Genomic DNA, 58559 nt, shown 5'->3' on the forward strand with positions numbered 1-58559 from the left:
TACTATTGCATATTGTTTAAAATAACTATTGCATATTGTTTAAAATAACTAGTGCATATTGTTTAAAATACGTTGATGTACTATAATAAAACAGCTTATAGGTCCCTGCGTAAGCTTCTTTAATTATTTACATCTATTATGGATATTAGCGCTTAACGCTAATTCGCATAATCGAAGAATGGTAGCATTTAATGCTAACTGAAAATGAAATACGATAGAGACAACATTCACTAAGACCGTAATAAACAGAATGATTAATTATTGATTATTATTTATCGTACGTAAATGAAGATCCCGTTACCAGTTACATTAGATGGAAATAATGAAAACCTCAAGGACCATTAAAATATATAGAAAAAGTACGTACGATATGTTTTTATTATATACAATTGACAAATTAAATTAAACTAACCAGTTCCACAAAGCCGATGCTGCCACCGTTCACCAACGTCGCATGTAAACGCATGTTGTCTAGGTCGTACCTCCAAATTGCACGAAATTCACAACACATTATCCATTATTGAAATAATAGAACCAGACATTTGAGCTCCATTTTATATACTGGGATAATTCACAGTTAGGTTATTCCGAACATATCAAACAAAAAGGTGTTACCGAAATATAAAAGACGGCGCTCTTTAACTTGTACGCGTATTTGTAACAAAGGCCAGTAATATTCCCTAATTGCTTATTATATTAATTAATGATGAAATCTAAGGTACAAACTTGCTTACATGTGTGAAAAATCAAGACGGCGCTCTTTAACTCGTAAGCGTGTTTGTAACAAAGACCAGTAATTTTCACTAAGTGCTTACTATATTAATTAATGAAAACTTAAGGTTCAAACTTGCTTATATGTGTGAACAATCAACTGTTCATACCCCGATATGGAAACGATAATATAGGGCGAACGAACCCAGGGCGAACGGACCCAGGGCGAACGTGTAACAAGGGCGAATGGACCCGATACCATTGTATAGATCTACGCATGGAAGGCCAAGTGGTTTAAGCGGTAGACTTTTACTCCAGGGGTCAATGGTTCTAGCCAAAATGAGGGTTACTTTTTTATTTTATTAAATTTTATTCTTGTGTTTTATTGGAGCTTTTTAGATCAAATGTTTACATTTATCAATATTGCATTTAATGACACAAATAATTTGGGAGAGTTCTTTTTTTATTGTTAAGTTTGATTGTGTGATATTTCAAGGAATGCTTATACATGTATAAAGTATAAAATAAACCACTGACTATGGAAGCACTGATGGCCCATTGGTTTAAGCGCTTGACTTTTACTCCAAGGGTCAGTGGATTGAGCCCAGTTAAGGAAGACTTCCTTTCTTTTTTCAGCATAGCTGTTTAACGTCACTTTTGACCTTAGTTTACCTTTAATCATGACCAGTCAAATTCATATAAAAATTCCCGCCAGTAGGTCCCAAATGATTACATCCGAATTGTACATTAGCTAATAATACAAAAATCACTGTAAACAATGGATGCATATCATTTAAACAGAAATATGAATATATTTTAAAGAACATGTACATGTTAATTACAATAAATTAAAAACATGATTAAAAACATTCTCTAAACATTACACCGAAACGTTTTTCCTTAGTTTAAGAAGCATTATAGCATTAATCACATGTCTCTAAAATTAAAAGAAGCTATTGTTTACATGCCGTAACGCTCACTCTAAACACTACAAAAACACACACACAAAGTGTAGCAAAGGTACACAAAGTCAAACACATGCTGCAAGGTCCAATAAACCCACTGTAACTCTTGGATTGCCTTCGTTATACCTTGCCTGGAATTATATTCCCCTAATAGTCTTAAATTTATTAAATAAAGGATACACTGGTTAACTTATTTGTGTTTTGATCTGACTTTACTTGTCTTTGTAGCCTTTGCTAGACTGTGTGTGTCTTTGCAGTGTTTAGTAAGACCCACTCTTACTGGTATCTAAATTTGTAAACAGCATAGTTAAACATGTCAATGTATCAAGTCAAAAAATGTAATAATTTACACTAGTGTTAGTCTATTGCAAGATTTAGTTCACTGATATATTAATTTAATGTGTTATTACTATTAATCACTTCAAGTGGCATAATAATCAATCAGTTGTGTATTGCGCATCAGACCCAAGAAAGAATCGACGCTTGCTGAAGAACTTTTTATTTCAAGATGGTGAGCATAATTAATTGTAAATTTCACCAAGCGCTTATTATATCTAGTTCTGCGGGTTTTTAAATGTACATTACATCAATAGCTTTTGCTGCCATTTTGTTTATCGGATGCAATTTAGTTCAAACACCCATATGCCAAACGATTGACTGCCCACAATGTTTACCTTATTCTTGATTATGGACATTTTATGAGCAAATTATCGCGTTATATAATTGTGTTGATACCAGTGCAGCAAGGGCCCATTTTTTTCAACAACGATATGTTAAGTCATTGAAACTTTTAAAGTGTTTTCTGTTGAGTTCAGTAACAATGTTTATATGTGAATATCTGTAATATTATATATATATTCAGGGCTCGACATTAACTTTTGAAGCCACTTGTCCAGTCCTGACCAAAAATCAACTTGTCCTGACCGTTATATCTTATTCTGCTCAGTACTTTGCAAAAATAATGAAATAATACAAAATGCTCAAATCATAAAGACTCGAATCGTTCAAAATACATGTAAACATAATTGTAGGCAATTTAAATACAAAAAGAAATGACTAGAATAACAGGAAAACTCAAGATTATTGATTTTTAAACATTATACAAAGCCATAATACCTGACAAAACTTGTGTGTTGCCAACATCAAACAGAAAATGTTAAAAGTGATGTATATGTACAGTACTTAACTGATATTTAAAAAAAAATCATTCTATACATTGAGAGGATTTCACTACTTTAATTGTCTGTAAGATAGGTGTACCGGTGTCGTAAAATGCATATTCTTTACAAGGGAAAATATTCTTGTTATCTTGGCAAAGAAAAAAATGTTAAGGGTTGATTCCCTTGTAAACAGTACAGTGTAGTACATGTATCACTCACTTAGGAATGGAGAGTAACGTAATGAATAGACTGGGGGTGTCCAACGATGGGAACTATCGGAATATCTCGGGCTTCGACGATTAAACGTATACAAAATATACTCGGAAAAGTTGAGTGATATCTCCACAGAAATAATGGCTTTAAAGGCATTTTTTCTAAGTTATACAATTATAATGACCACTTGTCCCGTCGGACTAGCAAATTCTTTATTTACTTGTCCGGACTAACAAGTTGGTTGTCCCGGACAGTCGGACTACCTTTAATGTCGAGCCCTGATATTGTGAAGTGTTTTTTTTTATTAAGCTAAACTTTTCAGTACATTATACTTTCTTGAAGAAATGTTGATGAATGAATCCCAGAACTTTCCAAGCATATGTTCGGTGTACATCTTTTTTTCTTTATCTTTTTCTTTTACATTTAAAATACTAGTTGGAAACTGTGTAGAGCTATGATTGTCCCAATTTTGTACATGATCTGATGAACATGACCATTCCAAAACTCTATTTTACTGTCTGTTCATGTCAATCTACTATCCAGTCAATTAATATTTCTGTGTTTTTTGTTTAAACTATTTGGGATTATTTTGATGCATGTTACATCAATTAAAAAGTGTTATTTCTTACCGTACAAGTAATCAAACGTTTTATCTTGTAAAATGTTGCAACTCGGCCCTGTTTGTAAATAAAGTTCATTGAACATTATATGGATCTTAATAGTTAGTGCAGCCCAAAATGTCATATTTTGTTATTCTCATTATTTGCTACTTAATTGCTAGCATAAGAAACATACCATTGTAGTTATTTGAATATTTGTTTCGATTTAGTTGTTGCAGTTTCTTACCGCCTCACTGTCACATGTACCAACACATGTACTCACAGATGTAAATAAGCAAACACATTTTCAACAAGTTGTTGGGTTATGTGTCCAGATTTTTATGGGGATCAATAATCTATTGAAATAAAAAAGGCATTTAATTGTTTCTATAACAAAAAAAGTGGTTTTAAATAATCTTTTTCTAATTTCAGGTTCAGTGCTTGTGGAAAAACATGAGTTCCTGATCCAGAGTAGCTTTAAAGGCGTGCCCTTATGATACATGTCATTATCAATGTGACAGTTGCCTTAAAAAATTGATGGAGAATAATTTTTTTTTAAAAAGCTTAAAACGTTTATTTACACATTTTGTGTCAAGACTTAATTAAACAATTAATATAGTTGATAGAAATAAGTGTAACCAATATTATTGCTGTTAATTGGAACATCCTTATAGTGTAAGCAAACACACCTTTCTATATGGAGAGGAAATCCAGGTTCAAATCCTGGTGGGGATCCCATATTAGCAGCAACTTAGATTATGTTCATATTGATTATACAAACAATACTTTTTGTTGTCAAAGTGTGTTGTATTTAATATGCAAATAAAATTTTCATTGTTTTTTGATAATTTTCTCTATCTCACACACACTTACGCAGTAATTTTGTTTTGTTTTACTTCATGTTATGTATCATTCGTATTAGAGCACCATTCTTTGGTTCACAAAATATCAGATGTCAAAAACAAAGGCCCATAATTATGTCCTGGAAATTTATCATAATTATAAAACTTTTACTTTGAAAAGAAAAGGGTTCTTCTTTGTTTCTACTACAGAATCAAATAAAAACGTTATTTTTTGTACTATATTACAAATCAGGATATACGCCGAATATCTTTTTAGCTCCACTGGCCAAAGACCAGCAGGGCTTATGTCATGGTCCTGTGTTCGCTGTGTGTGCGTGCGTCCGTCTGCGTGTTAACTTTTCCTTTAAACGTCTTTTATCTTTAACATGAAGTACAAAAAACAAGTACCAAATTTTAATTGTTTTTGTCCATAGTCTTAAACTAAAAATCCAGATTGAGAAAGAAATAGCCCTCAGTAATGACACATTACAAATCTTTGAACAAAAATGGAATCTGATAAAATTCTCATAATGTTTGTCCACTTATATACATTTTACTCTAATGTTAGTTTATCTTTCTAAAATATTTGTGTATATTTTTTTTTCAATTTTATAAGATCATTGTGAACATACAACAAAACACACAAGTCCATTATGCTTTCTTCCCACTTTATACAACTCATCATTTTTCACAACTGTTCTTCTGTTGTTCTTTTCTTTTCTCTTTAAAAAAAAACAACACCTATCACAAACAACCAAAGAAAAAACATATTAACCCAGATTTTTGTTTTTGTTTTTTTCTAAATCTTTAGGAAACCAAAAAAAGTATACATATTAGCATATCTTGTATAACATGTCTGAACTTTATTGCTTTGTACAATCACTTTGTTGTATGATCATATACATGTATACATTGTATGTTCTATATTGAATAAAAAAAAATGTAAAAAAAAAAATAAAAAAAAAATTATTATAAAACTTTTACTTTGAAAAGAAAAGGAGTCTTCTTTGTTTCTACTACAGAATCAAATAAAATTGTTATTTTTCGTACTATATTACAAAATCAGGATAAACGCCGAATATCTTTTAGGCTCCACTGGTCAAAGACAAGCGGGGCTTATGTCATGGTCCTGTGTTCGTCACGCGTGCGTCTGTCCGCGCATTAACTTTTCCTTTAAACATCTTCTCCTAAACTACTGGTCCAATTCTGATGAAATTTTTCAGGAATGTTCCTGGGGTGAACCTCTTTCAAATTTGTTCAAATTATGCCCATGTGATCAAATTTGACCCTGCCCCTGGGGTCACAAAATTGAAAATTTGCTTATATAAGGCCTATTTTGTGAAAACTTTCAAAATCTTATTGTCCATAACAATTGAGCCTAGGGCTATCAAATTTTGTATGTAGGGACATCTAATAGTCCTCTACCAAATTTGTTCAAATTATGCCCCTGGGGTCAAATTTGACTCTGCCCCGGGGGGCACAAAATTGAACATATGCTTATATAAGGCCTATTTTGTGAAAACTTAAAAAAAATTCTTGTCCATAACCATTGGGCTTAGGGCTACCAAATTTGGTATGTAGTGACATCTAAAATAAACCTCTACCAAATTTGTTCAAATAATGCCTCTGGGGTCAACTTGGACCCTGCCCCGAGGGGTCACAAAATTGAATTAACGCTTATAAAGCACCTACTTTGTGATATCTTTAAAAATCTTCTTGTCGAAAACCATTCGGACTATGGCTACCAAATTTGGTATGCAGTGGCATCTTTTAGTCCTCTACCAAGTTTGTTCAAATAATGCCCTTTGGGTCAAATTTGACCGGGTCACAAAATTGAACATTATATACGCTTATATCTTGCTTATTTTGTGAAAACTTTAAAAATATTCTCGTCCTTAGCTCTAGGACCTAGGGCTACCACATTTTGTATGTAGTGAGATATAGTAGTCCTCTACAAAGTTTGCTCAAATTATGCCCCTGGGGTTAAATGTGACCCAGCCCAGGGGGTCACAAAAGTGTACTTGTGCTTAAATAATGCCTATATTTAAGTATTTGCACATGCCGAGAATATTTGTTTCAGTCTTTTTTTTTCAGCAGTGAAGCGATACAGGGCCATCATGGCCCTCTTGTTTAATAATTAAGACTATAAATTGTTTAAAGTTTGTGTTTGACGTCCTTGCTTCTGGAAAGCAGAACAGTTTAGGCATAAATGACTACCCTTTTTTTGTTAGAATCAACATTGATGCATTATTACTTAAGCAAAGTTGAACTCTTTAAAAACTTGATGACTGGGGGACTGAATTTTCATGTTTGTTGCTTACAATTTACTGAATATATCAATGTTTATGGCGAACAAATGCCATCTCTCTTACAGGGAGAAGGTGTTTTTTCATAAATATCCAGGTTATTTTGTATAAATAAGACCACATAACATATTTATATAGTATAAAATGAATTCTGAGCTATACATCTATGATGATGCCATTATGTGTTTCGCTGTAAAAAAAATACAGAGAAAATAGACTACAGCTGCATGTCACAAGAGTTGTTAAAGGGCATTTTTACAGTATTGCCCCTGACTTTTGCCCATTTTGAAGGATAATCTTATAAAAAAATGATTCTTGGTTTAGCGTGCATAGGGTATGGAGGAGCTTTTATTGGTGCCTTTTAAAAAAGTTGTTTCATATTGTGGAAAATTGAGTTTTAAAATGTATACAGGATGCCTTAAATTAGTCAAATTCCAACAATGTCTTTGGTTTTTCAATTAAAAACAAGAGATGTGTTTGTCAGAAACACAATACCCCCTATTGCGCCGCTTTAAAGCCATATATTTGACCTTTAAGGATGACCTTGACGTTTCACCACTCAAAATGTGCAGCTACTTGAGATGCACATGCATGCCAAATATCAAGTTGCTATTTTCAATATTGCAAAAGTTAGGGCAATGTTAAAGTTTTCAGACGGAAGGACAGACAGACAGGCTGACGGACAGTTCAAAAACTATATGCCACCCTACCGGGGGCATAAAAAACTGTATTCTTAATTTTTTTATAGGTGTTATTGGTGTCTCCACAGTATTGGAATAACCAATTTACACTTAAGGCTAAAACAGGGCTGATCCATTTTATTCACCACGAGGTTCATTAAAATGCTTACTGGGTCAAACATGCGGCATGGGGATACGCGTCGGCCTCTGCAGCGCCACTTCTAGTTACAATTGTTGCCTGCACAGTTGACCATATTTAGTGTTTTGGTTGCCCAGCTAAAGAGTATCGGCCTGGCCAGAATAACAGCATTTGGAATTAAGTTGCTTAGGCTAAAATATAAAAAATATCTGCCATACTGTATGGTTGCCATCATCAAATGCACAGAAAGAATTGTTTTTCAAATTCAATCAAGCTCTCCACTTATTCCATCCTGCGAAACCCTTTAGGTGTCTCAATACTGGTAATAGTAAACCCCACTGAGAGCCATATGGCTTTTGTCTGTATACAGTTTGTGACTGCCTTACTTGTCACTATAATGTTGTTGTTTTTTTTGGGGGGGGGTCTAAGTGGATTTTACTATTTCTTATATTACACCGAAGAGTTTTCCCTGTACCACTGTACAGTGTTGTACGATTGTTTATGGTATAGAACCTAAACATATGGATTAAATCTCAAAGTTTGTCGCCCTTCAGAACATCCGCAATGTTGTACCGATAATTAATGCAATTTAAGAAATACTGGTTCTTTAAGTTTGAATAATGGTGTTGTTTACACTTCAAGAAACAACTAATAAGCTTTCTAAACATTTAATTAACATTTGAATATTTTGTGTGTAATGACAACTAATGTTTAACAATAACAGAAACAAATATTCTATTATATTACTCCTCAGAGATATTGGTCCTTCTATATCTATATTATCAGTTAATTTAGTGCAAATTTAATGGTTTGTAACCCGAACTATATTTTCGGTGTAATATCTTCCGCCTAGAGGCGTTAGACATATCCTTCCACCAAATACACCCGAGAGACGATCGCCGATATGGCGGAATTGTCCGAGGTTTCCCGATTGTAGGAGTTGCGGGCCCACAGGCGGTTGCACACTCTGACGTATGTGTAATCCGGGACTGATCGCATTTACCTATGGTGCTAAAGAATTCAGGCATTTTAAAACTTTGCCATTGTATGTCCATTCAAATAAGCTTAGTGAAGTGTGAATACATGGCCTGTCTAAAAACTGTAGCTTTCCTTTCGTGAATGTCAATGATGTTTCTGTCAGCTATATCACGATGTGACGGCGAAACGACAATGTAATAAACAAAGTGGAACTTTATTGCTGTTTTGTAATTTTATTTTTATTAAAATAACATACCAATTAACATTTACGATGCGTTTGTTTTTAAGCCATTACATAGAAAACGGACTATAGTCTATTTTTACTAACACGGTGACACTTCTCAAAGGTATTTCCCGATATTGGTTCCCGGCCGGTACAATTTGATCGATGAAGGACTTAATACAGGTGAACCCGTCGTCCATTTTGAAAATAAACAACAATGACTGAATGAGAAATAGAAAATTCATGCCGTAAACAAGTTTCTTCTGGCTTCGGGAATACTATTTAAAACTGTAAACATTTAGTGTGTGTGTGTGATTTATAAAGGTAACATACTTTTATTTTACTTACCTGTAATTACAGGTGTGTTTACCTTAAAACTAACAAAATGTAAACCTAATTTTTAAATCGGCGTGAAAAGTATCCGGAAGTGAGAGTTTATAAGCAAAACCATGGATTCTGCAGCAAGACTTCTGTGTGCTACTCTGTGTGCAATAGTGACTTATAGCCCGGACCAAGTGTTCGGCCAGATTACCCCACCCCCAGAGGGCCTTGTACCAGTGGAGGCGAATGGACTCTTGTACAACCTTTATTACGTACCCACTCATTGTAAAGACCCGTTTGTGAATGTACCCAAGGATGTTGCGGGTGGTCTGCTGGTGCAAAATCGTGAGAGGAAGGTTCTGATGGCGAAGTACAATCCGTATATGATCCGAGGCAACATAGAGATAGAGCCCCAGGGTTGTCTCGTCATCATGCCTGGAGTGAAGATGTACTTTGATCCCGGTTTTGGGATTATTGTCAACGGAACACTCATTGCCAGGGTAAAGGTTTTTTCCAATTATGCAGGTCTTTTTCTTAGCATTTAGTGAATATGGCCTATACCTGTGAAATCGGTAATTGTAGTCCAAATTGGGAAAATAATTATTTGAACTATAAATTAGGAACAGTTACTATTTTTAAAGAACAAACATAAATAAGTGAATTCTGAACATATACATAACAGTCAATTTTATAATATAACTTCAATATTCTTATTAGTTGTTGGGATAATTATCCAATAAAGGCTCCAAAATCTGAGCCAAAAAACAACCTCAAACAATCATGAATTTTGTTGTTTGTATGAATCAGTAATTAAAACTAATTATATCGCAAAAGATCTCAAAATAGCTCTGACACCTGATTTAAAACAACAGAATGGTTATTTTGTGGGGGTAATTATCCAACAATGAAATTTTGCCAGGACTGGAGAATGTAAATAAGCTGTAAATGCATCTAATATAATTTATTCAGTGTGTTTGCATTTTTATTTCCAGGGTAGTTACATTCCTAATGGCCGTATCCTGATGACCAAGAATCCAAATGCCTCAGACCACTTGGGGCCCAACAGCCCTTGGCCCCAGGACGCTAGACTGGTTGATGGAAACACGACACGGGATGGTAGACTGGACCTCCAGTACAACAGCAAGTGGCGTGGCGTCTGCACAAACTATAACAAGTATGACTGAACACAAAATTGTCGTGTGTGTAGGGCATTTTTTCCCTTTTTTATGAAGCAGCCTATTGCCCCTCAATTTGTAAATAAAATAAGTCACAACATTAAAAAAAATGAGTTGCAAACTCCATAAAATTGGTAGAAAACAGCCATTCTCTAAGAAGGAAAAAAGCACTGGTGATTGTCAAACTGGCGCTGTACCTTTTTTACTTGATACCATAGTGTAACAGTATTATATGATATCCACAGGTACTTGAAAAAATTTTGGTCCTTATATATATATAATAAGCTCTTATTATATATATAAGGACCAACAATTTTTTTCAAGTACCTGTGATGATATCGATCTTTGCTTGTTTCTTTAAATCTGTGTTTCTTAAAATCAGTTCATTAAATGTGAAGTGCTTAAATCAGACTATAGTTACCTTGCTAAACGCATATATTTGTTCACCCTTATTATAATAAATTGAATTCCCTGAAAAGAAAATGCATGTCCTTATACTTCAAAAATTGAAATGTATATCTTAATAAGGTAAAAATTAATGTTAAACATTTGCTTGAAGCATCAGTTAGTAATCACTAGTTTCACAAATGTTGTACTTAATCTCCCTTTTTAGTTATAAATACACAACTGTGAACTCTAAAAATATTTAGCATTACAGTCATCATTTACTGTATAACAATATTTCTACTTAGAATCTATAATTTTAAGTGTCCCTTGTTTGCAACACAAAATGTCTCTTTAGGAAAAATTATATAAATTCATATCAGCTAGGGCATAATTTGGTTGAGGAAAAGGCATGGCTTCTCATTTAAGTTTAACATTTTTAGTTTAAGCCTATTTATTTTAGCTCAATTGCATCAAAATCCTCAAGCTTATAGAAAAGCTCTTTAGTCCGTTTCCTGGGCCTGTTCTATTACTTGGGGTCTTTGGGGAAGATCTAGAGAACGTTGCCTGAGTGGGGATCAAACCCGTGACCTCCTGATTGCTAGGAAGACACCTTATCCATTACGCCACGGCATTTTTGGGGAAATATTTTTTTTTTAAAGTGAGATGGAGAAAGACATGTCCCAAGGTTACCATGAAAGTTGGAGAAATTGTTTAGAGGAAATTGGCCGATAATATTGCTGAAGTAGGATAGAAAGCATTATAAATTATTTTCTGCTTTTTCCAGTTTTACAAACATAGACCTCAATGTGACGTGTCGACACCTTGGCTTCGTGTATGGAAACTTTACGTACCACTCGTTTTCACGTAATGAGACGGATTACATGTTGTTCGAGAAACCAGCATGTCGCGGCTCTGAAAATAGTCTGTTTGATTGTCCTGGGGCAAAGGACATCAAATACGGACCAACTATTTGTGGTAAGTTGCCAGTTTTTCATATGTGATTAAATATGGTATTGATTATATCTTATTACTTTGCAAGTTTAAATGATACATTTACGACTAACAGAAATAGGGCAATCATTTTATACATACACTTTGCAACTTTAAAAAAAAAATAACCAGGCCTTTTGGGGTTGGGCTCTCAGATGGGTTTTTAGTCTTTTCTTGTTCAAGTATCAGTAATATTTTTTTTAAGTAAAGTATAATTTTGCATGATATTAATGGCAGACAGTCTTTTTTGTTGTATGATACACATTGTTTCAAAAATAAACTACATGTACAATAAACGACTTAAATATCCTGAATTCCGTTATTATACAAGGCCCGTTATACGTTTTAATTTACTTGTACAGTCTTATTGGAATGTGGATTTTCCTACAATTTCCGTTGGCCTTACAAAAAATGTATATTGTTTGCAAACAATCTACTTTGCAGTTGTTAAAGTAAGTAACTAAAGGTCGTCGTGTTGTAATGGATAAGGTGTCCTCCTAGTGACCGGGAGGTCACAGGTTGGATCCCCACTGTGGGAGTATTCTTTAGATCTCACCCAAAGACACCATGAAGTACTGGTTCTAGGCCCAGGAAACGGAATCTGTTAGTGTGTATATAAGCCTTAGGCTTTCGATGCAATCAAGCTAAAATCATTAGGTTATAACTAAAGTAACTATAATTTGTGATTTCTTTAAAATGAAGAAAGGATGAGAATGCAAAATGCCCAAATTGTTTTCTTAATAAAGCTATTGCAAAATAAAAAAAATCTGATTCTGGCAATTGAAATTTAAACGGAGAACATTTTGAACAACTACTTTACAAAAGGAATTTCTGAACCATACTCAGTTGCTTAACTAATATTCAATTGGTGGAAAGAGAGAAATTTGACAAGTCTCAACAGACATGCAATTTTTTGTGATGGGTCTGTCTAGACCAAACATTTATGGCTGTCTTGGGCAGTTAACTATTTATCTAAAGAATAAAGCTGTTTTCATTTGTCTTCAAATTTGAAATTAAATGTTTGCTTTGGAAACCAATACTTTTGTATTTTGTTGCCATAAGATTTAACGCCAAGGGAAAATACATAAATCATAATAAACAAGCCTCACGTTTAGAAAACAGGGTTTAATAGATTGGTGTTAGTGTCTGCCCAGATTAGCGTGTGCAGTTTGCACTGGCTCATCAGGGACGACATTTTCCACTATTACAGATTTTTTTGTTTGAAGAAAATCTGTTCTAAACTTAGATCCTGTTTTATGCGGAAAGCGTGCTCCCTGATTAGAGTGTGACACTGGCGAATTTGGGACTTTAATTGATATTTTTCTTATTATTTCAAAAGTCAGCAGGTGATTGGGTTTGAATGCTACATTAAAAATAATGAATCAATATTTTCTTGATTATTTCAGATGGTCAGCAGGTGATAGGGTTTGAGTGCGCAGGCTTGCGGCCTGACCTTGCGAAGGATCACTGGAGGGGTATTGAGATCTACAACTCTACAGTGACAATGGTTTGTAGAGCTGTTTGGTGTGAAGACTCGATTTAGGTCTAAGGACAACAAAAGAAAAATATAATATGAGTCGCGTTCTGAGAAAACTGGGCGTAATGCATGTGTGTAAAGTGTCGTCCCAGATTAGTTTGCACAGGCTAATCAGGGACAACACTTTTCACTATTATGGTATTTTTAGTTTCAAGGAAGTCCCTCCTTACCGAAAATCAAGTTTAGACAGAAAGTGTCATCCCTGATTAGCCTGTGCGAACTGCACAGGCTAATCTGGGATGACACTTTACGCACATGCATTACGCCCAGTTTCCCAGAAAAAGTCTCGTATAATTTCACAAACAAGTCATTGGGTGGTTTAAATTCTCTTTTTTTTACTTAATATTATCAAAAACAAATACAATACAAATAATGCTACTTCTAAGTTTATATAGCAATAAGTCTTAAGTAATTTTGATCCAAATCTATCTGAACTGACAGTATACAAAATAAACCTGAGTATAAATATTGAAAAAAAAACTAAATAAATCAAGCCCGCTGTGCACACTTCAGTGAACTAAACATGTCAGGTGGCAAGATTCAGTGTCTGATATTAACAATTTATGTTCTTTGTGTTATTTACTTGGAAATGTGAACAAAATTACACACAATATGGCGAATACTAATTGGCTTGAGAACCTAGGGACAAGGAAATCTTATCTCTAAATTATTATTTACTGGCCATGTTTCATACATGCATGCACAGGGCTTATGTCTCATCTGTGAGAAACAGCCTTGTCCTCGTACTTTAGTGAAAAAAATGAGCCGCAAACGTTTAAAAATTGTAAATATTTGAGTCACAAATTTTGTTTAATTATGACATCTGAGTCTGGAACTTCTCAAATTTGTGGAAAACGGCCATTATCGAAGAAGGTATAAAACCTGATGCGGTTTGAATATTTTATCAAAATTTGGTTATAATGTTACAGGTGTACAGCACATCGGAGCGACTCCGCTACAACATCACGGAAACGTACCTGGAGTATCTGGACATTGAGTATGCCGGGCTGGACATTTACAAGGTGGACGGGCTGGTGCACGGGTTTGCATCAATAAGTGCGAGTCCGTATGTACCGATCATGAACAATATCACTGTGTCTCACGGTGCGTATGACGGGCTTAACCTGACGGATATCCGCGGAGAAATCCACATTGCGAACTCTTCGGTGTCGCATAACAGAGGTATGGAGTAAAACTAAGAAACGTTTTTATGCCCCCGGATCGAAAAATCGGGGGTTTATTGTTTTTGGCCTGTCTGTCTGTCATTCATTGTGTGTGTGTCTGAAAACTTTAACCTTGGTTAAAGTTTGATAACTTTTGCAATATTGATGATAGCAACTTCATATTTGGCACGCATGTGTATCTCACGGAGCTGCACATTTTGAGTGGTGAAAAGTCAAGGTCACCCTTCAAGGTCAAAGGTCAAATATTGTTTTTTTCTTTCCTAAAACTTTAACCTTCGTTGAAGTTTGGTCATACATTTTTGAATATTGATGATAGCAAGTTGCTATTTGGCATGCATGTGTACCTCATGGAGCTGCACATTTTGAGTGGTGAAAGGTCAAGGTCAAAGGTCAAATTTATGGCTTCAAAGCGGCGCAATAATGGGCATTGTGTTTCTGACAAACACATCTCTTGTTTAATTTAGAGTAAATTGTTTGCCTGTAATTGAACAAAAGATGTTTGGTATAAAATCATCATAGCAAAATCTTCTTCTGCAGAATACAACACATTGGTATCGATGCTTCATTTTGCTTTTTAGTTTTTTTACGTCCCCCCACCACTATAGTGGGGGACATATTGTGTTTGCCCTGTCTGTTGGTTGGTTGGTTGGTCTGTTGGTTGGTTTGCGCCAACTTTAACATTTGCAATAACTTTTGCAATATTGAAGATAGCAACTTGATATTTGGCATGCATATGTATCTCATGGAGCTGCACATTTTGAGTGGTGAAAGGTCAAGGTCATACTTCAAGGTCAAAGGTCAGATATATGGGGACATAGTGTTTCCCAAACACATTGCTTGTTTTATTTTAAATTTGTTACACTTGGTATAAATGAAAATCAAATAATTTATTCATTAAGACACCCGTGTCTTAAATCAAAAAAAAAAATCATCAAGACACCCGTGGGTCAGACATTAATCAACATGAGTTACAATCCTTGTATTCATGGCATGGAATATTCATCAAGTCACCTGTGGGTCAGACATTAATCAACATGAGTTACAATCATTGTATTCAGGGCATGGATTATTCATCAAGTCACCTGTGGGTCAGACATTAATCAGTTACAATCCTTGTATTCAGGGCATGGAATATTCATCAAGTCACCTGTGGGTCAGACATTAATCAGTTACAATCCGTGTATTCAGGGCATGGAATATTCATCAAGTCACCTGTGGGTCAGACATTAATCAGTTACAATCCTTGTATTCAGGGCATGGAATATTCATCAAAACGCCCGTGGGTCAGAAATTAATAAACATGAGTTACAATCATTGTATTTAGGGCATGGAATATTCATCAAGTCACCTGTGGGTCAGACATTAATCAACATGAGTTACAATCCTTGTATTCAGGGCATGGAATATTCATCAAGTCACCTGTGGGTCAGACATGAATCAACATAAGTTGCAATCCTTGTATTCAGGGCATGGAATATTCATCAAGACACCTGTGGGTCAGACATTAATCAACATGAGTTACAATCCTTGTATTTAGGTCATTGAATATTGATCAAGTCACCTGTGGGTCAGACATTTATCAACATGAGTTTCAATCCTTGTATTCAGGGCATGGAATATTCATCAAGTCGCCCGTGGGTCAGACATTTATCAACGTGAGTTTCAATTCTTGTATTCAGAGCATGGAATTTTCATCAAGTCACCTGTAGGTCAGACATTGATTAACATGAGTTACAATCCTTGTATTCAGGGCATGGGATATTCATCAAGTCACCCATGAGTCAGACATTACAGTGTCCGACAAATTTCTTATTTTTCAGGTAGCCCACTGGGCTACCAATAAAAATATTTGGTAGCCCATAAAATTTACCTACAAAATGGTTAGAGGCAAGTTTTCATCTTAATTGTTTATACATTCATTTACATTCACATAATACAACAAGTAATCTGATGTGACATGTAGTAGACATAAAAAATCACTTAGCAACAGTATTACACAGTGACACAATGATTTCATTCAGACAAGTCCAATATCAAATAGTCTTATTAGTCTTATTATAAGATGCGCAAAGAATGTAGAGATACTTTTTATATGGGCTAAATTCTCCAAATATTACCAATATAAGTTTTCATATGTTCAGTACATTCCGTAATAAATTTTACTGGGTACAGGTGGGTAGCTTCTAGTTTACTAAAAAAAAACACCAGTAGATTGATCATCATCGTCACATAGTAAACCCAGGAATGCAAATTGTGCATGTGTAGTGAATTGTACATATTTTATATATAAAATGATCAATCTACTTGCGTTGTTTGAAGTGTGTATATCGTTATGTCACCTATTTCCGCAATTTACTTCGAATTCACATCGAATTTTTATTAACAAATATACTGAAAATATGAACTGTTTTCAAGTAATGTAATATGCCAGTCGTGATATTTTACCCCGGTAATCAATTTAAACTAATAATTGTAAAAAAACACGGTATTCTAGAACTTTTCTTTTTTCGTCATTCAACCACTTGACGGTCCCTCTTATCATTAATTGACAATGCAAACTAATAGCAAGTGTTAACCGCGTTCACACCAGTGTAATTAATATTCGTTTTCTATGTCGTGACCGTTTTGAAGAATCCGTTGTTTTTTATTTTGTAATTTTCGGCGTCCTTGGATTATTAACGTATTCAAAAACGTTTTCAAACTAATTGATGTGGTTAACAAAGAATTCCAAATTGCGAAATGACGTTGCATCACGTGCGCAAACTATCCTATCGGCTCTCATTATATTATTAGCAGACGACAAATGTTGATGCTGATTAAATGATTAAAATACGCTGGAACTGTTTACAATCGACATTACCGCAAGTGATGGGTGACTGATAAGATAATTGATAGCACTTTGTTATCGGATTATAATCAATACACAGTGTACAAACACAAGGTCAACGTGTTTTTTCTACGTATGTCTGTCAATAAACCGGGCTACGGCTCTTATAGATTTGTAGTACTAGTAGCCCGGCGGGCGTGAGCTGGAAAATTTCAGTAGCCCGATAAAAAAATGCGGTAGCCCCCGGGCTCCGGGCAATGGATTTGTCGGACACTGATCATTAATCAACATGAGTTACAATCCTTGTATTTAGGGCATGGAATATTCATCAAGTCACCTGTGGGTCAGACATTAATCAACATGAGTTTCAATCCTTGTATTTAGGTCATTGAATATTCATCATGTCACCCGTGGGTCAGACATTAATCAACATGAGTTTCAATCATTGTATTCAGGGCATGGAATATTCATCAAGTCACCCGTGGGTCAGACATTAATCAACATGAGTTACAATCCTTGTATTTAGGTCATTGAATATTCATCATGTCACCCGTGGGTCAGACATTAATCAACATGAGTTACAATCATTGTATTCAGGGCATGGATTATTCATCAAGTCACCTGTGGGTCAGACATTAATCAACATGACGGACATCACCCACAACTGGGGCGACGGTGTGAAGATGTACGTGTCTAACTACACAATCAACGAGTTCAATCGGGACTACCCCTGGTCCGATTCCTTCTGCCGCGTGGCATCATCCAACCAGTACATGTTTCCCATCACCCTGCACCAGGATGTCGTGAGTCCCATTGGGGAGAAGCCAGTAGGCTCATCGTGTCAGCTGGTAAGAAACTGTGGTGGTTGGTCCAGTGTTTTTTTTGCGGGTCTGGTATTTTGCCCCATTTCCAATGGAAAAAGTATATATCTTTCCCAAATGGCAGCTAAAGATTCCAAAACAAAGGTTTCCAAAAAAGTTTTTTTATTAGATTTCAACATTTTGGTAATCTGCCATCCAGCTATATAATTCAACCATAGAAAATATTTCAATTTTGAAGCATTTGTTACCAAAACAACAACAACACTAATTTTCCAATTTAAGTCAAAATGCCGCAAATTTTCCCAATCAAAAGGGACCCAGTCCCATTCCCAAAATGGTTAAAAAACAAATGTCTGACAGGGTGAAAGTAAATTGGTCAACTTGAGGAAATACTGTCAACCAAGGCGAAAGTTTACAAATTTACTGTCACCCTGTCAGACATGTAATATTTATTTATTTATTCCCAAAAAGCTATTCAAACTTGAACAATTTAGATGAACCATGAACAATTTTAATATTCAATCATTCAATTTGTATTTAAAGGGGCCTTTTCACAGATTTTGGCATATTTTGAAGTTTGTGATTAAATGCTTTATATTGATAAATGTTAACTAAAAAGCTCCAAGAAAAAATTAAGAATACAATTTAAAAAAAGAAAAAAGGTAACCCTCAGTAGTGCTTGAACCACTGACCCCTGGAGTCCTGGAGTAAAAAGTCTACCACTTAGACCACTCGACCATCCTTCATGATACACTGACAGATGTATTTTATACTTTATATTAGCAATCGTCGTAGTTTCACAAAATAAAAACGACAACAACAGAACCCTCCAAATTATTCATTCAGTCGCCTTGCAACGCTTAATAATTTTTAGGTTTTTAAATCGTCAAAAGATTTAATGTGATAAATGTGTCCTCTAAACTATTCACAAGTCACAACAGATTTAAGAGCACGGTAAATGTTCAGTATTACTGTTTCCTCACAAATATAATAACTAAAACGAAAATTTGCAAATCTGAAACAACTTTTTTCATTTTTGTCAATTAACCCAAACATGAAAAGGCCCCTTTAATTTCAGCAATGATTGACAGATTTGGTCGTCTGTTTACAACGGAAATGCAAAACTGCGCATACACGAATGGGACAGTATAATTTTTTACCATTCTAGACATGACTGCTTAGGTAGTGGGCGACAGTATCTTTTTAGCTGGCGACAGTATTTTCTGGACAGTTAATTTTTTCCTGCTGGGTCTGACAGTATTTATATCTCATGATGGCCTATGGGAGTTAAGCATTGTGAATAAAAGTGAGGTATAATAATGTCAGCTATCGGTTTACCTTGCTGTGTTCTCTTTTTCATCCAGAATATCAGAACGGCGCCACAAAAGATGATCACGCTGCACACCCTCATCATGGAACGTGACCCCCAGGCCAGCGGGATGATTACAGTCCGGGACGGGGGTGATTTACCCAGCCACCCTATCATCCTGCAGTTCATGGTCAACAATGGATCGTTCCCACAGTCAGTGACCACCAAGACGGACACTATTCATATCAAGTAAATATCAATATCTTAATCTTTTTTATGTAACTTTTTCCTTTCTCGGTTTTAAGCATAAATTTTTAATTTTATTAGCTCGGCTGTTTTCGCAGAAAACCCTAGGTATTGTCATAGCCAGCTCTTCGTGTCATGTCCGCCGTCCCCGTAGTGCTTAAACCTTAACATTTTGTTAAGGTTTTGAACATGGGATTTAAAATCAAAGTGCTTCCACCTACAACTTTGAAACTTCATGTGTAGCTGCACTTAGATAAGTTCTACACGCCACATCCGTATTTGGGTCATTAGGTCAAGGTCACTGTGACCTCTAAAAAAAAATTCTGACAAGTTTTAATTTCTTCAAAAATGCACCCGCAGCCAAGAGAAGCACCCGTTAAGCGGTGCTCTTGTTGTATTTATTGCACTTAAATTTTGAGCCTGGATTGCTTACATTTAGACCTAGCTTGGATTTGCGTATGGGCAAGGCTGATAAATGTCCAGTACTCTTGCTAAGAATAGGAAATCACTTTCTGCTCAACACTTGAGTTTAGTTGGTGGTATTATGTTTAAAGTTTGCAATGATGGTAGCTTGTATGCATACCTTGTTAGGAATTGTAATTCTTTAAACAGGACATTCAAAGTTATGTAGACTTAAAAGTTTTGAACATGCATATTTTGTGACAAGTTGTCAATCTTGTTTTCTCAATATGGACTGGTCTTACTCCATAGTAAATAAATAATTATAAAAAATATTAAGTAATATGAAAATGTTACACAAATTGCCTAATGAACAAATAATGTAAGATAGAAAAAGATTGAAATAACCACAAGTATTGCCTTATTGTTGGACTTGAAGTCAGAGTGTTGTGCACTATTTTCCATTCTTTTTCAGGTTTGATTTTGATATACCGAGACCTGACGGAGAACCTGTCAAACGGTGCAAGAGCCATCGACCATGTATAAGATTCCTCATGGAACTCACCACTAACTACGGTAAACAATTATTGTTTTCTTAATTACTTATACCTTTACCTCTCAGATATGCTTTTGGAAGCATTTAAAGTCCCTACGAAAATCAATTTAAATTTAAGACCTTTCATACTAGATTCAAATTTTTAGCCTTCATTTCCAACACATAGATATTGATTAGCAGCTAACAGCATAAAACCTGAATATCATGGGAGTTACTAGAAGGCTGTTCTTGTTTTATGCTGGTTGCAAATAGACATTTTCAGTTGATTTTTGCAGTGGATTTTAACTGAAAATTAATGAAACTAATTACTTTTTTAGACATAGTTTTTGCTGAGGGTCTAGGGCCTAGTTTCACGAACAAATTTCTAACATCAATAATTTAATCAATGTTGAGTTTTTCTCTAGTGTATTTTAGATTCTTTTGTCCATAATGCTCAATTTCTTTTTCATAAAAGCTTATGTATGTCCCCCACCACTATAGTGGGGGACATATTGTTTGTTCCCTGTCTGTTGGTTTGTGTGTTTGTTTGCCCCAACTTTAACATTTGCCATAACTTTTGCAATATTTAAGATAGCAACCTTATATTTGGCATGCATGTGAATCTCATGGAGCTGCACATTTTGAGTGGTGGAAGGTCAAGATTATCCTTCAAGGTCAAATATATGGGTCAAAATCGCTCATTTAATGAATACTTTTGCAATATTGAAGATAGCAACTTGATATTTGGCATGCATGTGTATCTCATGGAGCTGCACATTTTGAGTGGTGAAAGGTCAAGGTCATCCTTCAAGGTCAAAGGTCAAATATATAGCTTCAAAGCGGCGCAAAAGGGGACAAAGTGTTTCCGACAAACTCATATCTTGATTTTTTAGGTTTTAGTTGGACTCAACCCTGAGTTTAAGGGCTTGTATGTAAATTTTCCTATAGCATTTATTAGAGATCATTCCTCAGCCGACCCACTTTCTCAAAACATTCTTGCATCATTTGCTCTTAAACGAAACAGTTTTAAGTCACATTTTTTTATAAAGCCATGCATCATGTTTAAAGTGACAGTCACATTAATGACAAAAAAACAGTACTTGTTTTTAAATCACATTTGTGACAAATCATTGCGTGGTTTTTAATAGCATTAGTGATAAAACGGTGCTTGGTTTTAAGTCACATTAATAACAAAAGCGAGGTTTCAATTCACATTCATTACAAAACTGTGGGTTTTTATTCACATTTGTGACAAAATTGGAGGAATGGGGTTTAGTTTCAATTTTGACAAAACTGTGCAGGACGTTAATTCATATCTTTTACAAAACAAATTTGTGACATAGCTTTAGTTTAGTTTTTGTGTGTTTTTTACAGGTCCTGATATAGAGCTAAGGGTGTACAATGCATCTGTTTCCAACAACACCGGCTACGGGGTCAACATTCAGGACGTGAGGTCTAAAGTGTCCATTAACTCATCCGTTGTGTCTGATAATTGTTATGGGGCTGGGATTCGGGTCTACCAGGGTGCTGCAGAAATCGCTATAAATAGCACAATCATTGAGAGAAATATGAAATGTGGCGTTAACATTAGTTATTCAGGTGGTTACCAGCTTATAAATGGGTCAACCATTGCTAATAATTATGGATACGGAGTGATAACTGAGTATTTGTTGCTGAACAGAACACGATTCGAGTTGGACGGCAAACAGAAAATAGAAGTTGTAAAATCGTTCTTCATGTGGAACGAATGGACGGCTTTCAGAATAGGGAATTATTGTCGAGGTGGTGAATATCTGGTTAATCAGAGTTATTTTGCATACAATTTACATGAGTCTATAGAATACCTGTCTTGTAATATCTCTACAAGCACACCAACAAATTTCAGCATGGCTTTTACAGAATTTAGAGGAAACAAACGTCACGCTGTGCTTATATCGCCAATTGTTAATACAGTTGGAACATTCACTAATAATACTTTCAGAGAACACACTCTGGGAGTGCTAAGAATTGACAACGGCTACGATTTTATCGAGAACAGATGGTATAGAGAGCTTCCTGTTGCATATAAAATCTATGAAAATAAATTCACCAACAACACTGGTCGCTACGTGGTTAACTTTAGACTAAGTCAACCGGGTGTTAAGCATCGGTTGGAGTTCAAATTTAATACTGTACAAGGCAATATTATAGTAGACCCTTTTCAATACCTGAAACCAAGAAGTAAGGCTGATGCTGTGATTGTCGTTTCATCAGGGAACGTGGAAATTCAGAGAAATCTGATTGATAACCCAAAATCCATCCGTGACATTGCCACGCATCTTGTGGATCCCTCTGTTCTTATCCTTGCAAACTACAATTGGTGGATGACATTCGAGCATTCCCTCATCTATCCTCGACTCTTCGACAGAAACTCGCGCTACAACCTAGCAGAACTGAAGTACCACCCAGTGCTGAAAAACAACTGGTTGTACGGTAACTATGATACAAGCCTTGAACCAGAATACCGATGGCCGTTTGCCCGCGGTAACTACATCGGTGGAGTGTTGGATGACAATTTCGTGACCAATGATTACACAAAGACATATCGCGTGGATCGAGACATCATCATTCTCAAGGGTAAAACTCTGGAGATTCTTGCTGGGACCACGCTCGAGTTCCTGCCTTCAATTGGCATGATGATACTGGGTCGGCTGAAGGCTGATGGTGCCAATGTGAAATTTGGTAAGGACTGAAATTGTTGATTTCAAATTGATTCAGGTAAATGGTTTGTAATTCTTTATTGCCTGCCAAAATCAGTTGATAAGAGCTTGTTGGCTACTCTTGTTTTGTGAGTCTGTATTCAAGAAATTAAAAGTATAGGCCAGTAGGCTTCTGTATAAATGTATCAGATTAGTAGCCTATCTGCTAGCATAAGAGCCCTGCTTCTATAGCCTCTAATAGCAGTAGGCTACCAGCAACAATCTGCAACTTTCAATATTTGTGGGACGCTTATAATTCTTGATTGTTAATTAGATGAACATTTTTTAGTGTTAGCCACTAAATGAAGTAGCAGTATTGTTTAATAGCTTATTCATTTTATACATGCGGCTTAGGATTCTTTTTTAGGTGCAAAAACCTAACTTCAATATCACTGGCTTACAATGTTTATGAGTGACTGCTATTTGTTATAAAATAGCAAACAGAAAAATAACAATTTGATAAACATGTCTAGGTCCTCCCCAAGAAATCAAGTTCAAGCTCTACGAGGATGACTACATTCCAATTGAGAACAGGACAGTGTATGAGGAGATAAGACTGGTTGATGGTGCTAATGACTACGAGGGCAGATTGGAGCTCAACTTGACTGGAGAATTTGGCACAGTCTGCAGTGATGTAAGTTCTAGATTTAGTTAAGGATTGCCCTTAATATAGGAATAACAAAAGTCCTCAAATGTTATCAGGAGAGAAATGTTTGTTTTCATCTGCTAGACTTTTAATTAAGGCAATTGACATATGGTACAGTTTGTACCTGGAACATCTTTTGGATTGGGAAATATGGCGTCTCTTCTGACTTAAACTGGGAAATTAATTTTGTTGATTTTATGCTTACTTTAAATTGATAATAATTACAATATTATTTTCTAAGATTCAACTTATAGAGATGGATAAGGAGATTAATGACATGTTAAGACTTTTTATGCCCCCGGTAGGGTGGCATATAGCAGTTGAACTGTCCGTCAGTATGTCAGTCAGTCTATCCGTCCGTCCGAAAAAAACTTTAACATTGGCCATTATTTTTTCACTATTGAAGATAGCAACTTGATATTTGGCATGCATGTGTATCTCATGGAGCTGAAAATTTTGAGTGGTGAATGGTGAAGGTCAAGGTCATTCTTCAAGGTCAAATGTCAAATATATGGTGTCTTGTCCGTCCGAAAACTTTAACATTGGCCATAACTTTTTCAATATTGAAGATAGCAACTTGATAATTGGCATGCATGTGTATCTCATGAAGCTGCACATTTTGTGGTTCAAGGTCAAGGTCATCCTTCAAGGTCAAAGGTAAAAAAAAAAAAAAAAAATTCAAAGTGGCGTTCTCATGAAGCTGCACATTTTGAGTGGTGGAAGTTCGAGGTCAAGGTCATCCTTCAAGGTCAAGGTCTTCCTTCAAGGTCAAAGGTAAAAAAGAAAATTCAAAGCGGTGCAATAGGGGGCATTGTGTTTCTGAAGAACACATCTCTTGTTAAAAAATATCTTATTTTTGGAAACCTTCAATTGGGATGTTGTAAGGTCCCATTTGTGAAAAATATGTACTTTTTTCCATGGAAAATGGGTCCCCCTACCGGACCCAAATTTGAACGAAAAAAAACACTGTAACATGAACAGTATAAAGCAAGACTTGCTCCTTGCATGGCTTGACGAACCAGAACTCTGGGCACTGGTTTTGTCTTCATCTATGTCTGACCATCAACCCACTGTACGGCCGACCTACCCAGGTCATGTGTCCAGACCGGGCCACAAAAATCAGCCTCGCTCTGGGAAAAGGGCGTGTAATGCATGAGCATAAAATGTTGTCCTAGATTAGCAGTGCTTATTTCAGAGGCTATTCAGGGAAAACACTTTCTGCGTGAAATGGATTTTTGCTAAGAAGAGACGTCTTTTGAAAGAAAATACAAAAAAGCGGTAAGTTTTGTCCGTAATTAGCCTGTGCAAACTACACAGACTTTTCTGGGACGACACCCTTATTTGCCAGAAAGAGCCTCAAATGATAAAAGCATGACTTGAACCTTGCAGGGCTGGACGGACCAGAACTCAGCACTAGTGTGCCAGCAGCTGGGTCTGACTTTCAACCCGCTGTACGGCCGGCCCACCCAGGTCATGTTCTCTGACCCCACCAGGCCCATCTATCTGAGTCACGTGTCATGTGACACCCTGGACACGGACGTCAGGAAGTGTCGCTCCATGAAGCGCGGGGAGTTCAGCTGCGATCACTCCAGGGACGTGTTTATCAGGTGTCAGCCACCTACTTGGTCAGGTATGCATTAGTTTAAACAATATTTATTAAGTTTTTAGTTTACATATGTAAGTCAAACCATACAACACACAAACTATTTTTTACATAATATACCTGACTGATACGAAAATGTTAAACATTTAGACTGCAAAGTACCATTTGAATTGAGAGAAAAAAGCGTGGGGCTTATGCTATGCATCTCTTCAGGTATGCATTGCATGCTTGACTCTTAATCACTGATATCCAAACTTAAATGACGCAATTGTAATCCCTTAGAAAATAAAATTAAATTTAAGACTTTTGTTCACAATTCAAGTTTTTAAGGCTTTAATCATTTCCAACCCTAAGATGCTGATGAGCAGCAAACAGCATAAAACCTGAACAGACTGCAAGTTGTAGTCTCTTAGAAAATAAAATTAACTTTAAGGCCTTTCTCACTGGATTAAAGATTGTAAGGCTTCGTTTCCAACTTTTAGATTCTGATAAGCAGAAAACAGGGTAAAACCTGAACAAACTGTGAGTTACTTGCAATTTTAGCTTTGCTTCTGAGCAGGAAATTCGTGTGATAGATTTTTAGGTGCTAATTTAAGGCTGAAATGCAGCCCAACTATTTATTATGGTAAGTTAGAATAAGATATTGAACTTGTAATGAACACCATTTCGGTTCTTTTCTTATGACAACCAGTCACAGTGCATTTGTTGTTTAGGTTTGTTATATTTTGCATGAAGCACCTTTCCATCATTTTTCATTAAAGGTGACAGTTTTTTGTTGTTGTCCATGTTAACACTTAATTAATGCATGCATGGGCAGATGTTCATTTTTTGGACATTCACATGATTCCAAACAAATATATACAGTTTTGTGGTAAAATCAATTTTAATGAGGCAATTATATGCAGGTGTCTATTGAACTCGTTAGTCAATTTTTTGTCACAACCCAGGTGTACATTCAGGGTATTCCATGGCATTTAATGGTGAATTGGAGGCCGAAGTATTTGCACTTAGTTTCCAGATTTGTTGCTGGCTAGCAATTTTTAATTTAAAATAAGGCTGGAATATTGTTCATGATAAATAAGGAAATGGGCAGGAATATTTTCCATAGTTATTCAGAATCCCTAGAGTATTCACCAAAGAAAACATTGGAACATTTTCCCTTTTTTTCCCGTCCTAATACTCCAATTAATTATTTTACAACAAGTGAGAGAGAATTTAAACTTGTTTGCGTTTAAAACCAGGATTTTTTATATATTTTGTTCTTAATTTTTTTAGGAGTGACCATTCCTGCCCAACCAAGACACGGTCGAACATTTGAGACCCAGCTCCGCTATGTGTCCATTGAGAAAGCTGGACTCCTCGACTTCATAGAGATGTCGTACGCTCCTGGCCTACGCATCGACTACAATTTCTACAAGATGTCCTACATCTCCGTAAGAAATTGCGTATCGGATGGAATCAACATCAAATATGCCAATCCGTTCAGTCAAAGCTTGCTGGAGAAAGTCACTGTAGAAAATAATCTAGGAAATGGTATAGTCACTCGCAGTCCGTTTCTGGAGATGTCGCATATCAGCCTGGTGAATAACGCGAAGGCTGGATTTGTTTACGACCCGATGTTCACGGAATACGAGGCCCTCAGTGTACGCAATTTCATCAGCAAGGACGAGACCATCAGCCTTACAACGCAGACCCAGCTGCAGGTATAGTAATAATGATGATGATGATTGTGATCATAATAATGTTGATAATCATCATAATCGTCAATGTCATCATCAACATCATCATCACAATATGGATAAATTAATCATAATAATAATAATATCATCATCATTAGTATCATCATCATGAGTGTAAAAATAATAACAAAAATAATTGTAATTAAAGATTCTTTATTTTTTTAAAGTAATAATAACAACAATGATTCATTCTTTGTTTTAAGAAGATTAAAGGGAATACGTTTGTCCAGTTTGGATGCCACATATTGGCTCATTTTCCGTCAGCCAAAAGTGTCTTAGCCCCCAAATAAAAAAAAGCCTCCTCTAAAAAAAAGTATAAAAAACATGAGAATTGTGGATTTTAACATTTATGTTTATTTCGGTTTAACAAGAATTAAATGTTATCGAAAACACTGCAAGTGTTTATTTTCAACAACTATGTATATAAAAAGAAACTAGATATTCATCATAACACAATAACACATTTTAAATGAACATGTTTAAATTCCCCCTGTAAAGGTATTCATGTATTCCCCCCCCCTCCCCCCCCCCCCCCCCATGATAGCTCCTGCCCCATTCCACCAGATAATATGACGATAACATGTAAAATGTTTTAAGACGAGAAAATATGTGATTTTAATTTCCCATTTTATATTAAAGACCTTTCTATTATGGAAACATTCTTAAAATTGCATGCTGTAATCGCTTATATTTTACTGAAATATTGTAATTTGAAGTGACACCTCAACTTTAATTTTTGACACGAGTCAATTAATGTCAATGTGACAAAATAAGTCAACATAAGTTTTAGGTGATAAATTGTGTATTCCAGTATTTCTTTATAGAAGATAAATAAGGTAAAAAATAACCTCTTGTTTTGTGTTGACAAATAAAACATATAAAAAGATTCTTTTATATTTTACTTGGAGGAAAACTAAAGTAATACATGTGTAGAACACCTCTTAATGTCATTTAATACCTTAGCTACTTTTAGAGTCTCCTCAGTAAGTATGGAATTATAAGGAAGATGTCAATACTCATTTAGAAAGTTTACATCTGGAACAAAATGTCAAAGCAATTCCTTATCAATTTTAAGACATTGAAGATTTGGTCCATTTTGCATTAGGATAACATTATTTTACCATGATTGTGTCATGTCAATATAGTAGGTTTTCTTACTAGGCTATACAATTTACTTTTTATATTGAGTATTCAATATTATAGGTTTAAATACATGAACACTCAAACCCATTTTAATTACACAAATTTACAAAACAGGTTGGACCAGATAAGATGATCTTCCTAACCACTGATCCAAACCCTATAGCGGAGGACCGTACATACGAAGTTGAAATCATCACGGGGGATCCGTTCTTCCGTGTGTGCATTCAAGTGTTCGACTACAATCCATTGACGAGTATAGAAAAGGTCACATTTTACTCGTCGGACCGTTATTCCTGGCAGTCTGCTAAGTCCTGGACGATCGAGGAGGACCTTGTTGATTTCCCTATTGTGTCAAGCCAGCAGTTCATGACGATACGGTACAGAGTCAATGGCACCCGGTCCGGGCGTCTAGCATTTGCAGTCATATCTGGTGAGTTAACAATATTACAATTATTTTTTGCTTAATCGGGTATAACAGTAAACTATTTGAGTTTCAGTTTTCAGTTGCCCATATTATCCGCATTTTGTGGGAACTAGGCTTATTGCAAGTACGTTAAGTGTTGATTTTAGCCTGTGCAGTCCACTATGGCTAATTAGGGACAAACATTAAGCTTTAACAGGAGTTTTGGTTGCAAGAGACTTCCTTTAATTGAAAAATTCCAGAAAAGTGGAAAGGTTTGAAACTGATAAGCCTGTGCACACTGAACAGGCTAGTCTGTAACGACACTTTACGCACATGCAGTAAAGATTGTATTCCACGGAACAAGGCTTATATTATTTTCATTTTTTGTGTTTTATTTAATAGAAAAAAGTTGAAATCCAGTCTTTGAAATAAGCAGTTTGCCTAAGCATGCCATATTTACTTTGCCTAAGAGCAAGAAATCGAGACGATCCTTCCTATTACAATTGAATCACTTTAATGATTTAAAGTTTAAACACATTTTTACATACTATATTGCAGTTGGTTACAATCAGAACTATGACTCGATCATCAAAGTCTACAATGCAACCATCAAGAACAACGAACGAGGCATTGTGACCAAACATTACAACAATCCAAGCAATGAGCGAATGGAAATATTCCATAGAGCAAAAAAGGAAACCATCCATTTCGAGTTGATGACAATCGAGGGAAGTAAACAAGAAGCCATGTTCATTCCTAGCTTGACCAAATGGCACACAAATTTCATTCCAACCCTTGAAGAAATGACGCGCGCGGAAAAAGTCGGGGAAATAAAGTATGTGATTGTTCACTCGAAGATTAAGAACAATTACAAGGGAATCCATGCTGAGCACAACCACGTAGACTTTGCTAATAACGTCTGGAAGTGGAATGTGAGCTATGTGACAATAGAAAACTGCGAGACAGGGGGTTTTGAGATTGAGCTACCAAGAGTGAATGATCTGATAGAACGTCAGGTCCATCAGGTGATCGTGAACAGCTCGGAAATGATGAACAACAAGAAGTTTTCGTTCAACATTCTGGGATACTATGCGGACGTCAGAATCGAGGCGAACAAAATTCACGACAACAACTGCCTTCTTGGCGTCATGAAAATGTCAGGAATGGAAAAGGATCTATATATCTATGAGAATCGAATCGAGAACAACATCAACTGCAAGTTTGCCATCGACCTAGACCTGATGAGTCACTCAGAGTATTCGTCATCTGTGTCTGGGATGATCATGTATAACTACATCACAAGCACAAGAAATACTTACGTCCCTCAGGGTCTCGGAATCACCAGCACGCCAGTGACGTATGCAGTCCAGGTCAAAGGTGTGCAGAATGTCACTTTGGTGAGAAATGTTTTCGATAATAAAGACCTCCAGTACGAACTTGTGGCCGGAGTCACGGCACTTATCCTAGACAATAAGATGAATGTTAAAGAGAACTACTGGGGCACCACCGACCAGTACCAGATTCGGAAACGCATTTTCGATTTTGATGACTGGAACAATTACGCCATTGCAGAATACTTCCCATTTCTTGGGGTTCCAAATCCGAGAGGGGATCTTGCTCCAGATTCTGAACTGGTTATTCGTCTTGACCTGAATCGCCTTGGAGGGCGTGTCATAGAAGATTTGACCCTCCCTTACCGATCTGAACCTTACATCGTATACTCTGACCTTACCATCATGCCGGATGCGAAGTTCTCTATTCCTGCAGGTGTTCATTTAAAGTTCTATCCCAACGTGGGAATCCTTGTTCTTGGTCAACTGGTTGCAACTGGCGCCCCCTACAGTAGAATTAAATTCAGCCCAGCAGAACCGGACTTGCCGTTTGGACGTAGAAAGCGCCAAGAACCGCAACATCCGGAAACGTTGACATCGTCTGATATTCGCTTTCGTTGGAGGAAAGCACAATTTTGAAGGGTTCTTGGAGCTATACAATGCCTCGTCAAGATCATGGAATATAATGTGCGATGGGCAGTTTAATGAAAAGACCGCAGAAGTTGTTTGTCGATCTTTGGGAATGGAGACGGTGAATGTGGACGTCCGATTTACGCCACTGTATGATTTCTTTGTGTATGGCAAACCAATGTATTTCTTGAAAGAGTTTTGGGCATACTCCTATTATTGCAGAGGCAGTGAAGATTCTTTGGATTTCTGTCTGAAGAGAATTAATTACAACATCAAGCCGTGCATATTTGCCGGAAACTTCACCTTTATTCGCTGCGGACCGAGAAATCTACCCAAGCCTCTGGATTATTGGGGCAACATAAGATTTGCGAATCCAAAGTATGATGAAGAGATTAACCCGTATCATGATGATTTCACGCGGTCTAGACTCCAGTATGTTGACATCGAAGGTGCTGGTATGCTACATGGCGAAAAAGTGGGGGCCATTCAGACGACATATGTTAATCCCATCATGGATCACATGAATATCACGAAGTGCGTTCTAAATGGAATCGATGTAGTTGCTCCCAGACAGGGAATCAAAATTGAACAGCACAACATTTCAAACAATTTAGGCTACGGCATAAATTTTCTTGTTCTAAATGGCGATTCAATGGCATCCGATACTTCCTCCTTCATTCCTCTTATAACAAATACTGTTCCATACAATCTGTACGGTCTTGTAGACATCTGCAGAATGGAGAAGGAAATAGTCGTAGAAAACCGACTCCTCTTGTTCTACAAATACTCCCAGTCATCAATGGACTGCGTCAAGATAATCCGTGGGTATAGCAGCAGCGTTGGTGCGAAACCAGTCGCTCTGCGATTTCTCCAGTTCAGCTTATACTATGACGAATTCTATCGCAATATTGTGGAGATATTCAACGGCAGGGGCATCACTCTGACCAACCAGCTTGCTCAGCTCTCCAGCAAGAGTCAAATGGAGGAGGTAAAGCGGCAGTACAAGAGCACTAACGAGTTCCTGACTATTCACATACACGCCTCCCCTTCATACGGATTCTACGGATTTGTTGCTGAGGTTGTGACTTTACCGATGTCTGGACTTACTTATCCAGGTACAGAACATTTTTTATGGGGATTTAAGCAAATATATGAATATTTTGTAATATAACTACGGTGTTTTATTTTGGAGCACATCCCGAGTCCTTTACTAATACAATTGGCAGGGGGCTCATTGCAATATTCAAATATTCATTTTGTACGCTTTGGGACTCTGAATGTGGTTTTGTGATGATTTATGGATGTAGGCGACAAAGGTCTTACTGCTTGGAGAATGTAAAATTTAAATGAAACAATGTAACTATACAAAAAATGCCATTTATTTTCCTTTGTAACTAACTACAAATTATATAGTAATTACTTATAATTAGGAGTTTTTATCTGCATGAAAAAGTGTATGCACGGCTTTTAATTAATGTAACACAAATTTAACTAGAACATTTATGTCATAATTGAGGTTGTTTCATTTGATTGAAGGCAATACACTTAATTCTCTGCATCTTTTTAAATGTTAGTTATTTCAAATTATAATTAAAGATTAATTCAAAATATTCTTTTAACAAACTGAGAGACATTAAATTTCTTGACATTTAAGGTGTCTTGAAAAAGTGACTTCTTTTTACGCTCCGTAAGTAAGTAAAAATGGGTATACTAGAATAACCATGGTAGTCAGTCTGTTTGTCTAGCAGTCTGTCTCTAGACTGTGACAAACTTGCTCAAAAGGCATTCTACAACACTTTGTAACAGACAACATTCATTATTGCAGGCCTTGTTTCTCATGATGTTAAATTGCGCAAAGTCTATCATCCTATGTTAAAAATTCCAAAGTTTATGCCCTTTTTAGCTCATCTATTTTTTGAAAAAAAAAATATGAGCTATTGTCATCACCTTGGCGTCGGCGTCGGCGTTGGCGTCCGGTTAAGTTTTGCGTTTAGGTCCACTTTTCTCAGAAAGTATCAATGCTATTGCATTCAAACTTGGTACACTTACTTACTATCATGAGGGGACTGGGCAGGCAAAGTTAGATAACTCTGGCGTGCATTTTGACAGAATTATGTGCCCTTTTTATACTTAGAAAATTGACAATTTTGGTTAAGTTTTGCGTTTTGGTCCACTTTTCTCAGTGAGTATCAATGCTATTGCATTCAAACTTGTTACACTTACTTACTATCATGAGGGGACTGGGCAGGCAAAGTTAGATAACTCTGGCATGCATTTTGACAGAATTATGTGCCCTTTTTATACTTAGAAAATTGAAAATGTTGGTTAAGTTTTGTGTTTAGGTCCATTTTATTCCTTAAGCATCAAAGCTATTGCTTTCATACTTGCAACACTTACTAACTATCATAAGGGGACTATGCAGGCAAAGTAATGTAACTCTGACTGGCATTTTGACAGAATTATGTGCCCTTTTTATACTTAGAAAATTTAAAATTTGATTAAGTTTTGTGTTTAGGTCCACTTTATTCCTACAGTATCAAAGCTATTGCTTTCATACTTGCAACACTTATTAACTATCATAAGGGGACCGTGCAGGCAAAGTTATGTAACTCTGACTGGCATTTGGACGGAATTATGGGCCCTTTATACTTAGAAAATTGAAAATTTGGTTAAGATTTATGTTTTGGTCCACTTTACCCCTAAAGTATCATAGATATTGCTTTCATACTTGGAACACTCAAAAACTATCATAAGGGTACAGTAAAAGGACAAGTTGCATAACTCTGGTTGTCATTGTTACGGAATTATGGCCCTTTTTTGACTTAGTAACTTTTAATATATGGTTAAATTTTGTGTTTCGATCCACTTTACTTCTTAAATATCAAGGCTATTGCTTTCAAACTTCAAATACTTTCATGCTATCATGAGGTTACTGTACCTGGCAAGTTGAATTTTACCTTGACCTTTGAATGACCTTGACTCTCAAGGTCAAATTATTAAATTTTGCTAAAATTGCCATAACTTCTTTATTTATGATTAGATTTGATTGATACTTTGACGAAACTACTCTTACCTGACGTGCCCTCTCCCCCCTCCCCCCCACCTCCCCCCCCCTATTTTTATTTTTATATTTTTTTTAAGATCATCTCACAAATGACCACCACACCCTCACACTATACCCTCACCCCCACCCCCACCCCCCCCCCCACCCCCAATTTTTTTTTTTTTTTTTTTTTTTTTTTTTTTTATTTTTTTTTTAAGATCATCTCACAAATTACCACCACACCCTCACACTATACCCCCCCCCCCAATTTTTTTTTTTAAACGGTTATGTTTGAAATACCGTCCAACCATCGCACCCAAAAAATCCCCCCCCCCCCATCGCCCTCCCCCCCACCACCACCCCCTTCCCCCCACCCCCCCCCCCCCCCTGCCCGAGATTTTTTTTTTTTTTTCGCTTTTTTGGAAGATAATGTAATAAATATCCACAACTCCACACTATACACCCCTCTTCACTCCACCCCTCCCTCCTTTGTGATTGAAAATGAGTGTCCCTTCACCTTTAAAAAGAAAATAGATGAGCGGTCTGCACCCGCAAGGCGGTGCTCTTGTTTTAACTTATCTTTTCTATAACATAATATAATTTATAACAACATGAAACGTCATTGTTGGTACATATTATTCTATTTTTGTCACTAATCATTAATCCAATTATTAGGTAACTCACTGGAATTGTTAGTATTTACACGTTAAATACAAGTGCTATTCAGAATAGCTGCATTTATTGCCATTGAGTATTTTAAGTGTTGAATTCTGGTTTAGTACAGTGTTGTTTTTTCACCATTTTGGGAATCTGGCCGGGTCCCTTTGGATTGGGAAATTTTGCGTACTTATTCCTTAAATCCGGAAATTAATGTCGTTGATTTTATGCTTACAATTACTTTTAAATTGTTAATAAATGTTGTCAATATTATCTTTTCTGAGGTTCAACTTATAGAGCTAGATTTGGAGATAATTTGACATATTTAGACTTTCTTAAAAAAAATAAAATTGGAAACCTTCAGTTGGGAAATTTTAGGTCCCATTTGGGAAAAATATATACTTTGTTCTAGTGGTAATGGGTCCCTCTCTCGAACCCAAATTTGAACTAAAAAACCAACACTGTTAAGTATGTATTTAATGTTTGCAGATGACAGCATTCGTCATGAGGTGAGAGACGTAATCATGATGAGAAACCAAGATGGCGCCCTAATGTACAAAAATGTGGGGGACATCACTCCTTCCATCTACATTGAACAGTGCTGGATCGAAAACAACGGCGTGGGAATTCTCAACCTGACCTCCCCACCCGTGATCGACGTAGGGTTACAATCCACTCGAATATTTGTTTTAAAAGACTCTTTCATCGCGAGGAACAAAGGCGGAACGTACATAACAGCCACTACACCGTCAGCTGCAACAAAACTTCGGGCGAACATCACAAACAATGTTTTTGCATACGGCACGCATGGCGAGGTCTTGAATCTTACTGGCCATCATTACGAGAAATTTCTCTTATACGAGAACTACATTTATAACAATTCAGCGGGAGACTACAGAGACGTGATTCACGTACAGAACGTGGTGGTGAACTTTACGTATAACACCGTCGCCAACAACACGGGTCATTACATTGTCAGGCTTTACAACACGGAGAACACAGAGGCCACTCAGGAATACACGAAGAGCCTGTTCACTGGAAATAACGCGACTGCCGTGTATAGGGCGCTGTTCCACGTGGGAAGTGGAAACCCAAAAATCAACAAAAACTACTTAGTGAACGAAGAATGTGACTTTGAGCTTGAAACGAACCCTGTGAACAAGTAAGTTTTACAGAAGGTTTAAAATTGGGTTCAGTTATAATTAAGGTATGAAATAATTTAATGATGTTGAAACTTAATTTCATCATTCTGTGGTAATGATAAGTCACATGGGGAAAGGTTTTTCTTCATATACATTTTGCTCTCTAAAAGGATTCCTAGAATGTGTTTGTATTGAAAAAGGCATATTTTCCTAACATGACAAAGTGCTTAAATAGTTGATAACAGAAAACTTACAACGCATATTATTGACTGATCTAAGCAACTATTTACTTCTATTTACACATGAATATTATTGATCAACTTATTCTTTAATCCACTGACCTATTATACAGTGTTTGATTACCAGTGCACTCCCTGGCACAAGTTTTTCTTTTACCAAATTCACCACCATAAATCATACACATTATTTACATTGAATCATTTTCATGGTGTTTTATTAACAAAATGTTGAAGCCAAATGGAAAGTTCTTTAGCTAAATTTGCTACTTCAAAGCCATTGGTTAATTTGGCAAATGGAAGAGTTAGCCCTGCGATGACTTTTGTATTACAGACGGCCAAACGGTGAGCCAGGTAACTCAGCGCCTATCAAGGCAACCATTTGCTTATATTTAAAATTTTATTTTATAGATCAACTCATTCTTTTATCCACTGGCCAATTGTGAAGTGTGTATCGAATCTTGTATTAGCGACTTAGAGGTCATGTGTTCGATCACCACTGTGGGAGCATTGTTTAGGTCTCCTCAAAGACACAAAGTATTTGTTCTACCTAGGAAATTGACTCGAGAGCATTTCAAAAAGCCGTAGGCTTTTGATGCAATCGAGCAAAATTAAATAGGTTTAAACGTTCAACTTATTACAGACTGCCAGTGGAGCTAAAATAATTAGGTTTAAACTTATTATAGACTGCCTTTGACTCTTGTTTTACAGATTGCCTATGACTCTTGTATTACAGATTGCCTATGACTCTTGTATTACAGATTGCCTATGACTCTTGTATTACAGATTGCCTTTGACTCTTGTATTACAGATTGCCTATGACTCTTGTATTACAGACTGCCTTTGACTTTTGTATTACAGATTGCCTATGACTCTTGTATTACAGATTGCCTATGACTCTTGTATAACAGATTGCCTATGACTCTTGTATTAGAGATTGCCTATGACTCTTGTATTACAGATTGCCTATGACTCTTGTATTACAGATTGCCTTTGACTCTTGTATTACAGATTGCCTATGACTCTTGTATTACAGACTGCCTTTGACTCTTGTATTACAGATTGCCTATGACTCTTGTATTACAGATTGCCTTTGACTCTTGTATTACAGATTGCCTTTGACTCTTGTATTACAGATTGCCTATGACTCTTGTATTACAGACTGCCTTTGACTCTTGTATTACAGATTGCCCATGACTCTTGTATTACAGATTGCCTTTGACTCTTGTATTACAGATTGCCTATGACTCTTGTATTACAGATTGCCTATGACTCTTGTATTACAGATTGCCTATGACTCTTGTATTACAGATTGCCTTTGACTCTTGTATTATAGATTGCCTATGACTCTTGTATTACAGATTGCCTATGACTCTTGTATTACAGATTGCCTATGACTCTTGTATTACAGACTGCCTTTGACTCTTGTATTACAGACTGCCTTTGACTCTTGTATTACAGACTGCCTTTGACTCTTGTATTACAGATTGCCTATGACTCTTGTATTACAGAATGCCTATGACTCTTGTATTAGAGATTGCCTATGACTCTTGTATTACAGATTGCCTATGCCTCTTGTATTACAGATTGCCTATGACTCTTGTATTACAGACTGCCTTTGACTCTTGTATTACAGACTGCCTTTGACTCTTGTATTACAGATTGCCTATGACTCTTGTATTACAGATTGCCTATGACTCTTGTATTACAGACTGCCTTTGACTCTTGTATTACAGATTGCCTATGACTCTTGTATTACAGATGGCCTATGGCTCTTGTATTACAGATTGCCTATGACTCTTGTATTACAGATTGCCTATGACTCTTGTATTACAGATTGCCTAACGGTGAGCCTGGAAACTCTGCCCCTATTGATGCAGGGGAGAACTGGTGGGGCCTGTACAGCACAGGCTACGTGAACGGCAAGATCTGGGACAAGCTGGACAATGCCTCCCTGGTGGCTGTCAACTACATGCCCATGAAAGTCAACAATGAGTCCCTTATATATGGTTAGTTGTTAGATTAACAGAGTACTATCCTTTATCTTTGGTCAGTTGAAAGATTAACTGAGTACCATTCTTTATCTATGATTAGTTGTTAGATTAACAGAGTGCTATCCCTTATCTATAATCAGTTGTTAGAATAACAGGGTACTATCCCTTTTCTATGGTTAGTTGTTACAGAGTTGTTTTTTCATTCAAATTCAGGTCCATTTTAAGGACTCATTTAAAATGGAACAAATATTTATTTTTCCGCAATGGGACAAAAATATTCCGAATTTAATGTTTATAAAATAATTTATTTTTATCAACTCCCTTCTTTCTGTACACAACATGCCCTTGAAAGTCAATAATGAATCCCTTATCTATGCTATGTTGTTAGATTAACTAAGTTTCAACCTCTATAGGAAGAATATGGTACTCATAATGCAAGTTAAATTAAGGGAATATGGTACTCGTAGTGCTGGTTTAATTTTATGAATATGCTACTCATAATTCTGGTTTAATAATGTGAATATGATACTTACAATGCTTGTTTAATAGGATGAATATGGTACTCATAAGTCAAGTTAAATAGGGCAAATATGGTGCTCATAATGCTATTTTAATAGTATGAATATGGTACTTATAATGCTGGTTTAATAGGATGAATATGGTACTCATAATGCTGATTTAATAGAAGGAATATGGTACTCATACTGCTGATTTAATAGAAGGAATATGGTACTCATACTGCTGATTTAATAGAAGGAATATGGTTTTCATAATGCTTGTTTAATAGAGGGAATATGGTACTCATAATGCAAGATAAATAGGGTGAATATGGTACTCAAAATGCTAATTTTTATAAAGGGAATATGGTACTCATAATGCTCATTTAATTTAAGGAATATGGTACTCATAATTTTGATTTAATAGAGGGAATATGGTACTCTAAATGCTCGTTTAATAGAGGTAATATGGTACTTATAATGCTGGTTTAAGAGAGGAAATATGGTTCACATAATGCTTATTTAATAGAAGAATATGGTACTTATAATGCTGGTTTAATAGAGGGAATATGGTAATCATAATGCTGGTTTAATTGAGGGAATATGGTACTTATAATGCTCATTAAATAGAGGGAATATGGTACTTATAATGCTTGTTTAATAGATTTAATATGGTACTTATAATGCTCATTTAATAGAAGGAATATGGTACTTATAATGCTGATTTAATATAGGAAATATGGTACTTATAATGCTGATTTAATAGAGGGAATATGGTACTTATAATGCTGGTTGAATAGAGAGAATATTGTACTCATAATGCTCTTTTAATAGAGGGAATATGGCACTCATAATGCTTATTTAATAGAGGGAATATGGTACTGGTAATGTTTGTTAAATAGAGGGAATATGGTACTTACAATGCTGGTTAAATAGAGGGAATATGGTGCGTATAATGCTGGTTTAAATCAATGAATATTGTACTCATAATGCTGGTTTAATCAAGTGAATATGTTATTCATAATGCAAGTTTGATAGGGTGAATATGGTTATGCTGGTTAATATTGTACTCATAATGCCTGTTTTTATGGTACTTATAATGCTGGTTTATATGGTACTTATGATGCTGATTTATATGATACTTATATTGCTGGTTTATATTGTACTCATAATGCTGGTTTATATGGTACTTATAATGCTGGTTTTTATGATACTTATAATGCTGGTTTATATGGTTCAAACAATGCTGGTTTATATGGTACTCCTAATGCTGGTTTATATGGTACTTATAATGCGTGTTTATATGGTACTCATAATAATGCTGGTTTATATGGAACTTATAATGCTGGTATATTTGTTACTTATAATTCTGGTTTATATGGTACTTGTAATGCTTGTTTATATGGTACATCTAATGCTGGTTTATATGGTTTTAATGCCGGTTTATATGGTACTTATAATGCTGATATAATGGTACTTATAATGCTGGTTTATATGGTACTTATAATGCTGGTTTACATGGTTCGTATAATGCTGGTTTATATGGTACTCATAATGCTGGTTTATATGGTACTTATAATGCTGGTTTATATGGTACTCATAATGCTGGTTTATATGGTACTTATAATGCTGATTTAAATGGTACTTATAATTCTGGTTTATATGGTACTTGTAATGCTTGTTTATATGGTGCATCTAATGCTGGTTTGTATGGTTCTTGTAATGCTGGTTTATATAGTACTTATAATGCTGATTTAAATGTTACTTATAATGCTGGTTTATATGGTACTTATAATGCTGGTTTATCCCCATCAGGCAAGTGCGCCCCTGGCTGGTTCCTGGAGGATGAGAGATGCTACAAGTACTTCGGGGCCGCTCTGCCGTACAATGAGGCCAACCAGTTCTGTGTGGTAGGAGATACAGATTTGACATTTATCAAAAGTTATTCATGTAACTATGGGGGTAAAAGTGTGAGGTATACACAACCTTTAATGGTATTTGTGCAGGTTTGATTAAAGGGACATTAATTGATAATTATAATTATTGGTTCTAAAGATCTCTTGTATGATACACCAATAGAATTTCAGGAAGAATTTGTTTAACATACTAATGATTATGTAACAAACCCCTCCTGGTTTGGAACTGCTGTCATTTGGATTAATAAACTATTAAAATAACCTCTTGGCCATCTGGTTTGTTACATAATCATTAGTATTGTATTCTTTATGTAAGCAATCCAGATATGGTCACAAAAGACAGTGCAATATACATCATTACAGTTATGTCACTCTTTGATGTGTATTATTCTTTTATTTTTTTATCTGTAACAAAAATGTGGAAATTTTGTTTTATGTTTTAATCTGTCAACTAGTCTCTTTAATAATATGATTTTAATAGTTGTGAGATCTAGAGTCATGTAATTAAATGTAATGGCATAGAATAACCGCGTGTAATGTGTTTAATCAAATAAAAATGTAAATCAGTTTGTAATATCTTTATAACAAGGATATGTAACATTTCAAACCTTTTCTATTCAATTTGATTCCCATGTTAATATAAGTATATAATAGCTAAACTGAACATGTATGCTGTTTTAAGGAAACATCATTCTCAGATCTTTGGATATTTTCTACAGATATTTAGTTATTTTATTGCATATTTTGATCATTTTTACAAGTATTACAAACATTTAATATCCTTATTCCATTGTCTTCTATTGTATTATCTTACTTCATACTGAAATTTTAAAAATGAAGTTGAGCCATTCACATGCCTTACTAAACTAACTGAAAAAAGTAAAATATTTGTCTACATTTTTATTTTCCCCGAAAATGTTCGGGGAGCATATAGTAGCCAGTTTGTCCTTACTTCCGTCACACTTTTGTTACAGTTTCTCACAGCCCTTCAATACTTTACCGCTCTCTTTCATATTTGGCATGTAGGTGCCTTGCATGGACCTCTACCTTTTGATGAGGTTTGAGGTCACTGGGGTCAAGGTCACCGAGACTAATAATAGATTTTTCCATCACACTTTTATTACAGTTTCTTATAGAACCTTCAATACTTTACCGATCTCTTTCATATTTGGCAGTTAGGTACCTTGCATGGACCTCTACCTTTTGATGAGTTTTGAGGTCACTGGGGTCAAGGTCACCGAGGCTAATAATAGATTTTTCCGTCACACTTTTGTTTCAGTTACTCATAGCACCTTCAATACTTTACCCATCTCTTTCATATTTGGTATGTAGGTACCTTGCATGGACCTCTACCTTTCGATGAGGTTTGAGGTCACCGGGATCAAGGTCACCAAGGCTAATAATAGATTTTTTCATCACACTTTTGTTACAGTTTCTCATAGCACCTTCAATACTTTACCGATCTCTTTCATATTTGGTATGTAGGTACCTTGCATGGACCTCTACCTTTTGATGAGGTTTGAGGTCACCGGGGTCAAGGTCACCGAGGCTAATAATAGATTTTTTCGTCACACTATTGTTACAGTTTCTCATAGCACCTTCAATACTTTACCGATCTCTTTCATATTTGGCATGTAGTTACCTTGCATGGACCTCTACTTTTTTATGAGGTTTGATGTCACTGGGGTCAAGGTCACCGAGGCTAATTATAGATTTTTTTGTCACACTTGTTACAGTTTCTCATACCACCTTCAATACTTTACCGATCTCTTTTATATTTGGCATGTAGGTACCTTGCATGGACCCAGGGCTATAGATAAATTTTGGGGTATATTGGGTTTTTTACCCCCTGTTTTGACAACAATAAATTCAATAGAGTTTTAGCAAAATTTATTAATTTAGGGAATGACATATATAATACAACAAGAGCACCGCATAATGGGTGCCACGCTCAGCTGCAGGTGCAGTTTTTATACGCCCGTCTATGACGGGACGTATTATGGTATACCCCGCGTCCGTCCGTCCGTCCGTCCGTCCGTCTGTTAATGTCGTACGCTACGTCAAATATCCTTTGACAGATTTTCTTCAAATTTTAACACAATCTTAATATTGATAAACCCTGATCCCCTTTCGTTTTTGACGGAATTCTGAATTGTCGTTCCAGAGTTATGGGACTTTGTTCGTCAAAATTTCGTGATTTCATTGAATGTCCTACTGTAGCTCAAATATCCTTCGATGGATTTTTTTCAAATTTCAACACAATCTTAATATTGATAAACCCTGATCCCCTTTCGTTTTTGACGGAATTCTCTATTGTCGTTCCAGAGTTATGGGACTTTGTTCGTCAAAATTTCAAAAAAAAAAAAAAGGGTTATTTATTACCTTACTACTTCATTGGCGAACGACGGTCGTATCATGCGCTCATGGCGCAGCTGTTTATTAATAAATGAAAGCTTGTCAGAATTTTTTTGTACTGCCCCCGGATTGAAAGATCTGGGGTATATTGTTTTTGGCCTGTCTGTCATTGTGTCATTGTGTGTGTCCCAAAACTTTAACCTTGCTTAAAGTTTGATAACTTTTTAAATATTGAAGATAGCAACTTGATATTATTTGGCATTCATGTGTATCTCATGGAGCTGCACATTTTGAGTGGTGGAAAGTCAAGGTCATCCTTCAAGGTCAAAGGTCAAAAATCATGGTATTTTTCTTTCCTAAAACTTAAACCTTCATTAAAGTTTGGTCATAACTTTTTGAATATTGAAGATAGCAACTTGATATTTGGCATGCATGTGTATCTTATGGAGCTGCACATTTTGAGTGGTGAAAGGTCAACCTCATTTTTCAAGGTCAAAGGTCAAATTTATGGCTTCAAAGCGGCGCAATAGGGGGCATTGTGTTTCTGACAAACACATCTCTTGTTGTTGTTTTTTTTTAGAGGTCACAGTGACCTTGACCATTGACCTAGTGACCCAAAAATGGGTGTGGCATGTAGAACTCATCAAGGTGCAGCTACATGTGAAGTTTCAACGTTGTAGGTTGAAGCACTTTGATTTAAGAGCCAATGTTCAAAACCTTAACACAATGTGAAGGTTTTAGCACGACGCGGTTGGCGGCCGATGAGCTGGCTATGACAATACCTCGGGTTTTCTCCGAAAACAGCCAAGCTAAAAAAAATGTACTAAGGTTTCTATATTATTTATACAAATTGTGTTATAACCTGTACATAACAACAAACAATTATTGAACTTCTGATCAAAGTTCCTTCATTTTTGCGTTGAATAAGACCGAGTTCGTGAAAATTGCTGCACAATTTATGAAGTAATGGCTGTTCAGAGCGATGCACCTCGTTTTAGGGTCATTTTGATTTGAATACCTTGAAAATGAAAGTAGAAATCGGACGGGTCTACAAATAATTACAATAATACCCCAAAGATTGAAAACCACTGGAAAGACTGCCTTCTTTTCTTCATAGGACGGCATATAAACTACAGAAAATAAACAGTCTAAAAAATACGCTCTGTGTTCATAAGAATTGCGTTTCTTGACGAAAGGTTTTTTACGGGAATTACGTTATTAAATTTGTATTTGCGTTTTTGTTTGCTTTATTTTGAATTTAATTACGTTTTTGGTTATTTTAATTGCGTAATAATGCAAATACGCTTGTTATCTATAGCCCTGCATGGACCTCTACCTTTTGATGAGGTTTGAGGTCACTGGGGTCAAAGTCAAGGTCACTGAGGCTAATAATGGATTTTTCTGTCATGCTTTTGTTACAGTTTCTCATAGCGTCTTCAATATTTTATTTGGCATGTAGATACCTTGCATGGACCTCTACCTTTTGATGAGGTTTGAGGTCACTGGAGTCATGGTCAAGTTCACAGAGGCTAATAATAGATTTTCCGTCATGCTTTTGTTACTTTACCGATCTCTTTCATATTTGGCATGTAGGTTCCTTCCATGGACCTCTACCTTTTGATGAGATTTGAGGTCACTGGGCTTAAGGTCACCAAGGCTAATAATTGATTTTTTCCGTCACGCTTTTCTTACAGTTTCCCAGAGGGCCTTCATTACTTTACCGATCTCTTACATATTTGCCATGAAGGTTCCTTGCATGGACCTCTACCTTTTGATGAGGTTTGAGGTCACGGGGCTCAAGGTCACTGAGGCTATTAATATATTTTCTGTCACGCTTTTGTAACAGATTCTCATAGCACCTTCAATACTTAACCGATCTCTTTCATATTTGGCATGTAGGTACCTTGCATGGACCTCTACCTTTTGATGAGGTTTGAGGTGACTGGGGTCAAGGTCACCGAGGCTAATAATAGATTTTTTATGCCCCCTTCATATTTGGTATGCATGTGTATATGGACAAGGCCTTTCCATATGCACACAATTTTTTACCCCTGTGACCTTGACCTTGAACTTAGGGTCCGCATTTAGGTTTTTGAAATCTGCCTTAAGTTTGAAAAATGCTCATGACTTCTATGTCCCTTGAGATATAACCTTCATATTTGGTATGCATGTGTATATGGACAAGCCCTTTCCATATGCACAAAAAATTTTACCCCTGTAACCTTGACCTTGAACTTAGGGTCCGCGTTTAGGTTTGAAATCTGCGTTTAGGTTTCGAAAAATGCTCATAACTTCTATGTCTCTTGAGATATATCCTTCATATTTGGTATGCATGTGTATATGGACAAGGCCTTTCAATACCCACAAAAAAATTACACCTGTGACCTTGACCTTCACCTAAGGGTCGCGTTTAGGTTTTGAAATCTGCGTTTAGGTTTGGAAAAATACTCGTAACTTCTATGTCCCTTGAGATATAACCTTCATATTTGGTATACATGTTGGTATGCATGTGTATATGGACAAGGCCTTTCCATACGCCCAAAAAAAATTACTCCTGTGACCTTGACCTTGAAGGGTCCGCGTTTAGGTTTCGAAATCTTCGTTTAGGTTTTGAAAAATGCTCTTGACTTCTATGTCCCTTGAGATAAAACTTTCATATTTGGCATGCCTGTGTATATGAACAAGGCCTTTCCATACGCACACGAAAATATACCCCTGTAACCTTGACCTTGAACTTAGGGTTCGCGTTTAGGTTTTGAAATCTGGGTTTAGGTTTTGAAAAATGCTCATAACTTCTATGTCCCTTGAGATATAACCTTCATTTTTGGTATGAATGTGTATATGGACAAGGCCTTTCCATACGCACACCTATATTGACCGCTGTGACATTGACCTTGAACTTAGGGTCCGCCGTTTAGGTTTCCAAATCTGTGTTTAGGTTTTGAAAAAAGCTCATAACTTCTATCAAAGCCTTTATAGGGGGCATAAGTCATCCTATGTTGACAGCTCTTGTTTAGTTGGTTATAAACACATAGGTTGACAAAGCGCATCATCAGGGAGCATCCATCAGTTTCACTGATATTCTTGTTTATTTCTATTCTTATGTTATTGTTTTAAACATATTCTGTTACTTCATACTTCAGGTTTCTTAACTAATTTGAATCATTTACATGGCTTACAAAAGTAACTGAAACAAAGTACAAATGCTGTCTACATTCTAGGAAACTGATGGATCTCTTATGTTACTTGATAAACAAATTTGGATGATAAAGCTGAATCATTCACATACATTTCTTAATCCTTTCCCACTCAGAAGCAAGCAGCATAAAACCAGAGCAGCCTGCGAGTAACTCGCAATTTGTTCAGGTTTTATGGTGTTTGCTGTTCATCAGTATCTAAGGGTTGGAAATGAAGCTTTTAAAAATTGAATATACTAAGAAAGGTCTTTAATCAAATTTTACTTTTCTAAGGGACTACAAATGTGTCAAAATACGTAACTAAGTGGTAAAGGGATAAAATAAGTTCAAAATTGTGTCTACATTTTAGGAAAATGGTGGATTTCTTGCCGAGGCCAAGGGTAAACAGGAGTTCATCCGCAAGTACATCCGTCTGATCATGAATGTGTACTCTGAGAACCAGCGAGTGTGGGTGTACTCAGAGGTGAGTAACTAGTAGCAGTATCTAAGGTTTGACCTTGTGACCTAGTTTTTGGAAGCACATGACTCAGACTCAAACTTGACCTAGATGTGATCAATGTGACCAAAATACGGTCAAGATAAACATTTTGACCAAGTTTCAACAAGATAGGGTCATTGATGTGTCTTTTCGAGTGGTACTATGTTTTTTCAGCTACATTTGCTTTGTTTACACATTAGAGGACATGTTTATTGGCTGATCTTCAGGAAAATTTGTTAGAAAACGTATATGGTCATGTAAGGTCACAAACTAGGTCAAGTTTAACACTTAGAAAAATACTATTTAAAAATGGCAAAAAAAGAAAGCCATTGAAAAAAACATTACGTTTTATTCAATACATTTGTTTATTGTTTCTAACTCTTCGACATGTTTATGGATTTTGTTGTTACTGTAATATATCAATTTTTGTCAACAGGGTACTCATATTATAGTATCATCATGTAAATCTGTAGGTTTGAAAGCCATTGCTAGCATAACAAGCGTTACTTGTCAAGATATTGGTCTGTGTGCATAACTTGTTAAGATATTAGTCACCAAGCGTAACTTGTCAAGATATTTGTCTGTGAGCATAACTTGTCAAGATATTTGTCTTCAAGTGTAACTTGTCAAGATATTGGTCTGTGAGTAGAACTTTTTAAGATGTTTGTCTCCAAGCGTTACTTGTCAAGATATTTGTCTGTAAGCATAACTTGTTAAGATATTTGTCTCCAAGAGTAACTTGTAAAGATATTTGTCTGTGAGCATAACTTGTGAAGATATTAGTCTCCAAGCCTTACTTGTTGAGATATTATTGTGAGAGAGCAACTTATTAAGATATTTATCAGCAAGCATAATTAATCTTGCCAATGTTAAATGAATCTTATTAGTACCACCAAATAATTTTTGTTCAAGGTGACTAGTGGACGGTGTAGTGCCTTCGAGAAAAACTACGTCGTTGAGGAATATGACTGTTTCTATGTCATGCATCCATTCGTCTGCGAGAAAGGTAGACTAGTTGTTGTTTAGTTATGGCATTAATGTATAAAGTATTTTACATGGTTTAGCATAAATGTTGACAGTTGTTTGTGTTGTTTTGAATTAATGTTTACAGTCTATTGCCTGGTTTGACATTAATGTTTACAGTATTTGCATTGTTTGGCATTAATGTCTACAGTATTTTGCACAGTTCCGGTCTATCAAACTGAAATTTAGTTGCAGGCATCATATACTTTCAGTGAATGTTAATGCACACCAATATGTTAAGTTTTAACATTTATCGGCTTGTTTTACAGTTGAAATCACTAAAAATGGAAACCTTTAAATGAACTATATTTATTACAGAATAGGTAAAAAGTTTGATTCAGAAAATCATATCTCAAAGCGTTAACTGAGAAACTATCTATTACAAACACATTCATGTCAGTGATTGAAATACTCCTTTTGCTAAGCTGTTAGTATATGTGTTATAATTTGTTAATATAAACCTTAACATTCAACATTATTTAAAATTGGTCAATAATTTAGTGATTGTTATTTAGAATTATTTAGCCTCATGCCAGTGTTAGTATTAAGTATGATGTTTGTGGTGTTAACCCTTGTAGCGCTGGAACCGAATTTTAAAGGCCTTTGCAAACAGTTTGGATCCAGATCAGACGCCACAAAACGTGGCGTCTGATCAGGATCCAAACTGTTTGCTATTCTGATATAGGTCTTTGAAAAAAAGTGAAGAAAATGATGGTTTTAGAAATTCAGCAAACACCAATTTAGCAGACAACAAATATCCCAGCATGCAAAGGGTTAAGAATAGCATACAGCTCAAACAATAGACATTGCATGTTCTGAGTGAACTATACGAGTTACGACAATGTGTTTATACTGAATCTGTACATTTCCTATATCAGTTATGATCATGTCTGTTAATACCCACAGACCCGTACATCTCACCACCTGGGTCCACCATCCACATGGCCGTGATCGGCATAGCAGCAGGAGTTGGCGGGTTTCTGGTCATAGTAGTCATTATCCTCCTCATCCTGTGGCGTGTCAAGTCCAGGAAACGTAGCGAAGAGCGTTTTGAGCGACAGGAATCTATACGCGCGTCGGTCAAAGGGTCGACCATCCGCACTCGGTCACAGATGTCGCTGTCTTCTTCGAAATACCTGTATGATCAGAGGTCCCTTGGCGCATCACAGGTACGTAGGTTTTGATAAGGTTAAACTGCTAACTTGAGTTGAAATTCTTCATTGTTTGACTTTAAACGGCAGCATGAGTCTATGGAATGATAATCAAAAGTTATTTGAGACAAATAAAATTTGAATTTAGATATGACTAATGTACCAGCTTTTAAGAGGTATATTGAAATTAATCTATTGGTTGATTTAAGGGTTGTTGGGTGGTCTGTTTGGTTACATAAAATGATATAAGTGTGAGGAAATACTTCCCCGTTTGCAAGCCATAAAATTGAATCTTAAAACATTTTATTACCATGTAGCGTCAATATGGAAGATACTTCAAATCTCCTCTGATCCACTCATGATTTTTATTTTACCTGAACATAGCTTACAAAGCAGCTCAGAATTTTTGTCATGTTTGTGACCAATCTCTGATTATTTTTTTATGCTCCCCCAAAAATGTTTTGGAGGGAGCATATAGTCACCGCTTCGTCTGTCCGTGCATGTGTCCATCCGTCCGTGCACAATTTTTGTCCGGGCTATTTCTCAGCAATTAATGACCGGAATCCATTCAACCTTTATGGGAAGCTTCACTACCAAGAGGAGATGTGCATATTATCAGCCGGTTCTGGTCGGATGATTTTTCACAGAGTTATGGCCTTTTGAAATTTTCCATTAACTGTTTATATAGTGCAATTCTTGTCCCCCCAACTACTACACGTTTCTTTTTATCTGAATATATAGTGCAATATTGTGACAAAAATACCTTTGGGGAGCATCACCAGTCTCCGACGGTTTCTTGTTTTAATTGAATTGGATACTATTTGTTCTGATGATATTTCAGAGGTGTTTCATTGTTGAAAAACATGGTCGCCATGGTCTGCAGTGCAGTTTTGATTATACTACTATAGAGAAACCTTGTTTGTGCTGTTGAAGTCACTTTTTTGGTCCAATCATTATAAACCTTGCATAAAACATTTGATCTTTGATAATGTTCACAAGTAATTGAAAATTTATTTTGTTTTGATATCAATCAACAGATTCTAATGTCATCTTACATTCTGTTACAGGTAAGCATTGAAGGTATAACGGATGATGAGACCACAACAGACACCAAGGAGGTAAGACGGCGTCTGAGGCAGCAACCAGAGATAGCTCATGGTCGTCAAGAGGATGAGGACTATCCACGGTATGCTGGCCGCAACCATAGCAACGGGGTAGTGAAGAACGGTCCACCTCACAGGAGTAGGGGGAGGAGTGAAGAAAGCGATGACGAAGATGAGGATTATGGGTTTGACAAGCGACGAGAGGCAGAAAGGGATCGTGTCCCTCCCGCTGCACGCCATGGGCAACAACAGACTAATGGTGGATATAAGTATTCTGATGAGAGTCATGAGCACACGGATAGGGAAAGTGATGAGGATGATATGAAGAAAGAGGTTGATGATACTGATGAGGAGGAGGAGGAGGCCAGAAGGAATAGTTTCACACCAGTGAAATTTAAGCCGTCCATGGAGAAAGAGTTGGATTCCATTCAGATGAAGAGTAATGGCTCGATTCAGTATCTTAAACAGGATGATACTGGCAGCGTGGATTTAAGTGGGACTGCTCGTAATCTGTCGAGGTCAATGTCTAGTTTCAGTGGTCAGGATGTCCAGGCTGGTCAAATGTCTTCCAGATCAGACAGCCAGAACAGTGACGTGAATCTTCCACCACCTCCTCTGCCTCTCAACATCCCAGCCTCCCAGTCTAAACCTCGTAAGCAGCCTCTCCCTGTTCCTGCCCCAAGACTTACCGGCAAGCCCCTCCCGTCGGCAAGGTCATACGGAAGCAAAGAGAACATCAGCAGCCCTAGGGAATTGAAGATGAATAATCTGAGCCAGGATGAAGTGAGTGATTATCGCGGAAGCAGGGACAAACTGGATTCTGTAGATTCGTTTCCAGCTTATCCAGCCAGAAAGGCACCAAGTAGAGAGAACTTGAGTAACGTCCCAATGCAAGTAGGTAGGAGCAGAGAAAGGCTGGATGAGTTGACGAGTAGAAATGTGCCTTCACCACTCGGAGCTGGCATTGAATTCTTGCCTTGCGCAAGTGGGCCAAGGTTTGAAGAGGAAAGGCAGTCACCAATGTTGCAATTAAGCAACAGTCGCGAAAATCTTCTTCCAAAACGGCAAGACAGCGATAGTTACAAACCATCTCCTACTCCAGCATATGAACCACTCCATCCCGGTAACAATTACAATCCAAGCAATAGGTATGGACCATCACCTGATAACAGGTACCCTATCCCATCTGCTAATCCAGGGATAGATTATCTGGATCGTAGAACGCCTCTGAACACAGATTACAGTCCCTTGTCCTCAGGCATGGATTATCTTCCTTCCAACACTCGTACGCCCATGAAGAGCCGCCATTTAATTGGCCAACACCCTAGTGTGTCTACAAACAATTCTGACTATGAGAGTTACGACGGTGGATACAAACCCCCCACAGGTGCTGGTCCAAGACTTGTAGACACAACCCCTGGTTACTATGACTACAATCCTCCTCAGGCAAGAAATACTCCATTGTCAACTGGGGTGAACTTAATGCCAAGAAATGACTTTGCACAATCCCCTAGACAGCAGCAAAATAATGTGTCTCGCTCAAGAGAAAATCTGTCACGGTCTAGAGAATATTTATCAAGGTCACGTGATAATATGAGCACAGACTTTGCGTCTCTGAGTGTGGCATCATATGATAGTGAAATTCAGGAGAATTCCACAGATTTTGAGAAACCTCGGCAACAGAAATCTGTAGAAACAGAGATTTGAAAATGTATATGTATGGAATGACACAAGCAATGCCGTTCTAACAGTGCAGATAAAGCACAAAATTGAACTGCATGTATTAACTGCAACTCTATTCCAGAATAAAGACTGTGGCAAAAAGTGCGGTGGAATTAAACATTTTTTTTTAAAGATTACTTTGTATTGTTTTGTGCTAACTGGTTGTGGAAAATAGCATTGTTATATTTATGGTTTTGCTTTAAAATGCACCTGTAGCAAATACTTTTCATTATTTTGTAATTTTGAAAACATATCAAGGTGAATAATTTAACCAAACACTTGGAGGACATCACTTTATCGTTTTAATATCTTTGATGTCATTTTTTTTTATCTTTGATGTCAATTTTGGACCACATTAAGTGTTGTATGCAGTAAATATTGATCATGTATCATCTTCAGTATAGTATCTGTTTGTTTTGTTTATTTTCACATATTACTTCATAGCACTGACACAATGTTAAACAGAGCTTTACGGTTGTGTGTTTGTTACTTACTCCTATTTAGATTTTCTTCTTTATTATTTTAATTTGTACAAATTGTACAATTTTTGGTGCATACAAACATTTATATGAACACATGTGAGTAACAATGTCCCGTAACATACATTAGCATGTTTACTCTTTACCACCTAGATACGTATTTTCATGCATTTGTAGTCCATTAGATAGGTAAATTTAATTAAAGACCTTTCTTACTAGATTCAAGTTTTAAAGGCTTCATTTCCAACCCTTGGATACTGATGAGCAGCAAACCGCATAAAACCTGAACAGACTGTGAGTTAATCCCAAGCTGTTCTTGTTTTATGCTGTTAGCACAAAGCCATTTTCACTTTGCTTCTAAATGGAAAACGGTTAAACAATATTTACCTTTTACTTATACAATGTCTACCATTACAATGTTCAACATTCAAAAGTTGTATATTCGACTATGTATTGACATATTTTGACACTCAATCTAAATAGGGGTCATTGTAGATCTAGTCTGAACATACATTCCCATTTGATTGATAAGTTCAAATTCCTTAACATGTGATCATTGATACTTGCCTTTCATCAATCTGTTTACCTTTATGTTGCCGCTCGAATTCCTTTTACAAATATTAACATTATAATGCAAAGGGTATATATATAGATGGACATGCATGTAGACGTTTGTTCCAGAGCAATTAATACTGTAAAATAATGATTTGTGGGAAACATTAAGTATCGTTTATTTTGTTTTTTTTTCACTGATCCTTAAATAGAACACAAACGCATGGGGGAATGAATGACTGGATTATTCTCTCGTTATTTTTTATGAGAAATCCACAAATTGTATGTGTCCATGAAAAACTCTTAAAAACCCAAAACTGTATGCCTACAAATATAAATGATTTTACAGTATATCGAGGGTCCTTTAGTCTTTTAGAGGGTCGCATTCATTCTGTACATCTGCTCTTATCAACGATCTATCAATAAACTTTTTTTATTGGCTGGTAGTAATATATTGATGCCTTTTTCTGGACATTTTCGATGTGCATAATTTAACTTGTATATATTCTGCTCAATTCATTTAGCAAACGTAAGGTTTATGTCGAATTTAAAGTGTATATTTAAATGATGTAAAATAATAGTGTTATAACAGATGTTTATGTTGCGTTAACTAAATTGTGAGAAATCTGCCATACAAATGTACATATATATTTCTTTGACTCATCAATGTATAGTTATATATACATCCTATAGTTTTATTTTTTCATTGCCATTAATAATGTTATTTTGTAAATTTGTAATTAGACTTCATTTTATGTATTCACTGATTTAAAAATCTATCCGTAGTTTTCTTATTTCTGTATCTAAATTGTATACATTCCATTTATATATTTTTATATAGAAATAAATTTTACATCTGAAATTGAGTTGGCGAGTTTATGAACGGACAGATCTCTCCGTTTCAGAATCTAAATATAGGAATTATGCAACCTATGAATACAATTTATCATGAGAATTTTTTTTTTAATATCCACCATGACTTGGGCAAATGACAAATGTCGAATATCATTAATATCCTCCATGACTTAGGCAAATGACATGTCAAATACCACACAGGACAATACTTGCAGCAGAACAGTAAGCATGATTAAAGCTGATTAAAATGAATAATCAAATGATTAAAGCTATGTTCAACGCCTCGGATTGGTCTATGCAAAGAATTGGGGGGTTAAACTTTCGGACTAAACCCTACACTGTGTCAATGATCACAAAACACGCTTGTAAATATCACTCCAGAAACATAATTAAGGAAATAATTCCTGTTACCATCAAGAAACTTTGTCATGAAACTTTACCATACGTTTCAATAGAGAAAGTTCTTCAAACTAATGACTAGCAAAATGATAAAACACAATTAGCTTATTCATATATTTTGGAAATATAGGTGCCGAAATAGTCAGTTTTGTCAGGTTATTGGCCAAATCTGATCAAAGCTTATGCGGGAATTTTAAGATCAAACAAGTCATTTGTATGATTAATGTGTTTCTGGACTAGTGATCGTGTGAAAGATTGGCTGGATATTAACCTATTTACGCCTAGTGGACTCTCATCTTTCTAAATTGGATCAATTTATTTCCAAAATTAGGGATATCTAGTATATTTATTTCTATATTTCTTACAGAAAATCCTTTAAGCAAACAGTGCAGACCCTGATGAGACGCTGCATCATGCGGCGTCTCGTCTGGGTCTACGCTGTTTGCCAAGTCTTTTTTTCTAGACGCTATGCATAAATGGGTTAACAGACGTATTGCAATTTACCTAACTGTGGTGCACGCTGGTCATGCGGATACTGGATAACGGATGGCACTTCGAAAAAGAGAAATCATGGTATTACCATCATACCATTTGTATGATTTGGTATAATGTTAGACTCTAATATAGATAACCTGGCGCAAAGATCTATACATAAACAGTTATAAATTTTAAAGAAAAACGGAATAATAGGCAACGTTATCACGATCTTGTCAATTATTTATTAAAATCAATTAAAGAAAAACACTTTTCTTTGGTTATCAATATTTATTTTTATTCAAGGAATCTGGACATTTTAAGATTGAATGTAATACATACTGAAACGAATCGTGTTCTTTTGTCATACCTGTAATGGAAATGTACGATAGATTCATAAATTTGAAAACACTCGGGATTTGTTTGTAGTTTTCAGTGTTTACTATTCTCACCTCGACATGACTGCATCGTGACCGCTGTAAACAGATGAAAAATTGCTATCGGAGTAATATATACTGGTCGACATGTGACCGTTACACCCAGGTGTAATATATAAGTATTTTTTCGTGGGGGTGGATCTAGACTTACCGTTACAGGCAGGTGTATAGCTTCTAGAATTTGAGTAGATTGACGTACTATTAAGTTTATAAATCATATGTGTTACTTTTATCAACAAATGTTATAAATAACAAGACTATTGCCAAGCATTTATGTCCCCAACCGGCTCCACCATTGTCAGAAATATGTTGTTGTTTTTTTTTAATATTGCCATAACAACCATAATTCTTGACGTAGGAACATAATGAAATGACGTGCATAATCTCCATATTGCCATCTATCGGTGTTTTAAGTTTCATGAACAAAGTACGAAGAACTTTAAGTGTATCGCATGATCCAGAAAAGTGTGGCAGACTGACGGACACACAGAGCGCAAACCATAAGTCCCCTCCGGTGAAACCGCTAGGGGACAAATAAAATATTATGTTATAAATATTACGACAACATATTATTGAAATGGCATAGGATTTAATCATTTATAGGGATCGTTATTTAGTAATGTTGTAATGCATATTTGAACGCAAATTAAAAAGTAATGCAAATAAAAATAATGTGTAGATCTATATACAAACATTTAACAACGATATATACAACACTGTAATTAATTTTGACGTGCATACTCGCATGTGACTGGCCTATCGGCTCGTGCAATACAGTTCATTATCTGTTTACTCGTACAAATATGCAAATGATAGTCATTGCAAATGTGAAAGGAATTATTTATTGCGAATTGCTTCTAAAATAAAAAGCGTCTGTATCTGTAAGCGTAATATGACGGATCTCTGGAGGTCTATTCTCACCCAGTTTTAAATTCCGCAGTGTCCTGGAGGACTTGGTGAACGCATGCCATATGATTCGATACATCATTGTGAGAGTGACTATAAATGTATTTTCTCGGAATATATATTGCTCGATGTACTTTACAAAGAGTTCAGGTATTGTTAACATTTCTAGAAGTACATTTCTTGTTGTGCTGGTTTTATACTTAGTTTAAAATTGTATTAAGTAACTATTTATTTCAGCATTTTTGTCATTGGTCACAAATATAGATCTTTGATTCATTAAGTCACCATATTTGTTACTTTGTTACCAAAGTTGTAACTTGAGGTAAGTACAAAGTACTACTTCATTATTTCACTTGTAGACATCACATACGTACATTATAATTGATATATGGTTGCAATTAATAAGCTCCATTGAAATCTGACGTTATTACACATATGTAATAACATATATACTAAAGTTTTAGACCAATAGTTATAAATATAAAAATATAACATAATCAATACATTTTTTAAATAAAACATGCTTGTATTGTTGCCGTGAATTGTATTATGATTTTTTAATCATAAACTATTTACTTTGTAAACACAGAGTGCTTACTATGTCAACTTGAGCTTTTGTCTTCCTGGATGTATTGTTTGATAAACTTGTTAAACTTATAGTAAGTTCAGCCTCAATAGCAATTATAGTGTACATTTATAAAAAAGGCAACATCAATTAAAAAAAAAAGTGTTCTTTATAAATACACTTAAACTAATAAATCTTAAAAGAGCATAAGAACTTAAAAATGTTCTCGGTTAGGAATAAACGCTTCTTGTAGAATACATTGGCAAACGAAATAAATGCATGACCACTGTATGTAAGAACGTTTTGCTGAATAATCTTGTCAAAAATAGAAATGTGACTTGCGTATGTCATTCGTAAGGTAGACTAGGGACCGCAACATATTTGTTCGACAATTAAATTGTATCGGATCAGACATACGGTTGCTTGTCTTCATCCTGAAAATCTGGAAACCATTAAGGATAGTTCAAGAAATAAACCATTTTCAGTTATTCTATTTATGCCAAAAAAGTGAAATGAAGATGGCAGATGAATTCAAATCCTTGCATTACACCATATAGAAACATTATTAATACTACTTTAATTTATGAGTTACCATTTCAATAAAAAATAAATAGAACATGATTCAATAAAAACATCATTAACAAATTGTGTTAAAGATAGTCAAATTATAAAAACAAAAACATATAAAAAATAAATAACCGACAGGAAGCGTCAGTCAAGAATTTCAATGATGACATAATCCCGACGTACTAAATTGTTTAAACCAGCTCAAACATATGTTCAGCTTTCGTAACTATGCGTGATAGCACACACGCCTAGTTGAGGTTTTTCTCGTAACAATAAGTGTCCAATTTGAAAACTAATTATTTTCCTCGTATGTTTAATTCAGTGTACTTTCATTGTTTATTACAGAAGTTGTCATAGATACATTATAAATTAATGAAAAATTAAATGCGGTATTACAGTGAATCACATAAGGATCATGTATATCATGATAATGGGCTGTGGCACATTAAAGTCACTGTCAGTTTATATTTATTTTTACGAAACAAGATCGTACTTGAGACGTAGTGCAGACGGGGTCGGTCTGTCTGAGAACGGATTGGACGCACTAGAAAAGGACTCGATCGGTGTAGCATCGTACAGGTAATTTCGCTCCGATCGCAATACGTTCTGCCACGTTCCTAACCCGACCTTAGTACGACCTATCCGTCCTTTGTACGTCCATTCCGTTTCCAGTACGTTGTCCCTACGTTTAATTATAGAACGGGATGATCGGAAGAAACTTTTGAATAGGCTGAACGTTCTGAAACACCTCTCCCGTTCAACCCCGTTCTAGGCCATCAACAAAGTTCGAAGACAGTTCGTAACACGTTGCTACTACGATCACTCCGTTCTCACACAGTTCGAGCCCGTTTAGTCACATTTTTCAAAACGTACTGCGAACGGAGTCGGTGTATCGAGGGTATTATGCACGTTGGTGGACAAAAATATACCGGAGTGTTTATCAGCAAACGGAGAATATGAATATGATTAAATATTTACTTTAGTAAATTATATATTAATGCTTTTTGCAATTGTATGTATGGAGATAGAGCATTCTGCTAAAAAAATATAAAAATCGTTAATTACTTTGCTCTAAGTCCCGGTGATGGTGCAGTACAGCGTTCACCCGTTTGTAAAAATGTGGGAGATGGAGCAAAATAGAATCGAAAAACTTCTTCTGTTTGCTATACTAAATGCGGGAGAAAGAGCAAAATGGAATCGAACAACTTCTTGTGTGACGACTGAATCTTGAATCCGATTACGTCATATTAAAGATCTCGTTCTCATGAACACAGCGATATAAAAAAAAACAACAACTCATGTTTGAAAAAAATGGAGATAGAGCACTATAGCAATAAAACGACGAGTAGTTTTTAGTTATTTGAAGCATTGGAACATATGGTTTAAAATAAAAGTTCACTTAGCCCCCCTGGTATTTGCTTTGATCTACACGTTCGGTCATATCTGTACTGCCATTTCATTCCTTCATATAGTTTTATCAATATAATACGGCGGCCTGATAAAAGCTCTTCGGGCATAGCCACTTAGCATCTATTTCCATTTCGTGGAATATATTACTATCCCTTGGCGATCGTTTGTACTGTATATAAACGGTATTTTGTCGAAATTATTCGATGTAGCTACGTACTAGGATATATTGTTCATGAGAATTATTATAATTATAATTATTCTTTAGCAAAATGAACCACATTCTCTCTGCTGCTGTTATTCTTGTTGCCACATCGGTCTTTGGTATGTGATTGTTTTTCTTTAAATTAAAAGTGTATAAACGTATTGAAGTATTTAAATACTTTCACTCTCGTTGTGACATAAATATTTAAAAAAAACACACACAAAAAAACTTAAAATATAAAAGCGTGCATTTAACAAAGCTAACGGACAATTTAATTAGGACATTACGAGAGTTTATGTTTTGCGTTGTTTAAAATGAATCGCACAACCAAGTATTAACCCTTTGCATGCTGGAAAATTTGTCGTCTGCTAAAATGTCGTCTGCTGAATTTCTAAAATTAGCATTTTCTTCGATTTTTT

General features: G+C 35.9%; 1 protein-coding gene across 1 annotated transcript; it reads left to right on the forward strand.

Moving 5' to 3' along the window:
- Positions 1-8978: 8978 nt before the first annotated feature.
- On the forward strand, positions 8979-54466 carry LOC127847350 (protein bark beetle-like). Its single transcript, XM_052379203.1, has 22 exons — positions 8979-9637; positions 10130-10311; positions 11484-11674; positions 13096-13196; positions 14156-14408; positions 17835-18085; positions 19423-19616; positions 20488-20588; positions 21922-23268; positions 23759-23919; positions 25321-25561; positions 26810-27237; positions 28531-28846; positions 29378-30706; positions 30774-31895; positions 34970-35642; positions 37695-37867; positions 40165-40259; positions 46167-46280; positions 47208-47301; positions 48225-48487; positions 49537-54466. The coding sequence occupies exons 1-22, from the start codon at positions 9266-9268 to the stop codon at positions 51277-51279; spliced, it is 9744 nt and encodes a 3247-aa protein (XP_052235163.1). The 5' UTR covers positions 8979-9265; the 3' UTR covers positions 51280-54466.
- The last annotated feature ends 4093 nt before the right edge of the window (positions 54467-58559 follow it).

The sequence above is a fragment of the Dreissena polymorpha genome, chromosome 10, assembly GCF_020536995.1.
Source record: "Dreissena polymorpha isolate Duluth1 chromosome 10, UMN_Dpol_1.0, whole genome shotgun sequence".
Taxonomy (NCBI): Eukaryota; Metazoa; Mollusca; class Bivalvia; order Myida; family Dreissenidae; genus Dreissena; species Dreissena polymorpha.

What these genes read in the sequence shown, in the direction of transcription:
- LOC127847350 (XM_052379203.1), top strand. Translation starts at nt 9,266, where the DNA reads ATGGATTCTGCAGCAAGACTTCTGTGTGCTACTCTGTGTGCAATAGTG. An exon ending in ACAACTCTACAGTGACAATG is followed by an intron (nt 13,197 to 14,155) that starts GTTTGTAGAGCT and finishes ATAATGTTACAG; the next exon opens with GTGTACAGCACATCGGAGCG. An exon ending in GGTCCCTTGGCGCATCACAG is followed by an intron (nt 48,488 to 49,536) that starts GTACGTAGGTTT and finishes ATTCTGTTACAG; the next exon opens with GTAAGCATTGAAGGTATAAC.